At 34.4% G+C, this 72089-nt stretch overlaps 3 protein-coding genes and 1 non-coding gene across 5 annotated transcripts; 3 read left to right on the forward strand and 1 right to left on the reverse strand.

The window, feature by feature from the left end:
• Positions 1-1762: 1762 nt before the first annotated feature.
• Positions 1763-5692, forward strand: LOC136200526 (homeobox-leucine zipper protein HDG8-like). Of its 2 annotated transcripts, none has more exons than XR_010673380.1 (5): positions 1763-2049; positions 2517-2592; positions 3741-3965; positions 4049-4315; positions 5013-5692. XR_010673380.1 is itself a non-coding variant. In XM_065990895.1 (5 exons), exons 1-4 carry the CDS (start codon positions 1903-1905, stop codon positions 4214-4216), a joined length of 612 nt encoding a protein of 203 aa, XP_065846967.1. In that variant the 5' UTR covers positions 1763-1902; the 3' UTR covers positions 4217-4315; positions 5013-5692. The 2 variants fall into 2 exon arrangements, 1 of the variants encoding a protein (XP_065846967.1); XM_065990895.1 differs by having other exon boundaries at positions 1763-2045.
• Positions 5693-25099: 19407 nt separating this feature from the next.
• LOC136235987 (uncharacterized) lies at positions 25100-28406 on the forward strand. Its single transcript, XM_066026115.1, has 6 exons — positions 25100-26120; positions 26226-26349; positions 26472-26762; positions 26874-26980; positions 27755-27761; positions 27885-28406. The coding sequence occupies exons 1-6, from the start codon at positions 25933-25935 to the stop codon at positions 28404-28406; spliced, it is 1239 nt and encodes a 412-aa protein (XP_065882187.1). The 5' UTR covers positions 25100-25932.
• Positions 28407-41274: 12868 nt separating this feature from the next.
• LOC136201578 (small nucleolar RNA R71) lies at positions 41275-41381 on the reverse strand. The gene has a single exon (XR_010673926.1). It is a non-coding gene; the product is annotated as a small nucleolar RNA R71 (small nucleolar RNA).
• Positions 41382-64035: 22654 nt separating this feature from the next.
• On the forward strand, positions 64036-67703 carry LOC136201038 (uncharacterized). The gene is made up of 5 exons (XM_065991586.1): positions 64036-65245; positions 65351-65474; positions 65597-65887; positions 65999-66106; positions 67011-67703. Exons 1-5 carry the CDS (start codon positions 65058-65060, stop codon positions 67530-67532), a joined length of 1233 nt encoding a protein of 410 aa, XP_065847658.1. The 5' UTR covers positions 64036-65057; the 3' UTR covers positions 67533-67703.
• The last annotated feature ends 4386 nt before the right edge of the window (positions 67704-72089 follow it).

Genomic DNA, 72089 nt, shown 5'->3' on the forward strand with positions numbered 1-72089 from the left:
ATATCTCCGCTCTTGATGGATGCGGTTGTGATTAGGGTACTGCAACTCCTGATTCCTAAATCAACATCTCTGGATAGTCATGAACTCATACAAAATTATTTTGGCAATAAAATAACCTCCAGCAGCTGCTTCTGGGTAAACCTTGGAGTTCTGAAGATCTATTATGAATGATAAATTTTTAAATTTTAGCTTCTTGACGAAGTAATATCAATGACGTGTCCACTGATTCTGTCAACTTACGCTAGGAATAGTTCCTGTCAACTTTCCGACCATAAGTCCGTGAGAGATTAATAGAGAGAGAAAGTATTTATATAGAGAGAGCATATCCCATTTTTAGAGTGTTATCTAGTTTCTTTATATATATTAAGCCTCTATTTGACGTGTCAGTTATGTGAATAATTCAAACTCCATTTAGCCATACGGAAAACTGGCAAAATATCATTGTTCCTCTAAAAGTAAAATAGTTAAGAAATTATCTGTTGTGACAATTTCTATATTTATTGACGTGTTAAAATAGTGACAAACTGACAATTCTATTTGCGTTAAATGGTGTTTGAATCACCAAACTTAATGTGTTAAACAAATAAATGATCAAGGGTTTAATGTCTCAATTTGAAAGATTAAAACCTTATTGTGTTAAATAATAATTGATTAGAGGCTTAATATATACATTTAAAAGATTAAAGGCTGAATAAATGAAATTTAAATTTATGAGAAATATTTATTTTTGACGATGATGTTGGTAAACAATTTTTTTTATCAAATTTGTAGGGATAATGTGTAATAAAATACGTATAACGTTTATATCCAGGAGCAATTTTGCACATAATGTTTAAAATTGTGTAATTTTACTTTAAAGTTCGCAACCAATAGCACTTTTACCTATAACATTGGTAAGTTTTGTCAATTTCAGATATTTTTTTTTTGAAATCAGACATTATTATTAAATACTGATATTTTTGTTTATTATTCTGCACCAATTACGTATCAATTGGTTTAAAAAGATTATATTTTTTTATGAATTAGTAATAGTATTAGAGATTAATATTTATAAATTTGACGAAGTATTTGATTTTTTTTGTCCAACTACTAAAAAAACAATATATATTTTTTATTTTCATTTATGTCTAATTATATGTTTGTAACTGTACCCACAAATGATAAAACGACACATATGTGAAGTGTAGATGACAATATTCATTATCGAGAAAATAGTTTGATAAATTATTACTTAAATTGACCAAATTTATCAATATTAAAAATGAAGTTACTATTGACTGCCAACGTTAAAAGTAAAATTGCTCTTAGCTTTCAATATTATAAATAAAGTTACACCATATAAGATATTAATGATAAAATTGTTCCTAATTATAAATTTTAAGATACTCGATTTGTTAATCTAATTTCAATTTTGATTTATGAAAATTGTAAAAAATATTAATAATCTAAGATATCAATTAATTAATAAATTTATAATTTGTATCTAATTTTAATTTTGCTTTATGAAAAGTGTCAGAGATATTAATAACCTAAGATATCAATTAATTAATAAATTATAATTTTGTATCTAGGTGTCAGAAATGTTAATAATATAAGATATCTATTAATTAATAAATTATAATTTTGTACCAATTACATATTCTTTTAAAAAAAATTCTGAAAATATTAATAAAACACATGGTGATTTTCAACAAAAAAAAAAAAAAAAAAATAAATATAAATACTGCCACTTGTAGGGCACACCAACAAGCAGTTTAAAAGTTTGAATCGAACGTGAGGGGTGGGTCTTCTGTCTTCTCCGCCGTGCGGGTGGATCTCCTCTCCTTCTCGCCGGAGAACATCGGCAAATGCAAAGAGAGTTCAAGAATCTGAGATATCTCCTCTCAATCTGAGTTATCAAATATGGAATCTGAGATATCTCCACTGTTGACGGATGCGATTGCGATTAGGTTACTGCAACTCGTGGTTCGTAAATCAGCATCTCTTGATAGTCATGAAGCCATACAAATTGATCTTCACAATAAAATAACCTGCAGCAGCTACCTGTGGGTAAATCTTTGTACTTTTGCTTTGTTGTATTTTATGTTTGAATGGGAATGCTGAAGATCTAGTCTGAATGACAAAATTTTAAGTTTTAGCTTCTGGACATTTTATGTGATTTTGAACATCTGAGTTGCAATTTTAAAAAAGCCCATTTTTTCTGAATTTTGACAACTCGTTTTAGCTCCATTTTTTCCAAGTAAAAGAGTGAATTTATAGATGATCATTTGTGAATCAGAGGATTATATATGTGTTTACTTTCATCTATTTCTGCCACTTACTGGAAATTCAATTTTAGCTATGTTAATGAATGTATTGAAAATAATTGATATCCTTTTTGTGTTCATTGCTTTCATTGGTTTATGAATGGCTATTTGTTAATTCAATGTAATGATGACAATGTGGTGGTTGATTAACTATTTTCATGCTATTAACAAATGTATATTTTGAATTGATTGTTGATTTATTGGATGCAGAAATTTAAGAGTGTTGGTGAAGAAGGAGCTGAAGAACAGTGATGTTGGGGGTTTGGGGAGGATTATACTTCCAAAGGTGAGGTTTACTGAACTGACGATCCATTATTTTTATTTTTTTTTGTCTTCTGAAAACAAGTAATTGTGGTGTTTGGATAAGCCTAGGAATCAAGTAATTCTCGTGTTTGCATAAGCCTATGAATTAGAGAAATCATTATGTTGCTTTCTTTCAAGATGATTCAACTTCGTATATGTTTATGACTCATTTGCATGAAGAGCCAACCCCTGTCATTGTCTTATGTTTTTTTTACTTATTTATGTGAAGATGATGACTCTGGTTGTTGTATTACCAGGGAGGGTTTGTTTAGGAACAAGTATTGAAATTTCTGCTCTTTATAATCATCATTAATTCACAAGTGTCATAAAGCCCTTTTGCCATGTACAAGAGACATTCTTTACTTTTCCTCAAAGTAGGTTTCTTTTGGGTCTGCTTTGTGGGCTACAATGGTCATTCTCAAATTGGGTAAAACTTTCCTTATTCATTCTTTGAAAGGTCATTTGTTTATTAATAATAGACTTAATTTCTTTTAAAGTATATTGTTAATAATAATATCAGCACTTATCTGCTTCTTTACTTGCTCTTACTATAAAGTGGTTAGTATCTGAAGGATAGGCAATTATTGACATGCAAAAATTTTTGCAAATTTGGGTTATAAGCTGACTTTATAACTAATATTCGATTTGCAGTCCATTTCATTCTGTTTCAGTGTTTCTGCAGCAAAATGTTGATCAAAATATGTATTCACAGTGCTGATTTCTGAAATAATCTTATTAACATATAAATACCAAATTTATTAAAATGACACATCAATTTTAAGGTCGAAATAGAAATTCATTTTTTGATTTTCCATTTCGAAAACCGAAAATTGGGAAAAGAAGAGAATTGGAATAGAGAAATGAAAATGTTTTCTAAAACTGAACAAGACCTTAGTTGTGCACCATTCCTAAACTTCAATTTCTTTGGTGCGCTTCCGATTCTCCTATTTTTTAATAAAATTGAAGATTTAGAATTTTGAATGCATATAGTTCTGAATCACAAAATTCATTCCAAATTTGGAACTTGAGAAACTTTCTGCTATTTTCTCTTCTCACCAGTTTGTGCCTTTATTCTCCTAAGGAAATGATGATATGAGGTTGTATACTGATTTAATTTGATGGATGCTTCAGGTTACAAGTGCAACTATCCAGTACACAAGTAGTATGATGCGGTTTGTGAATTTCTGGACTGAGACTAATTTTGATGGAAGATTGGTCATTCATTGTGATAGCTACAAAAAAGTATTCCCTAGGACAAATCATTTCAAAACATCAAATGTACCTACCGAATCATCCAAGAGTTCAGGAACTGTGCCAATAAATGCAATGACCTTGGTTGAAATGTTCCTAGATTCGGTAAGTAAGTGAGAATTAGCCCCAGTTTTCATTACATTACATATGTAATTACTGAATTGAAGAACTATCTTTTGATTATGCAGAGTAAATGGGTGGTGGACCTCTTTCTGACAATTATTACCAAAGCATCCATAATGCAAGTACTTGAAACTGGAACATTATGCAAAACAAACACATGTTTGAAACACATTAAAAACAACTTCAAGTTTGTTAGCTTGGACAAAAACCAAGCAACGGTAGGTATTATCTAGATGATACTGCTGATGTACAGCCATTGGCAACTTCTTCAAGTTTGAAATTGAGGTGCAACACAGAAGATCAAGTGTCTTTAGACATTGGCATTTAAAAAGGTATAAACTGTTGCTTTTTTGTCGCATGTTTATCAATTATGATGTTTATTTTGGTATTTGAGTTAATTTGGAAAGATGATGAAAGACATTTATTTAGTAGTATTGATTCGTATATGACTGAAGCAAGAAATGGTTTTTTTAGAAAAGGAATATGTTCTAGTTGTCATATGCACAAGCTTTGACCCACTTATGTTCAATTTCCAATTCCAAATGATCATTGCTTATTTTTTTTGTGCTTTTGTGTTTTGAAAATTATAAACAGTACAGTTAGATGCAAGAATATTTCAGAATATTAGAACCAAGGTTGAGGACCTATAATAAGTGTTGGTTTTTGTTCAAAAAATCATAAATTATGTTTAACGTTCAAAATAGAGCATTATCCTGTTTCTTTTTTGATTTTTCATTGTTTTGTTTTGATGAGATGATTATATTGTTGGTTTATAGTTATGGATATTAATGGAAGATGAGATTGCAACTGATTCATCTTGCTTTTGATGATTAATACTGTTTTTGAAATCTCTACTTGTTTTAATGGGAGTTGAGATAGCAACTGATTCATGTGAATGCTTCTGGTTCTTATGATTACAATTACTTAAATATTCAACCGATTGAACTGTGTTTCTGCAATAACATCACCATCTCCTCCTAAGTTTGTGATTAGTACTAAGTTATCCATTTGTTGTAAATCTAATTCCAGGAAGATGAACTCCAATACGGAGAGTCAGCGTAGCATTAGAAACCAAGGAAGCTCTTGCGGAGACAAGTGCAAAGCATGCTAGTTATGTCGGCCAAATGAATGTAGCAATGGAACTTAAGCGACATAAGAACGAGGTCCACTTAGAAAGTATTAATAGAAGAGTTTCTGGTATAGCGAAAGAAACAGTTTGGAGCATGGATATGTGTGTACAGCAGTCCCTCCCTCGCATTGAACTGGTAGAAGTTGTATCTTGTATGAACTAAATTGGCCCATTTCCTTGCAATAATAAATAGCGGATAAAAAGAATGGGCATTAGGAGCATGCATCGAAGAAGCAGAGGCAAGTCTCTAAATAACTTGTGACCTCAGGCTACTGGCAAATGAAAATCTGATATTTTGGGCTACTGGCAAGTCTCTAAATATCTATTTTTCGAGAACTATTTTTCGCTCTGATTCTCAAAAGCTCTTGATTGAGGGTTACAAATACATATAGATAAGTTTCGTGTAGACAGCCTGTCCCCTCCCTCAAAATCATCCTACTTTCGCCTTGCCTCCGGTCCGGTTTTGACCTAGCAGATTAATTATTAACTGGTAATTAGAAAGTGTAGCATTTTCTTGTTCAAACTCTTACACATACAGATAATGTAACTTATGTTTGTAAGACAGATATGTTTAAGACAACTTAGTGTTGATCTCCTGCTACTGATATAAAACTTGATTGTTTTTACATGTATTTATTTAATTGTGTATAGAATCAAGGTTTACATGTGTTGATCTCCTACTAATGTAACTTGATTGTTGTTGCTATTTGTTATTGATTTTCTTTCAAAATTAACCTCTCATCAAACCTGATCAACCTTTACCCGTATAAAATCACTTTCCCAAAATATATGGCTGTCAATAGGCATTACCGGAAAATTTAATGATCAAACAATCTTTGTTTACTCTAAAGAGAGACTCGCAATCCAAACGAAACAAATAAACAAAAGAAAGTTAACTTAAGAGATTAGCAATGAAGACTCGATCATTTTCGTTTTCTAGAAAAACAAATTGAGCTCGCAACTCTAATACAATGTCAATCTGTTTTCTTTTTATTTGATTCAAAATAATTATAGGGAAATAAATTGGAAGATGACTAATTCATGTTACTCTTATAATTGCATTGCTTGTTTATGCATGTAATTAAATCTTTTTTAGAGTTGTAAAGATTGAGTCCTTGTCCATTCATGTTTACAAATTTGACTCTTAATCTTTAATTTTTACACCTGTTGAGCCCTCAATAACAATTTACTTATTCAAGCGGTTAGTGAATGGTTTAATAAGTATGAAAATCATCAAATCTTCACTCAATGAACTTATTAATGTATATAGCACCAGTAGTTGTTGTATTTCTTATTCGTGCTGCTGTTGTATTTCATCACTTATTTGTCTAGCGGCACCAAAAATGTCATGTTAACTCATAGTCGGAAGAGATTTATGTGGCCGAATGCTCAAATTTGAGAAGCCTTTTATGCAATTTTACCCAAAAGAAAAACATGATTGGCCGTGTAAGTTAGATATTGTTTAGTTTTAATACATTATCTTCTGAGGAATGAATCAGAAATCGAAATTCATCTGCAATAATTTAGAAAAATTCTTGTAAATGAAATTGACTAGTGTAAATTAATGTCACTTTTATGCTGAGAAAAGCAAGCTGCAGTTTTCCTCCATAGATTATGAACTATAGGAATGTCACTTTAGTTGGGGTACTCTACAAATGAAGATGGATATGGGCAAGGCAAAACCACCCCAATAAAAGATGGTTCTCGACTGCACGAAATGCACCAACCCAAACAAACTAAACATAGTGATGTTATTAGTTGCAAATTATGAATGAGTTTCCGAATGTTATAGTATATGGTAGAAAAGGGATAATGTATTAAAATAGACTTATGGTTTTTGGGAAATATCAATTTAGTCTCCACGTACAAAATAGCACCAATATAGGCTTAAGCGTTTAAAAAAGTATCAATTTAGGTCTCGAAAACGGATTGGACACGTCAATCCTATTACTCCGTTCATTTCTCCCTCCACGTACAATTGATAGAACTTAACGAAGTAATATCAAATTGACTAGTGTAAATTAATGTCACTTTTGTGCTGAGAAAAGCAAGCTGAAGTTTTTCCTCCATAGATTACGAACTATAGCGATGTCATTTTAGTTTGTTTTGTTACTACAACCCTTTATTTGTTGAGATACTCCATAAATGAAGATGGGTATGGGCAGAGGCAAAACCACCCCTATAAAGGGTGGTTCTCGAACGCTGGAAATGCACCATCCCGAACAAACTAAACATAGTGATATTATTAGTTGCAAATTATGAATGAGTTTCCGAATGATATAGTATGTAAAAAATTATGTGTAATAAACGAACAATCATAATAACAAAAATTATGTGTCAAAGTCATGTTTTCTACTATAAAATATATTCTATCACAACAATGGGGAAAAGGATATTTTCCTCTTCTCGGAACTGTTTAATCACTCTTTGTTGGTTTAAATTCTCATCTAGGAGAATAAATGCTTTTGAAGAACACGGTTGTGTCAATACTGCATCTTCATATGCTTCTAAACATATAGGGCATTCTCCACAACCTCTTCACATATGCCTGTTGAGATCAGAATATTCTACCCATCAACATAAAATAATGATAAATACAATTCAGTCCCCATAACAACTGGCAATATTTCAATAAACTTTCATAAAAAAATTTAGTGTGCAAGGTTTCTTTAGCCAGACAACCCTATCTACATAAACATCTAGGGAAGCATATAATGATCATTTGCAATTGGCAATTCAACATAACTGGGTGAAAGCTTGTGCCTGTGCTACAACACATTCATTTTCTAAATTAAGTCAAATACCAAAATAAGTCTGATATACCTGGACGAAAACCTTGTCCCTATCGACCTCTCCTTGACTCGACTCACCAATCATAATTGATAAACATCATCATTCTTCTACCCGGACTGTTTACTTTCTTTACCTTGTAAACGCCAATATAGAAAGACACATGCTCTTGTATGTTGCACCTTGGTTTTGAATTTGAAGGAGTAAGCAATGACAGTACATCACCATTATCATCTAGATAGTACATAGCCTTGCTTGGTTTTTTTCCAACACTGCATACAAAGATCTAAGGAGCTGAAGAATATAACAAACTCAAAGCTGTTTTCGAACATGTCTTCATCTGATCCGTCATCCCCAATGTAGGTCACAAAAATTGGGGATTTTTCATCACTGATTATTGCAGAAATTATATTCTCTGCTACAAGCCCTTTAGTGATTCCCTGCCTATTAATTGGTCACTGTAATACTAAAGGGCCCATAGAAAAAAGAAAACCCATACACAACTGATAGCCTACTGTGGCTTCTGCTGAAAAAGTTGTTCCATAGCCAACAACTTAGACCAATGCCGTTAAGAATGTCTATGTCATCAACTCCAACAATAAGCTTTTTCCCATCAAACTGCTTTTGTATTTCTTTGAGCTTGATAGAAGAAGATGGATGATTCAATGCAGATCCAAACCTACCGATATGTACTCGTACATGCAAACTTTTGTTGTATATTGTGCAACCAAAATATTCAAGGACAATATAACCACGTTTTGATTCATAGTGTAGGCCCAACATTGGGCTGCAACAAGACAGAAAGTGGGGCATATAGGCAGCATATAATGAAAAAGAGGCCATAAATGATGCTTACAAAAACTATGATAAAACTTTGTAAACATCAGGAGGAAGAAATGTCTGAAGCCAGTTGAATTCTCCCAGCAGCCTCTAGGAAACTTCTTCCTGTTCACTTATATCCGCATAAACAACATCCTAAATTTTATAAACAACATCAGATGAATCACAGAAACAAGACTAGGCAAGTCGATGAAACTACGCTCATGCGTTACATTTGTTTGGCTCTTCTCTACCTGCAAAAGTTAATCAAGTCAACTAGATTTTTTTTAGTATAATAACATTAACGTACACAATGGTACAAATTTAGCCCTAACATTTCTATGAAAATTACAGACAAACTTTGCTTCAAAAGTGACAAAAAAAAAAAAAAAAAAAAGTAAATAACAGGTACCTCTATCAACAAAATGAAAATCATTTGTATGGGTTCATGACTATCGGTTGATGGTCCTTCTACTACTCGGAAAGGATAGCCGAGATGCTGATTTATGAATGCAGTTTGTAACCCTAAAGGCAATCGCATCCCATCAATTCCATCTTGAGATATAAACTGCTGCTTCATTGTTTCCTGCGAGATGAAGGGGTTGGTCTTTGCACAACCGAGAAACCCTCAAAACCTGTTACTGCAATTTCTTTTCTTTCTGTACTTTAGAACCAAAATGAGGTGTTTATGCAGGTGTATTCACGTTGTGTCAGGTCTTCAATTGGTAATTTGGTAGAGTCACATCTCAGCTTGATCTGTCAAACTTATCAACTTTTGAATTTTTTTTGATTTTTTTTTCATTTTTAAAATCTATTTATTAAAGATAAGTTCAGATTTAACCTAACTTATTAAAAGGTACATTAATCCTAGCATATGAAATACATATTTTTAAGGTCCCATGACATAGTTAAATATCATTCAAACCTATGAAGCACCGACTCTGATGCGGACACGGATACGGACACGGGTGCAGACACGAAAAACGATATTTTATGTAATTTTATTCGAATTTGTGTTTTTTTTACTGTTCTATATAGTTAAATCGCCGATTTTGAAAAAATTCGGGTTTCTGTGCCGGGACGTATGAACATCATGCCCCAACATAGATAGGGGTGTATGAACATCACCTCCCAACACAGATAGGGGCGTATGAACATACGCCGTACACATGTAGATGTGTAATGTTAATACGCCCCATATGTGGTGGAGGCGTGATGTTCATACGCCCCCACCACAGATCGGACGTATTATCATTACGCCCCTACATGTGTAGGGGCGTAATGTTCATACGCCCGACACTTATTTTTGTTTTTTTTTAATTTAGAGTTATAAATATTTAGTTCGAATAATATTTTAATTTTTTTTTGTAATTTTTTCTTAAAATTAGAGTTATAAATATTTAGTGCGAATAATTTTTTTGTATATAGAAATAATATGATTTGATATATTAGTTTGAAATAATAGTTAAGAATATATGTTAGAGTTATTAGTTTGAAAAAGTATCAGGGTTAAAGTTAAAAGTATTAGTTAGAAAAAATATTTAATTAGACAAATAATACTTGTAGTCGGTTTCTAATTTTATAAAATAATGTAGTTAATACGCGTAGAGGGGAGTGTACCCAGGAAATCTATCCCGCCAGCAGCGAGGCAGCTAGATATGGATGAGGATTCTACACCACATCATACGAGAGCATGTGGTGATGATATATATCAGCTGGTAGGTAGAGAGCGGTTGAGATGCAGCAGTTGCGGGCGGCTGAGATAGATCAGCCTGAGATGGGAGGAGTGGAGGTGGATGATGCGGGAGAGCAAGATCCTGACGTGGTGGATGATTATTTTGAGGAGCTAGCTGAGTTAAGTGACCCATCAACATAAAATAATGATAATTTCTTTAGATAATGATGTAAAAACAAAATAATCTACTACAATATTATCATTCAATGAAAATTGTTTCTTTTCGGCTGTTGTAATTGTGGGCAAATACAATTCATTCCCCATAACAACTAACAATATATTGCAATAAACAAATTTCCTCCTTTCATATAAAAACATTTAGTAAGGTTTCTTTAGTTGTACAACCCTATCAACAAAAACATCTAGGGAAGCATATACTAATATTCACATCTAGGGAAGCATATACTGATCATTTGGAATTGAAAATTTGAACATAACTGGGTGAAAGCTTGTGCATACGACTACAACACATTCATTTTCTAAATTAAGTCAAATACCAAAATAACTTTGATATACCCACGAAAACCTTCCTACCCTATCAACCGCTCCTCGACTTGACTCTCCAATCATAATTGATAAACATCATCATTTTTCTACCTGGACTGTTTTTTCTACCCAGATTGTTTACTTTCTTTAGCCTATATTTATGCAACTAACAGGCAACAGTTATACCCTTTTAAACACCAATGTGGAAAGACACTTGCTCTTCAGTGTTGCATCTAGATTTCAAACTTGAAGAAGTTGCCAAACTTTGAAGCAATGACAGTACATCAACATTATCATCTAGATAGTAGCTATCCTTGCTTGGTTTTTGTCCAACACTGCATACAAAGATCTAAAGACCTGAAGAATATAATAAACTCAAAGCTGTTTTCGATATGCTTTCGAACATATCTTCATCCGATCTGTCATCCCCAAAGTAGAAATTATATTCTCTGTTACAAGCCTTTTAGTGACTCTCTGCCTATTAATTGGTCACTATAATACTTAAGGACGGATAGTAAAAAGAAAACCCATACACAACTGATAGCCTACTGTGGCTTCTACTGCAAAAGTTGTTCCATAGCCAACAACTTAGACCAATATGCCGTTAAGAATGTCTATGTCATCAACTCCAATAATAAGCTTTTTCCCATCGAACTTCTTTTGTATTTCTTTGAGCTTTATAGAAGATGGATGATTCAATGCAGATCCAAACCTACCTATATGTACTCGTACAGGCAAACTTTTGATGTATATTGTGCAACCAAAATATTCAAGGACAATATATATGACCACATTTTGATTCATAGTGTAGGCCCAACATTGGGCAACATAGGCAGCATATAATGAAAAAGAGGCCATAAATGATGGCTTACAAAAACCATGATAAAACTTTGTAAACATGAGGAGGAAGAAATGTCGGAAACCAGTTGAATTCTCCCAGCAGCCTCTAGGAAACTTCTTCCTGTTCACTTATGTCCACATAAATAGCATCGAATGAAATACACATTTGAAGCAAACTAGTTCTGATGAAGAATACTGTCAAATCTGTTATCAATTTCACATGTATTTGAATTGCAACCATTAATTGCGCAACTTGATGATAATAATAATAGCTGAATCTCATAATTAGTTTTTCAGAATCTAAGCAATGGAACAAAATCTAACCAAACAGAGCCAAGGATGACTTCACAGGACAGAAACTCGGTGGTGGCCAGTGCCTCCACACATACCAGCTGAGCGCCCTTGCATCGCTGCAAGAGCATGAGACGACGAGTATCGAGAGAATTTGAACTCTGGCTGCTGATACATGTCACTGTTTGATCCACTTGTGATATCTGAGCAAGTGGCGGAACAACCGTCTCTACGCTTTTCAGGCTGACGGACCTCCGATTCTGAATATTGCTGGCCATGGCTTGTAGGAGATGCTTCGGTATCCTCGAGCTTTTTGGCATTGAGAAAGCGTCCACCGGAGCCCCTAGCCCTTCTCAGAGCATGAAGATGCCGAGACTCGTGAAGATAAGGCTGCAGAAGTTTAATAAAACATAGATAGTTGAAACAACATCATAGCACGAGATGGTAACACCATAGTTCAAGTCTGACATTTTGTTGATGCTGCACACAAACAGTCAAAAATCATTCAAAATTTTCTAGATTGTACATAGTTCAAGTCTGACATTTATAAATCAGAGGAGCCTAAGCATGATTTTGAGACAGTAGTATGATAGACATACCTGTATAAAGTATCTCCACTGAGTACAAGCTTCTTGAAAAACCACTATGGCACAAGCTTTTCAAGCATCTTCATATGCTCCTCTACCTCAGCTGCAAAAGTTAATAACTTCAACAATGATATAATAAAATATTATTAATGGTTTGGAGTCATCAAAGATTTACAGGTACCTTTGTAACTAATAGATTGGAAAATCAGATGAATCACAGAAACAAGACTAGGCAAGTCCATGAAACTATGCTCATGCGTTATATTTGTTTGGCTCTTCTCTACCTGAAAAAGTTAATCAAGTCAACTAGATTTTTTTTTAGTATAATAACATTAACGTACACAATGGTACAAATTTAACCCTAACATTTCTATGAAAATTACAGGCAAACTTTGCTTCAAAAGTGACAAAAAAAAAAAAAAAAAAAACTAAATAACAGGTACCTCTATCAACAAAATGAAAATCATTTGTATGGGTTCATGACTATCGGTTGATGGTCCTTCTACTACTCGGAAAGGATAGCCGAGATGCTGATTTATGAATGCAGTTTGTAAACCTAAAGGCAATCGCATGCCATCTTGAGATATCAATGGTTAACACGATGAAATATAAACTGCTGCTTCATTGTTTCCTGCGAGATGAAGGGGTCGGTCTTCGCACAACCGAGAAACCCTCAAAACCTGTTACTGCAATTTCTTTTCTTTCTGTACGTAGGAACCAAAATGAGGTGTTGTCAAACTTATCAACTTTTGAATTTTTTTTAATTTTTAAAATCTATTTATTAAAGATAAGTTCATATTTAACCTAACTTATTAAAAGGTAGATTAATCCTAACATATGAATACATGTTTGTAAGGTCCCATGACACAGTTAAATATCATTCAAACCTATGAAGCACCGATTCGGATGCGGACACGTGCGTAGACACGGAAAACGATATTTTTAGAAAATATGAGACACGGTAAATTTTATATAATTAATTATATATATTAGATATAACATATATAAAAAAACTTGCTAAATCACAAATAAGTCATTATCTAATAGCAAGGATGAAATCGCAAGGATTTTGGTACGGATGAAATCAGACAAGACAACGACAAGAAAGAAGAGGAAGAAAGAAGATGAAATCCCAAGAGATAAAATCACAGGAGAATCAGTAAGAATAGTAAATCGCAAAACAAATCGAAGAAGGAAGAGAAAGCAGCCCTAAGAGTTTATAATCGCGATACACATGTGAGAATTAGATGTAGTTTAAGTTTTTTTTTTTTTTTGTCAAATTTTGTTATTGAACCATAGGTTTTAAAAGATTTAAAAAAAACCTAAACTTTTACATATTTTCACCATTAGCCGAGTCCCCGCCGTGTCCCGCGGAGTTCCTACCGTGTCACTGTCGACTCCCATCCGTGTCACTACCTAGTCCCATCCGAGTCACATGTCACCGTCGTGTCCCCACCGAGTCCCTGTCATGTCACCGACGAGTCCCCGAGTCCGGCGAGTCCGACACGACCTGAGTTGGGGGAGTGGAGGCGGATGATGCGGGAGAGCAAGATCCTGACGTGGTGGATGATTATTTTGAGGAGCTAGCCGAGGCCCAGCGACGGTAGGGATATAATGATGATGATGATAATGTGCAGCCGACTCAAGGCACGAGCAAACATCGCTGGGGTGGACGATTTGCCAGTACAGGTATAATTTAGTATTATCTATAATTTAATATTGTTTGACCCTCCTCCAAGCGTGGATATATGTGTACTTTTCGGTATTCCGGCCCCATCGACTACCACTCCATACTCCAGACACTGCTCCACGGACGTGCAGATGGGATCTCGGGACTCCAGGCAGGAAGACCTCCCGACTCGTGAGCTTTCGTGCATAGTTAGATCATATGACGGCAGCCGAGGTAAAATAATTTTTTTATAACTTGCAACAATTTACTTAAACAAATCACATTGCTTGTTATTAAATATTTTTTTACAGGTGACGTGGTTGCCTTATGCTCCAGTCGTCGATGACGATCCGCTATGAGGGTCCTACGCCGTTTGGATATGGTGTAAAGATATTGTTGAGCCATATATGCCCGATCGAGTCCTACGACAGGTCGGTTATGTTCAGACTATCTGGCTGACCATATTAGACCTGATACTGCATTCCGGTCATGGAAGTCTATCATACAGACTCATGCATTCATCTTTGACAGTTGATGATACTTGGCGGAGATTTTCATGTACTCGTGGCATTGATCAGAGGAGATGTCAGGCAGTCGGAGCCGATCCGGGTGCTTGTGTTGCCGGATACATAGAGCGATATAGACGACATTCACATCCTTGTCTGCTTCGTGTCCCTCAGGATGCGTTGGTCCACCATTCTCACTTCAACAACGAATATGTAAGTTTTTATTATTATTTATTTATTATTGTTTTACCTATATTGTTTTTCTAACATTTAATTTTGTGCAGTGGGTTAGCCGTTTGGCAGACGTCGCTCGGCGGGCGATCACACTTGTACCCGCGGAGCAGGCTCCACTAGTTAGGACTGATCTAGATCAGATTACGGAGGAATGGAACCGGGCGAATTGACTTATTGTATTTTTTTAATATTTAGAATTCTTTAGAACTTATTGTTTCTAACACATTTTAATACATATTTAATACTTTTTTAATTATAATGTTAATAATTATAATAAAAAAATTTAAATAAACAAATTTTCATACGTAGCAGTGTGAACATCACGCCTCGCCACGTGGCGAGGCGTATGGCTAATATGCCTCACCCATTGGCGAGGGATATTAGCCATACGCCTTATCATATGGTGAGGCGTACAAGAAATACGCCTCACCACATGGTGAGGCTTGATGTTAAGACGCCCGTATTCCGTAGAGAGAAAAAAAATATTAACTTTTGCTGCCCCAAAACAGTAAGAGAAGTTTCGTCATTTTTCCTGGACTAAGTGTGAGAAACAAAGGCTAAGTTTAACAACACCCTTTATTAATTACACTAAATGTACTTTTTGTAAAACTTTTAGAACCAATATCACCTTATTTAGTGTCCTTAAGAAAAGCCCTCATGACTAATTTTTACGTACCATTATAAAACTTCTCAAAATTAAGCTAGGTTTGGACTACAAAAGTAAAATTAAGTCGATTTGAATAAACTTAGAGAAATTTATGGCTTATCATATATTAATCAAGTTAGATTTTATAATTATATACAACTTAATAAGTTAATTAACCACCCCAAACTTTAATTTTTCAGAAACATGGGGCCGAAACCATCCTTGGCCCTCTTTTTTTCTCCGCTCCTAGATTAAAGCTTTTCAAATGGATGCATTAAGCACTTGACCAATTATTTTTTAATACATTAAACTCTTGATCTTTTAAATGAATATAGTAAACCCTTGCTTAATCAATTTTTTTTAACACATTAAACCTTTATTTGACGTGTCAGTTATGTCAATAATTCAAACTTTAGTTAGCATTTTGGAAAATTGTCAAAAAATCATTGTTCCATTAGTGTAAAATAGTTTGAATCTATCCAGTGTAACAATTGAGGTATTAAAACAGTGACATGCTTACAATTCTACTTGCGCTAAATAAAGTTTGAATCACACATATTTAGCGTGTTAAAAGATTAATGATCAATGACTTAATATCTCAATTTGAAATATTAAAACCATAATGTGTTAAAAAATACTTTATTTAATATATATTTAAAATATTAAAGGGTGAATCAATAAAACTAAATTTATCAAAAAGTTAAAATATTTATTTTTCCTAGTAATTTTTTTGCGATCAGGTTGGTGAACAAATTTTTATAAAAAATTTAAGTGCAAAAATGTCTCTAACACTCAGAGTTATGGAATTTTATCCTAACATCTAAAATGATCCAACAATTTTACATCTAATATTGGCAAGTTGGGTTATTATGAAACACAAATATTTTTTTTTATTGTGCCCCAATTACACATCAGTTGGTTTAAAAAAAAAGATTTCATATTTTTTGTGGTTTAATAATAAATTGAAGATTCATATTTATAAATTCAATAAAATATTTGAATTTTTTGGTCCAACTCATATAAAAGGCATTATTTTTTTATTTTTTTATTTTTATTCACATCTAACTATATGTGTATGTGTTACCAGTTAGTGATAAAACGACGCTCATGTGAACTGTACATGATAAGATCCACTATCGAGAAGCAAGTTTGATGAATTATTGCTTAATAATTGACAACGTTAGAGGTAAAGTTACTCTTGCCTGATAAAATTTCTCTTGACTCCCAAGTGTTAGAGGTATTAATCATCAAGGTGCCAATTAATAAATTATAATTTTGTACCAGTTACAATTTTTTTTCGTGAAAGAAGTTAAACTCTTCAAATTCTTTAAGAAAAAAATCCTTAAAATATTAATAAAACACACAGGTGATTTTCAACAAAATATAAATACTGCCACTTACAACAATTGACACACTTAAACAAACAGCTCTAAAAGTTTGAATCCAATGTGTAGTTAGAGGTTTTGAGGGTGGGTCTTTCAAGTGTTAGAGATGAATCATTAAGGTGCAAATTAGTAAATTACTATAATTAAGATAAGGGTAAATTTAAAAAAAAAAAATTCTTGTGGTTTCACTTTTTTGCACAAAAAGGACTGTGATTTTTTTCTTTTCAAATACATGACTGTGGTTTATTCTGTTACACTATTTACGGATTTAGTGAAGATGTCGTTTATTTGCTGACATGGCTCAAGGGCAAATATGGGTTTATAAAAAAAAATTGACCATTTGATTTTTTATAACTATTTTGGGTCTACAATATTGACCAATGAATTTTTTATAACTATTTTGTGGCTACAATATTGACTACAAAATCTTACATGAGCTCAAATCTCAAATGGTTGTTCAAGACCTTTTATAGTCAATTTTTTAAAAAACTCATATTTGCCCTTCAGCCACGTGAGCAAAACGGCATCTTCACCCAATCCGTAAATAGTGTAATGGAATAAATCACAGTCCTGTATTTGAAAAGAAAAAAACTACAGTTATTTTTCTGCAAAAAAGTGAACCACACTGTTTTTTTAAATTTACCCCATTTTTTTAAAAACTCATATTTGCCCTTCAGCCACATCAGCAAATAAACGGGATCTTCACCAAATCCGTAAACAGTGTAACGAAAAAAAACCACAGCCATTTTTCTGCAAAAAATTGGAACCACATGATTTTTTTTGAAATTTACCCTTAAGATAAAAAGTGTTAGAATATTAATAAAACACATGTGATTTTTAACTAAATATAAATACTGCCACTTGGAGGAACTAGCGCAGCTAAACAAGCAGCTCTAAAAGTTTGAATCCAACGTGCAGTTAGTGGTTTTGAGGGTGGGTCTTCTCTGTCCATAACATACAAAGAGAGTTTAAGAATCTAAGATATCTACTCTCAATTTAAGATATCAAATATGGAAGCTGAGGTATCTCCTCTTTTGATGGATGCGGTTGTGATTAGGGTACTACAACTCGTGATCACTAAATCAACATCTCTTGATAGTCATGAACCTATACAAAATTATTTTCCCAATAAAATAACCTCCAGCAGCTTCTTCTCGGTAAACCTTTCCACTTTTTCTTTCTTGTATTTTATGTTTTAATGGGAGTTCTCAACATCTATTGTGAATGACAAAATTTTAAATTTTAGCTTCTCTACTGTTTGAGTGATTTTGAACATCTCAGTTCCAATTTTAAAAAACCCATTTTAAAATTTTGAAAAAGCACATTTAATTTCTTCTGAATTTTGAATTAGAGGATTATATATGTGTTTAAGTTGCAGTCCTTACTGGAAGTTCAATTTTGATTCGCAAATCAGCATCTCTGCAAATCAACCAATAGTAATGTACTTATACAAAATGATCTTCACAATTAATAACCTGCATCGACTGGGTAAATTTTTGTGCTTTTGCATTCTTGTATTTTATGTTTTAATGAGAATTCTAAAGATCTATTTTGAGTTTGAACATCTCAGTTCCAATTAAAAAAAAAGGCCATTTTAAAATTTTAAGTTTTAGTTTCTCTTTTTGATATGTTTAATTTAGTTTCTCTTGGTGAATGTGGAACTTACAGGAAGAGTAGGCTTGAGTGGGAGCGTAGATGCAAACTTAGGCTTCTTTAGGATTGGGCCACAAACATTGTTCCAACATTTGCTAACACACACTACAAGAAAACAGTGAGTTAGCAACCGAATTTAGCAACCGGATTAAATTCGGTTGCTAATTTAGCAACGGATTCGGTCGCTAGTAATAATTCGCTGTTGCAAAATTGAGGGGGAGAATTGCCGCCCATTTCTGCGGTTGGTGTTTGTTTTACCAGCCTGTGGGCCAGTTGCAAAAATATGATATTATAAAATAAAAAAGAAAATAAAAAATATAAAACGCATCGTATAGAAGAGAATCCCTAAATCTTTTTCAACCCTAATATGTTTTTTGGCTGGGCAGTCCGACTTTTGATCGGACAAAAACCAAAATCCTTCTAGACCTAGTTCGACTTGGACTCTCTCTACTAGACCTAATCCTTCTCCTCTCGTCGCGGTTCGATTCAATCCTGCCATTATTCATGGCGGAGAATAAGCTCTAGGGTGCAGGAAGAAGAAAAGCCACAGGTCTCTTCAATTCGGCTTGTGAATGTAAGTAGTTAAATCGCTTAGATACTTTGAATATACAAAAGCCCTGAGTTATTTTTGTGTCTTGTCATATTTTGCAAGTTTTGGAATGCGACATTGTAGCAAAAAATGCTGTTCTCGTTGTCTGTTTGGTAGCTGTGATTGTGAGATTTCCTTTTCTTAGTGTCATGGATAATCAAATGTTTTTGGGTAATAGATTTATTTTGTTTTCTTCCTGATTAAACAACATTGTAATTCGAGTTTGACAGTAATTATTCATTGTAATTAGTCTTTCTAAACGATTTTATTTAAGGGGCTATCTTTAATTGCGCCTTTTTCCTTTCAATGGTTAAGGAGTTTCTATTTCTTGGGTGAGAAAATTTGGAATGTGATATTGTAGCCAAGGATGTTGTTTATGTCGGTGTTACATTACGAAAGTGATTTAGATGCAGTATTTCTCTAATTATTAAATTACTTCACTTGGTTTTCTTAAGTAGGAATCATAGATTAGTGGTTGGCTTTTTTTTTCTGAAGAGTAATGTTGGTGTTTGGTTGTTGATAGGTCAGTTTGTAATTATTGGTTTTTTCCTAATAAAAATGAAGTCGAGAGAGAAGGATGGAGAAAAGTGCTTGATAAGTCATTCATACAAGTTGTTGGCTTTTGCACCAAAATGTAAACTAGACTAAGAAATTTTATGATTGATTTGCACTTAATCATATTTAATCTTATAAATTAGATTGGCTTTTAAATGCTTATTGGATGAGGTGTTAATCAGGGTGCCACTCATTCATACAAGGTGTTAATCATATTTAATCCTATATGTCATTTTTTGCTTCATTATTAATATATTCAGATGCTTTTCAATTAGTAATCCTATATGGTTTCAAAACCGGAAAGGGAGTACGAGAAGATACTGGTGGTGGTGTAGCAAACGGCGATCTAGTCTGCATTTTTTCATGTTTTATCATCTTTTCGTATTATTCACGTTATTTTTTGTCTTTTCGTATTAGGCCAAACAGTTTTGTTGTGTGTTTTAACCATTAGCTCGTTTCCCATGGAAATAGTAAATACCAGTGAACTGTCTGTTGAAGTAGATGAAAGTTTTGCATTAGTGTAATGCTATATCTATAGGTTTCATTTTTATCTGCTCATGTGCATTAGATATATAGGTTCTGATATAGATTTTTTTTTAACTTTTTGGAGAATTTAGGCATGCAAATAAACATATTGTTGAAATTTGGTACATTTTTCATTTGAATGAAGATATCTTTCTTATTATTCCTGATAATTTCTCCAAACAATATATTACAATATTTCTCCTCCCACATTTTCGATTCAGTCCAAATACTTTGAAATTCCGTTTAGATTTAATCCCTTAGCCAAGTAAGTAGGATCGATTTAGTCCAAAACCAAATTTTGTTAGGTTAGGCTTTTGAATGTGTAATTTGAGATCAAATTAGTCCAAAACGACCCGGACTAGAATAAAACACCGAGTAAAAAAAATTAGGGCTTCGGTGTTTTCAAACCCTATTTCTATTGGAAACAGAGCAATTTGGTGATAGTTTTAGATAAATTGATGCCTAAAATTTTCTTTTCTTTGAGCTGAATTGACATTAAAAGAAAAATTTAGGGGAAAAATGAATTTTAAGTATTAATTCTGAGTTAAATAGTTAAATGTTATATACTTGTACAGCTCTAAATTAACAACATTAACTAACTGACCGTATTTTATATACTTGTACAGTAGTAAATTTTATCGCAGAGTTTTCATCATTGAGGATCCTAAAGCATATGTTGTTTCTACACTGAACAACTCACTCATTGAAGAAGATATTGAACAGTTTACAGCCCCACAAGTAAGAGTTGTACTCACTTTCTCATTTTGTGCTTAATTTTTTTGCTGCTTTTGTGAATAGAGCTACATCCATATGCTTCATTTGCCTTGTTTTAAGCTGCTGCCATTTTCTGTCCAAGTTGTTTTTGCGTTAAACTCCTGTTGTGTTTGATATAATCTTAGTTTTAAAAAATCTGTTTTATTTTAAATGATTGATGGTAATTGTTCAATATGTTTTACCTTAAAAAATATGTTTTACCTTAGAAAACATGTTTCACCTTAAAAGATTTCTATTATAAATTGATGGTAATTATTATGCTAATTTTAACCTTTTTTTCGAATAATATTTGAATTTAATCACAAGGTATAGGTTGAACAAAATGGTTCGCGAGGATAGAATGTGGATGTATAACAACGGTATAATGACTAGAGAATTTATAGATGGGGTTGATCAATTTGTGCATTTTGCATTAAGTAAACCTCAATTGATGAGTGAGGGACATATTCGGTGTCCTTGTACGAGGTGTGTGAATAGATGTTTCCAACATCCAAGTGATTGCAAGGTGCATTTGTATAGACATGGGTTTGTTCCTAACTACTTCGAGTGGGTTAATCATGGAGAATCCTACTACAGTAGTTCCTCTACACAAGTTGAAGAATCAGTATATGATCATCAACCTGATACAAGTCGTCCTTTTCGACAATGTGTGTTCGATGCTGCTGGGCCTGAACTTCAAAGACAAATGACAGAAGAGGAGCCCAATCCCCAATCTCAAAAATTCTTCGACATGCTCCGTTCCTTGGACGAAGAACTATATGTTGGATGTGAAAACCATTATGTTTTATCGATGATGGCTCGACTGCTAAATATCAAGTCTGAGAACCATATGACAGAAAAAAGTTTCGACTCCATCTTGGAGGCAATCCATGAAGCACTACCGACGGGTAACAAAATGGCAAAAAACTTTTACGAGACCAAGAAACTAATTCAAGGTCTTGGTTTGCCTGTTGAAAAAATAGATTGTTGTGTGCAGGGGTGTATGTTGTTCTGGAAGGACGATATTGCTTTATTAAATTGCAAGGTATGTGGGCATGCGAGGTACAAGAAAAGACGTGTTTCAGTGAGATGCAAATTGATTCCTTTCAGAAAGATGGTTTACTTTCCTCTAACTCCGAGGCTAAGACGATTATATGCTTCTAAAGCGACTGCTGAGCATATGAGGTGGCATCATAGTCATGTATGTGATGAGGAAACGATGTGTCATCCATGTGATTCAGAGGCCTGGAAGCAGTTCGACCATATGAATAAGTCATTTGCAGCTGAGCCTCGTAATGTCAGGTTAGGGCTGTGTACCGATGGATTTCAACCATTTGGACAATCTGGTAAACAATATTCATCTTGGCCTATCATTGTTACTCCATTTAACTTACCTCCATGGATGTGCATGAAGGATAAGTATATGTTCCTAACGGCCCTAGTTCCAGGACCTAATAACCCGAAGCAGAAGATAGATGTGTTTTTGTAACCTTTGATACATGAGCTAATGAATCTTTGGGAGGAGGGAGTTGATGCTTATGATGTTTCCTTGAAGAAAAACTTTACACTTCGAGCTGCTTTGATGTGGACTATCAGTGACTTTCCAGCTTACTCAATGTTGTCAGGATGGACTACTGCTGGAAAAAATGCATGTCCTTACTGTATGGAACATTCAAATGCTTTCTCATTGCCAAACGGTCGAAAAACATCATGGTTTGATAATCATCGTAAGTTTCTGCCTATGAATCATACATACAGAAATAACAAGGTTAAGTTCAGACATAATTGTGTTGAGAGAAGGCGTCCTCCACCCATAAAGAGCGGCCAGCAGGTTTTATCTGAAATACAAAGGTTGGGGTTGTTGAGAGTTACTGAACCTGATTCAGAACGTGTGAACAAGCAAATATGTGGCCCAAATTGTGGGTGGAAAAAGAGAAGCATTTTTTGGGATCTTCCTTATTGGAAAACTAATCTGATCCGTCATAATCTTGATGTAATGCACATTGAGAAAAATGTATTCGAAAATGTCTTCAATACTATAATGAACATTGAGGGTAAAACGAAGGATAATGCTAAAGCTCGTGAAGACATTGGTTTATTTTGTAATAGGCCTGAACTTCTAAAGGATGCTATCACTGGTAAATACCCTAAAGCTTGCTACTCCTTAAGTCAAAATCAAAAAAAGTTAGTGTGTGATTGGGTTAAGTTGCTGAGATTTCCAGATGGGTATGTCTTGAACTTAGGAAGATGCGTTGATGATAAGAAAGCTAAGTTATTCGGTATGAAGAGCCATGATTGTCATGTGTTCATGCAACGTTTACTCCCGATTGCTTTTCGTGAAAATCTTCCCAAAAATGTTTGGGAAGCTATTACAGAGTTGAGTTGTTTTTTCAAAAACTTAACCGCAAATGTGATCAAAGTTAATGATATGGAACATTTACAAGATGAAATCCCAATCATTCTTTGCAAACTAGAAATGATATTTCCACCAGGATTCTTCGACTCAATGGAGCATCTTCCGATACATTTGCCTTACGAGGCCAAAGTTGCTGGTCCAGTTCAATTTCGATGGATGTATCCATTCGAAAGGTATTCTAACTCTCAACTTGCCTTCATATTTCACATTTTCTTCCCATTTTCATTCTAAACTTCATTTATATGTAGGTTTCTAGGCCGCTTGAAAAAAAATGTAAAAAACAAAGCACAAGTTGAAGGTTCAATATGTAATGCATACCTAGTAGCAGAGTCATCCAACTTCTGCTCGTACTACTTTGAGCCACAAGTCTACACACGCCACCGTAAAGTTCCTCGCAATGATGATGGAGGCGATGATGATGTTATTGATAAATCGAATTTGATGATATTCTCTTACAATGGTCGCTACAGTGGACGTGCTAAAATAAGATGGTTGGATGAAAAGGAGCATGTTGCAATTCACTCTTACATATTGTTGAATTGTGCAGAAGTTAGGCCATATGTGGAGTAAGTTTCTTACAATTTTACTTTACAATTGAACGTTGTTGGTTATATTCACATACATGTCTTGAATTGTTAAATACACTAGGTTATATAAGGATCATTTGCGAAGCCTACAACCCGGTGCTAATAATGCAACCATCGAATCAGAGGTTGAAAAAAACTTCACCCGTTGGTTTTCAGAGTTTGTAAGTCTTAGTTAAATTGTTAATAATTGCTACCTGTATACATCATTAAGTTCCTCTTTATTGATATCAACTTTCATTTGTTTCAACAGTGCGAAAGTAATGTCATTGAGAACAAGTGTGTTGCCAATTTGGCTTATAAACCGTCCGGAATAGCGATGTCTTTCGATGTTTATTTTGTGAATGGTTATAGATTTCACACAACAATGCATAGTCTTGACCGGTCATCTTCTAACAATGGTGTTTACGTCTTTGGAGATGGTGTTGAATATTATGGAGTAATCGACGAGATAATACAAGTCTCTTATCTTGGTTTGCCGGTTCAAAAAACGGTGTTGTTCAAATGCAAATGGTTTGATCCTACACCAAATGCTGGTATTCGGGTTCATGATCGGTACAACATTGTTGAAGTAAATACAAAGCGGAATTTTAAAAAATACGAGCCATTCATTTTATCATTGCAAGGGACACAAGTATACTTCACTTCATATCCTTCTTTGAAGCGTGATAAGGTTGATTGGGCTGTCGTTTGTAGTGTTAAAGCTAGAGGGGTCTTTGACATACCTGAGAATAAGGTCGCCACTAACAATGATGCTTTTCAAGAAGAAGAGGCTCAACTAATTGAAGTTGAAGTTTCAAATGAAGATGATATTCCATTGAATGATGTAGATAATGATCCTTATTTTGAGATTCCAGGACAAAGTGGAGAAGAAGGAGAAGAAGAGGAAGAAGAAGAAGCTACATTTGAAACAGATACCGAGACCGAGCTTAGTGCTGATTCAGATGATGATATCAATCTCAGTGATGATGATAGTGATTAATTATCAATTAAATTAACGTTGTTATGTGTGGTATTTTTGTTTTTGTTTGTAACTTTTACCTTACTTTGGACTTAGTTTGCTGCTTCATTTTTTCAAAACTTGGTCTATTTTCTCAATTACTGATCTTTTATTTATGTATTTATTAACTTTTTGATGAACCTGCTTGCTGCCTGCAACTTTGACCTTCGTTTGCTGCTTTATTTTTTCTAAACTTTTTGTTATATGAATTGATATACTAGTGTTACAGACTGATATGGATTTTCTTACACTTTCTACAGGATGGTTTCACCTGGAGGCCAGGATGGACATGGTGATAAGCGCACACAACTTAAAGGGAAATCGATAGTGAAAACCAAAAAGTTGTTTTCACGTTTCAGCATACCTAGTTACTTGCATTCGCTTGTTCCACAACCATCTACGCATGAAACACCTTCATCTACGCAAGAGCCTTCTACACCACCCACATCAGTACATGTCCCAATTACACCCCCTTTCGGTCCATCAGAGCCACAATCGTCTGTTCCACATCCCCCACCCGTTGGTCCATCACATTCACAGTCATCTATTTTGCCTCCCCCGCTTGTCGTTTCATCACGTTCACAACCTTTAGATATGCCTACCTTGCTTGCTGGTCCATCAAGGTCACAATCTCCTGTCCAATCTCCCCCACTTTTTGCTTTGTCACGTTCACCATATTCGGATCCATCTACCTTTTTTGCTGGTCCATCACGGTCACAGTCACCTGTTCTGCCTCCCTCGCCTATTGTTTCATCACATGCACAACATATGGATTTGCCTAATTTTCTTTCTGGTCCATCACGGTCAAAGTCGCCTGTTCCGCCTCCCTCACCTACCACTCTTAGAGGTTCCACTCCTTGTTCTAATAGAACACGTCGACACTTGGGTCCATGAAGGAATGCAACATCCAGTGCTCCTAGAGATGCTAATAACAAATTCATTGTGGTGCTTTCACTTGATTACAAATACATAATGTTATTTTGTTGGATAATGTGTTAGTTTATCAACATTAGTTTATTTGCCTTTATCGTTTTATTTAATGTAATGCAGGATTATTGACAACCACATTGCATCGTTGATCACTTCTATCGTCCAACAATATCCACAAGCGGTAGCATGGCAATACAAAATGATACCAGATGCTATTCTACAGAAGTATTGGGAGGAGTTTAAGGTATTAGACAATTTTGAAAGTAACATAATTAGATTTAACCTACATAATCAGTTTATTTTACATTTTAGTACTGTTGTCTTCCCTAACACCATGGACATATCTACTTATTGAAATATGTGCAGAAGGATTGTGTATGGGACTCTTCTATGTATTCAGATGACATAATAAAGAAAGCATTCTTTGCTAAGCTCAAGGAACGATATGCTGGTATAATGAATGGTGTGCGAAAGATGGACATAATGCCTCCTTGGTGCCCTAGAGATGTATGGGATGCTTGGTGGCGTGTATGGGACTCGGCTGCTTTTAAGAGAATAAGTGAGCAAGCCAAGAAAACAAGGCTTGGAAAAGATGGAGTAGCAAAAGGTACTCATACTACAGGTTCGGTATCTCATGCAAAAACTGCGCAACAACTTGTAAGTAGATTTGGGCCTTATCCTATTGTGTAAAAGAATTTGATGTGTTAGAGTTTCTACCGTGTTAAGGTCTCTACTTTGTGAATTGATACTAATCAATATTTTGTTTAGGAAAAAGAGATAGGTAAGCCCTTGAATCCAGATCAGTTCTTCTTGTGGGCACACACAAAAGATCACGACGGAGTTACATTCGTTAACGATCGTTGTAGAAAACCCAAGTAAGTAGTTGTATACATCTATTTTTATATGTTAATATATAAGTTATTTACAGGCATTTAAGGTAGTTGTGTTTGTCGTCTGAAAATGAATTTGTTGCAAGTTTTTTAGATGCTTCTATTTTGTTTAAATTTATCTTGTATTATGATTGATTCTCATTGAGAATTATAATCCAACTGAAGATTAGTATAGGAGAAGTGTGAAATATATAGTAGAGTGGTAGGTGGGTGAAAACGTGCTTATTTTATAGCAAAGTCATATACTTTCCATGCAACTAATATGAAAAAAATACTTTCAAGACTTAAATTAAAATTGCCAAACCTCTTTTATTGTACAGGAAGTATCTAAAAAGAAAGAATGATTGGTAATGTCATCTTCAATCATTGTTGGGTTTGTTGGAACATGCATTACATAAACTAGGTATTGTTGTTGGTGTTGATCCATGGTTTGGTTATTTGGTGTCTGATGTGTTTGGAACATGCATTAAAAGGAGCCTTTAAACTTCTCTTTTCTATTATTTACTAGTTAGGATTCATTTATATTTATTGAATCCTGAAATGGATAAAATCACTTCTCACTCCTTACTATTTATCCTTTTATTATTTTACTTTATTTTGTGGTTTCATGATTAATTGATCCATGGATTTAGAATCTTTGTTTAAGGTTCCTCATATTATGGAACTTGATTGTGGAGGCAATAGACTCACTCCTATTATTGAGTACAATTATAATAGAACATGTTATCATTTATTCTGTTTATTTTCCTTTTCATTCAGAGTCTTTGTATCCTAGTAGCCATCAATATCTTGCTGCATTTTTCAGCAACATCTTATTGCCTTGTGTTGTTTTTAATTATCAAACTAAATGCAACATGTTTCTAATTTCCATTGGTTCTATTTATTGTAGGAAGCTTATGAAAATCTTACCCAAGTTGAAGTTGAACAGACTACTAAGCAACTTGTTGGTTCTATTGATGAACTACGTGCGTTTTACCAGGCAGCTGGTGGGGTAAATAAGGATGGGGAAATTTTTGGACTAGGTTTAGCTGCTTCCCAGTATTATCATGACCGACGTCCTAGAAATTCAAGAGCATCATCTTCTTCAAGTTCTGTTGGTGCATCTAATTTAGGTGACAGTACTGAACTTCATGAAATAAGAGCCACACTTGAGACCGTACAGGAGCGCCTTAATGGGTTCAATGATGAAAGGAGCGGGTTTATAACACATCTAGAGCAAGTAAATGAACGTCAAGATCGATTAGTTGAAGGTATACACTTGCTTGCTAATGCAAGTGATATGAGACATCTACAGGAGAGAATGACAAATATAGAGACACAAATGGGCCCAGCTATTAGCCAAATTCAGATTGCTATCACTGGACTTCAGGCGAGTGTACGGAGGTTAGAGTGTAGCCCTAACTTGGGTTAATCTAGGTGTTGGACTATGGTATATCTTTTGACTTAACTTATTTTTTTGGTTCGTAAGGGTATCCACCGCCGGCAACATTGACTATTCTTTTGACTTAACTTATTAGGTTAACCATAGCGGTGTTAGGGCATTCTAGCTATATATTTTGTCTTCAGCTTATTTAGGCTAATCTATAACATTTCGATATTTATGTCTTTTGACTACAATATCACATATTTATTTATAAATATGAAGTTCTAGTTTCACGAATACTATTAATTGAATTTATTAAGAAGTTTACTTGCAATTATGGTTGTAATTATAAAATAAAATAAAATAAAATAAAATAAAATAATTTCTCATTAATTACAGACGAAATATATTAGTGCAGTCCGTATGGAAATTTGACGAGAGAAAGTATCCAAAATTTTACCGACGAAAATTCTGTTGAAATTCGTCGGTAAACGGTAGTGATGCATGGTGTTTGTTTGCCAGTTAGCAACCTGATTCGGTCGCAAAAACAGGTCACAGAATTTACAACCGCAGTTTGCAACCGATTATTCGGTTGCTAAATGAGCAACCTATAATGAAAATAACAGGTTGGTGGTTTTACCAACACGCTACTTAGCGACCGAAATGATTCGGTTGCTAAATGGTAGATTCCGGTTGCTAAACAGCATCGCAACCGAAAATTCGGTTGCTAACTCACTGTTTTCTTGTAGTGACAAACTGCCGAAGAAAAAGCCGAGGCAGGTAACCTCGAGAAAATGTTTTGCATGATATCTTCTCTCAAGAATGAAACCAAGCAAGGTTAGGTACTATTTCGATGCTGCTGCTGATGTACCGCCATTGCTTCAAAGTTTGGTAGCTCCTTCATGTTCGAAATTGAGGTGCAACATAAAAGAGCAAATGTCTTTGGACATTGGCCTTTCAGAAGGTATAACTGTTGCCTTTTGGTCGCATAAATACATACATGGTAAAAAAAGTAAAGAGTCCAAGTACAAGGAGGATGGTGTTTATCAATAATGATTGGAGAGTCAAGTCGAGTCGAAAAATCAAAGGGGAGGTCAATAGGGTAAGATAAGTTTTTGTGTTTTAAAGTTAGACATTGGTAATGTCTTGCTATTTTGATGTGATGAAACTAAGGTTTTAAGGCTGAAGGTTGAGGTCTAAAGTTGCAAGACTAAAAGTGGTTCCTAATATGGTAGATCAGACTTATTTTGGTATTTGACTTAATTTGGAAAGATGGTCAAATGCATTTATGTGGTAGTGTTGATTCCTATATGACATAAACCAAATGCATTTATGTTGGTTTTTTAGATAATAAATATGTCATTCTATTCAGATGCAAAAGCTTTCATACAATGATTTTCCTTTTCTTCTCTATGTGTGTGTTCTTTTGTGTAGTGAAAATTATAAACAGTTGGATGCAAAAAAATTTCAAAATGTAGAACCAAGGTGGTTTCTGGTTGAGAAACCTGCTGGAATTTCATAAGTAGCTTAGAAATGAAGCACCATTAGCTTAATTTGGTAATTGCTTTATTTTGGTATTTGAATTCATTTGGACAGATGATCATATACGACTAAAGCAAGAAATTGTTTTTCAGAAAATGAATATGTTGTCCTAGTCATATATGCATAAGATTTCACCAGTTATGTTCAATTTCCAATTTCCAAATTCCAAATGATAATTGCTTACTTGTTGTGTGCTATAATAAAGAGTCAAAGTAGTGTTTCTGTTTTGCAAATATTATCTGCTGAGCTAATTCCTCAATTCTTAATGAGCACCATAAGAAGGGCAATACAATGAGCCAAGATAATAAGTTTAACAAGAATACCAATAATTATTTATCTAAACTATGCTGATTGAAATACAAAGAATGAAACAACACTTCTCAAACAACACTTCTCGTGTTCATTAATTATTTATTATTTTATTATTAAAATTATTAAGTATGGTTATATTTACAAACAGTGAGAGTGGAGATTAGGAGCTCCTCTAAATGCAGAGATTAGGAGCTCCTCTAAGCGATTTTTAACTTACATATTCAAATTCTAACTTAAAAATACAACTAAGAGACGGTTGCACATGTTCTTAGAATCTATATTTTTGTTGAGCGAACAGATTTATTTTACTTCAATGAAACACTCACAGAAGATTATAACTTATTAAACAATTTCATCCACTTGTTACAGTTAGTTACAATTTTCTGTTTAGAGCTTGTTATTTCTAATTGTCCATACAGTTGTATATAAAGAGCAACTGCTAGCACATATGATCAATACATTTTTTGTAATTCATTTCTGTAAAACTTCAATCTTCTTGATTTCAATAATATTTTTCATTTCTATCTTTCTCTTCTTTACGATTTTACACTATGCCATTTTCCCTTTCACATGACACAAGATACATGACATATATTTGTTTTCGTGTTGTCTGAATATTTTTCGTGACAGTATTTTAACCGTATGTCATTTTAAGGCAAAATAAAAAATGCGCTCGATTCTCAGATGACATTACGATTACAGAATCTTGTCATCCAAAGAAAATGCGCATTTTCATTAAATTTGATGCGCTCAACAGATGACACTTCTAATAAATGAATGTCATTGTATGCCGAAAACAAAAAATTGGCAAATGAAATTTCACTTACGCGGCCATACCAAATTTTAGGTGCTCTATATCATTTTGACTGAAATTTCAGCTGATATATAAACCCTCTCTCAATCCCAAACCCCAGTTTAGGTTACGCAAGCTTCATCCCTCTCATCCCTCTCATCCCTCTCCATCTCCATGGTTGATTTGAACATGCAATCACTGGGTGAGCTCGAAACACGGTACTGGTAAGCCATATTTTCTTCGTTCCTAGATGTATCATTGATCCTTACTCTATCTTTTCCTCATCCGATTTACTTTTGTGTATGTTGATTTCAGCAGCTGGTATAAGGATCTTGTGATTTTCAGACCTATCATTGAAAGGTTTAGATCTCTCGCTTAGCTACACTAATTTTATTGTATTTAGATTCACTGTTGTAAATCTTGGGTCTTTATCTTTTTTAATCTAGGGCAAGACAGTGCCTGATACAGTAGATGGTATGAACTCATCTGATTCCTTTTTATTTGAACACTATTTGCAGAGATAGTAAGAATGCTTCAGTACATGGAAAGGCTGACTGAAGAGATTATTAATCGGTTCATGCCTTTAGCTATGGGAAGATTTCTTTAACTTACTGAATATATGTTAATGTTATGTTGGTTTGAACTGATTGGTCATGCCTTTAGAAGTGATTGTGTATGTTTGATGTACTCTTTTGGAACCTAGAACTCATTGATTTAGGAAACTAGCCTGATTTAGTATATATATTGTTATGTGGGTTTGAACTGAACGATTACATATATGTATGATGTTTTGGGTGATGATGAAATGATTGGTATGAACTGATTGGTTCGATATAACTGTTTAGGAAGCTAGGACTCATATAGTTTATGTATGAATGATCATTAAGCATGTGGCTGATTAGGCATACTCTAAAGCTTTGAATGTTCGTTGAGATTGACATTACTCTTACACCTATGAGTTATACTGCTAGAAGTGATTGAGTATGTGTATGTGTATGAAACATGCTTATGTATGATGTTCTGTTGATGTTTATGTTTGAGGTTCTGTATGAGTATGTGTACGATTGTTCATTTGGGCATGCAGCTTATTAATCATGCATCAAGTATTAGAGGAACATTGATGAATGATCATTACGCATGTGGCTGATTAGGCATACTCTAAAGCTTTGAATGTTCATTGAGATTGACACTACTCTTACACCTATGAGTTATATTGCTAGAAGTGATTGAGTATGTGTATGTGTATGAAACATGCTTATGTATGATGTTCTGTTGATGTTTATGTTTGAGGTTCTATATGAGTATGTGGACGATTGTTCATTTGGGCATGTAGCTTATTAATCATGCATCAAGTATTAGAGGAACATTGTAAAAGGGTCATTAAGCATGTGGCTGATTAGGCATACTCTAAAGCTTTGAATGTTCATTGAGATTGACACTACTCTTACACCTATGAGTTATACTGCTAGAAGTGATTGAGTATGTGTATGTGTATGAAACATGATTATGTATGATGTTTTGTTGATGTTTATGTTTGAGGTTCTGTATGAGTATGTGTACGAGGAACATTGTAAAAGGGTCATTGAGCATGTATTAAAAGGTAAATTTAGGCTAATTGCATGTACTGATATGGCTTGCAAATGATAAGATATCACCATACTCTTTTTGAAATTGAACATGACCTATGATGATAAGTAAGGAATAAGTTGTCTTGAATAAGTAAGGAATAGACATGCACGAATAAGTTGTCTACTTGTTATAGCATGTTCACTTGAATATACATGTCTTCTTGAATAAGTTGTCTACTTGTTATAGCATGCTAGGCATACTCTTAAAGCTGAAAATGTTATGAACTCAACTGGCTCATTTTTATTTGAAATGATAAGTAAGGATTCTGAATGCAATTCGTTTATGAAGCATGTATGGAGCATGTATTAAAGGGTACATTTAGGCTAATTGCATGTACTGATATGGCTTGCAAATGATAAGATATATTTTGATTAGATAGAATATACATATACATATGAACTGAATAACAAGTTCTACATAAAGGGTTATGTATGTGCATTGGCCATACTCTTACTATGTTCCTTTCCACTCGGTTTGATATCGTAACAACAACATTAAACATGGTGATAGGTTTATGATGCATTCAGCACAAATAGAGTCCCTTGTTTTGACAGCATCATAAACCTCATTACCAAGTTTAGAGTACCACAAGTACAACCCAAGTGGAATGAGCATTGTAAAAGGGTCAGTTTAGTCTACTTGCACATACATACAAACTGAATAGCGAAGCTCTACTTTATATTACAAAAGGGGGGATGAGTGTTGCCTTTCGGTTGTAATTGACAGTCCAAAGTTCCTTAGCTGTTCTGACTAGTGAAAGGAAATTTGGAATTAGAATGAGAACCACATTTGGATATCACATTGCCTTTCAATGCTCCTTTCACTTAGTCAAGACAGCTTAGGAGATTTAAACACCCTTCATATTCAGCACAAACAGAGTCCCTTGTGGTGACATCATCATAACCCTCATTACCAAGTGGAAGAAGCATTATAAAAGGGTCAGTTTAGGAGCGCAAAGCTCTACGTTATATATTACAAAAGGGGGGGGGGGAATTAAAGGTCCAAAACTCCTTAACTCTTTTGACTAAAGAAAGGAAATTTGGAATTGGAATGAGAACCACATTTGGAGCTCACATTGCCTTCCGATTCTCCTTTCTCTTAGCCAATATAGTTTAGTAGATTTGGACACCCCATATGCACTTTGCATACTCCTCAGTCCATATCCGGGCGATCCCCTCATACTCTTCCATGTTGCTGCGGTATTGCTCATCAACTGCTTCTTGCCCAGGAAATGGCTCCTCACTGGCTGTAGAAATAGATCATATATGTTCCACAGACACTACAAAATGCATAGAATAATTAGAACAAAAAAATGATGTTGTATGTTTATCAAATGAAATAGATAAATGGTTGCATTATACCGTGGCAGTGGAAAAGCGATGGTTATTAAGGATACGGGAAAGATTAATCAACCCTTGAGGAGCCACGTTAGGATGATATATCCTATTCCGGAAACAAAACTGAGAATAAGAGGAGAGATGTATTAGTGTATGTTTCATATAGGTGAATATATCTTACTGATCTGAGTTAATATTACTTTTGCAGGTCTGTTTGGGAAATCCGGATGGTAGCTGATTCTTATTTCAAATACACCCCTTTCATATGGGGTGTATTGGGGGCCTTTCATTCTGATCGACCATTTGAAGAAGTTACCATCGAGCGGACCTGTACGTTATCATCCAAGAAGAATCATTAGAAATACATAGAAGAAACCAGGAAGGGTTACAGAACAACTATGGATTGATATACGTACCATTGATGGCCAAAAGCCACTCTGGGTTCTCCATGTACAACTTATTCAAGCCAGCAATTATTTCTCCTGGAGTTTCAACAAGGGGATCCATTGTTGGTAAGTTTTCTGGCTGTTGAAGGTATCATTCTGAATTATGATGCATATATTTATAGTGACATGATTGTGGTAAGTGAAAGCCCGTGTTAGGGGAAGGGTCACGTAATTACTACTGAGTTTAGGGTTGTGTGTAATATTAATGACCTGTTTGGCTTTTGCAGATAGCAAGACCTTTGGTATTATAGGCCTAATTATTACTCCAAGATATGGATTGACTTATGGAAGATATTGGTTATTATTTTTGTGTTTTAATTCAGAAATGTATTAGGTATTCAAGATATGGATTGATGTTAGGCACAAATGTAAACATATTATGAGTATTGGTCTCCAATAAAATTGAAACCATTGTTATACAGAATTTAATCTTCACATTTTAGAATGTTTCTGTATTCAGGTATAAAAATCAGAAATTCAAACGAAGAAGAAGGCATAAAGTGACATTTTAATTTTGAAAAATGTCATCTAAACAGCAATAAAAAGACATTAAAAAAATGTTTATGTCATATGAAAAAAACTCCTTTGACATGGTTGATTAAGACCTGTGCCATCTAAACAGGCTATAACGGCAGAATTTATTATACAAATTGTCATCTCAAATTAAATATGTCAATTTCCCACACGCTAACCTGACGGTTTTAATTGTCAGCATGTCATGTGATGACATTAAAGGTGACGTCAGTAATAAATAAGCTTCATCGATCGTAACAAGGGAAAGATGACAATAATAAAATAGGCTAATGTCATGTGTGATGACGAAACATGACAGAACCTGACCGTCGTCTGAAGGTGCAATAGACGGCAGCGAGCCCCGTGACAGATTTATATCTCGCGGGACGACGGTTTTTAACCGTCGTCTGAAGAGGGTTTTGGCGTAGTGTTAACATTCGCAAGAATTTTAATATTTTTATTTATTAAAATGTTAATTTTTTGTAAGCAACGAAACTGCTATTGTAAATTATGATGGAATGAAATTTAAGGCAACAACTTATTTTAAAGCAAAAAATGTTATTTTAAACGTAACATATAGTTATTGCTATGAATGTTTTATTTTACAATAAATTTATTGTTGCAAAAGGTAATAATTTCATATGGAAATAAAAAAAAAAATTGTTTGCAACAATTTTTTTAATCCAAAACATTATAATATGGAAATAGAAAAAATATTGTTTGCAACCAGATACACTTTAACAGGAACTTAGAAAACACAAAAAGTACTTTCTAAGTGGACAAATTATGATTTTTTTTTTCTAGATGTATATACTTAATTTTATATTTTAACATATTTTTCTAAGTTGGTTCAAAACAATCCAAACATAGTCGAAATTGTTTGAGTGGAATATTTAATAATCTCATATTGTTTGGCTGGAAAGATATCTGAAGGATGGTAAATATTACAATTACTTAAATACTTATGTACAAATAATTTATCAATTTTTGTTTCTTTTGAGGCTCAAATTAACCTCTCATCAAAATTGATTGACCTTTACAAGGCACAAAACATTATCCCAAATAAAACACAAGTTGAGCTTACTATCAAAGTTTTTTTTTTTTTTAAATTCAAAAGAATTATAAGAAAATACATTAAAACATTTATGAGAGAATTAAGATTAATATCAAGCATTGCAATTTAAGGAAAACATAATGATATGAGTTATTACAATTGAATTGTTCCCTCCTATAAGAATATAAACCAAATTCCCATGGTAGGGAGACACAGGGCGGATGTAGGGGGTCAAAGGGGCATTTGGCCCCCTTCATCCCCAAAAAAAAAAAAAAATTGTCCAAAACAACGTCGTTTTGCCTTGTGGGTTTTTGATATAAAAAGAATGGTTAAGGTGCAAAAATACCCCTAACGTTTTGGATTAGGAGCAATTTTACCCCTAACGTCATAGTGTCTGAAATTGATCTAATTTATCCTACAAATATTAGGGGTAAAATTACATCATTTTAGATGTTAGGAGTAAAATTGCTCCTTACCCAAAATGTTAGGGGGTATTTTTGCAACTTTATCCTAAAAAGAAGCAGCATAGGTAAAGGCAGCAGATCGTTTTCAAGCTATGACCGATCGTAGATGTGAATTGCCACCTCGTAATCGTCGATTTATTTAGCATTAGAAGTTTTTATTATTATTTTAAAACATTTTGTATCGAATAGTAATTATGTACTAAAGTATATTTTTTAATTAATGCTATTTTGTCTAAAAAATAATTTACATAGAGTTTTACCCCCTCCCTCAAATCCTGGCGGGAGAGACATGACTGATCAACATTTTTCATGTAAAAAGTACAAGGAAAATATTTTAGAATGTCTGTTTTCGTCGGTATTAAGGCAACCATTTATGGTAAATGGGGTGAAGTTTCTTTTATAATTGTGTTTCCTCATTTCTCCATAACATGTAAAATTAGAGAACTGAACGAAGAATACAATCAATCCAAATGTTATATCTATAATAACAAATTGAGCAATTACAGGAGTAATATCAAAAAATTGGTTCCTTCTTAATTTTATTTATGTAGTAGAAAATTATGTGTGATAAAAGAACAACCATAATAACAAAATTAGTCATGTTCCAATGTATTTAAAAAAAGGATTAGAAGCTGGTGTCAGCTTAATCACTCTTTCTCGTTGCTGTTTGTTTAAATTCCCATCTAGGCCAACAGATGCTTTTGGAGAGCATGGTTCTGCCAAGAAGAATCAGACAATGCTATCTGATTCTATTCCACTGTAGCCAAATGACAAATAGCAATATTGTAATAAACAAATTTCCTTGTCTCATAACAAAATGTAGAGATTCAGACAACCCTATCTAGAGAAACAAACATCTAGGGAAGCATATAATTCACAAGACTGTTCCAATGTTTATAATTTTCACATCTAGGGAATTGGAAACTGAACATAACTGGGTGAAAGCTTGTGCATATGATGACTAGAACATATTCATTTTCTAAAAAACCATTTCTAGCTTCACTTGTATACCAATGAATGCTACCAAATAAATGTCTTTCATCATCTATCTAAATTAACTTAATTACCAAAATAAGTCCATTACCAAAATAAACATCATAATTGATAAACATCATCATTCTTCTACCTTGACTGTTTACTTTCTTAACCTTGTATTTATGCGACTAAAACGCAACAGTTTATACCTTTTTAAAGGTAAATTTGGGAAGACACTTGCTCTTCTGTGTTGCACCTCAGTTTCGAACTTGACCAAGTTGCCAAACTTTGAAGCAATGGCAGTACATAGCAGTATCATCTACATAGTACCTAGTCTTGCTTGGTTTTTGTCCAACACTCCATAGAAAGATCTCAGGAGCTGACGAATGTAACAAACTCGAAGCTGTTTTGGATATGCTTTTCAGCATGTCTTCATCGGATTTGTCATTCCCAATGCACATCACAAAATCTGGGGATTTTTCATCAGTGATCATTGCAGAAAGTATTTTCTCTCCTACAAGCCCTTTAATGACTCCTTACATATTAATTGGTTAAGTAAGACTCAAGGACGGATAGAAAAAAAGAAAACCATGTACACAACTGATATCATACTGTGTCTTCTGCTGCAAATGTTGTTCCACAGCCAACAACTTGAGACCAATGCCATTGCAAATGTCTATGTCATCAACTCCAACAATAAATGTTGTTTAACGAAGAAGAAGATGAGTACACAGACTGTATAATATATTTTGATTTGGCAAAAGAATGTCTGGATTATATGAATTTGCCTTCAAAAAAGTTTGGATTGTTCAACTGTGATGAATTTACAAGGAGTCTATATAGCAATTAAAGGGAAAAAACTCAGTTATGGGTACTCGAAGACCACTTTGGATTGAAAAGATTATGGAACAAAATTTCATGTTTTGATTTTATTTCCCCTCTCATCCCTCTCTTCTTCAGCTTTACATCGAATGGAGAAACTTTGGTTCAGACAGGGAATGATCGACTTGGCATATACGACACAAAAGATGGTAGCCAAACTTTTTAAGGCAAATTCATATAGTCCAGATTGCACCCGCATACTTATTGTCCCAACAAAAAAGGTCGGGTTGATCATCATTTCCAATTGATTTCAACATAGTATAGTAATACATTTTATTTGTACCTCTAAACAGCCACGCCACACCCCATAGCATGTCATCCTACAATATCAATCAAACTAGTCACATTTCAAAACATGGTTAACAATTTTTCACATTTGCATAAAATTGAACAAAGAAAATTGAACTACCAACCTCTGGGCATTGACTAGCTATGCAAATATCTTCGGTATAAAACAAGTATCAAGATCATAAGTGAAATAAACTTCTTTTCTTCCTATCCTGAGCAGATTGTAAACAGGAAAAAAGGTAAGCAATTACCTCCAATATCTCTTTATTTGGTATCATGAAGATAATTTTGTACGGGTTCATGACTATCTGTTGATGATCCTTCTACCAACATAAGAAGGCAAAGGAAATATGGCTATGCAAAACGTAGTCGTGTGTCCGTTTGTAAGCCTAAACGCAATCACATCCCATTAACAGATATACTCTTTTTGTTTTCTTTTTGTATGCTTATGTAGGTGTATTTGTATTGTGTCAGATCTTCAATTGGTAATTTGGTAGGAGTAACATAGTGTTAAGCCCAAAATATACCTAAAATATCATCAATGATTACATCAATATTGCTACGAATTTATGCTATTTATAACTGTTTAGAAAGCTTTTACTCTCGAATATGTTTCTTTCTTGTAGGGTACATAAATATTTGGTAAAATCCAAATAGGAACGAAAAGAGCTCAAAAACAGAAGAAAAACCCTACAAAAGGAGTCGAAGACGACAGAAATTAAAAACGCCAAGTCGAGGACGAGAACAAAAGCCGAAGAAGTGAAAAACGTTCCGTGCCGCGACCGCGGCCCCCAAATTCTCGGTCGCAACAAGCGTTCTTCAGCTTCTCCTTCCCTTCGTTCGAAGACCAATTGATGCTCCCCCATTCTCGGTACGAGCAGGAGTCTGTAGAAGCCTAATTGCACACTTTCGTTTTCGACGAAACGCGATTGTTCGGGTGGATAAAGACGTCCTTTCACAACGGATACGATTCACAACGGACGCGACACTTCAATCAAGACTCTTCAACATCTATAAATAAAGAGTTGATGGAGAGTTGAAGATATGTAGAAGAAAGAGATTAGTATAGAATTTATGGAGAAATTCCGAGTCAAGTGATTTAGAAGTTAGATTTCGATTCTGTAAAAAGCAATATGCTGTACACACATTGTTTATTCAATAATAACAAGTTCAGTAGCGTTTAGACATTGTTCCAATTTAGTTTTCATTTTGGTAGTAGACCGACCAAGTCTCTATTACGAAGATTCAACGAGAAGATTGAGTAGAGGATCCGCCCCTGAGCCTGACAAACTCTAACGAAACCCAAGGAAAGGATTGACAACCCGTTCACTTGCAAGTCGTCGAATGTTTCCATGCTTCATGTTCTCTGTAAACTTGTATCAATTTATATTTCATCTAATAAAGTCCGTTCTATTCGATAGATTTTTATGCAGCACTTTGGTAAAGGATCCGAAGTGGATGCTGGTGTTTTCATTAAAACGTATTTAATTCAAAATCTTTACAAGGAAACTTTGTTGAACACTTAGGCAAATTATTATTTCGAAAGAGTTTTAATTTGATTAAGGGCAATTATCCCGGATAGGGTTTTGTCATGTTCAAAGCCTAATAATTAGAGGTTCCGTCATTTATTTCATCTTTATAATTCATACAAAGTTTAAAGTTGTTTTCTTTGCTTAATGCAAACAAATACATTTGTTTACTTTTCTAAAAAGTACTAAACATTCTTGTCTTGCAAATTCATTCTTAAATCAGAATATTTTCTAACATTTTCATATTCTAATCTAATTCTCATTCTAGCAATTTCAAAACCAAAACCGATTAAACGATTTTACATATTATAAACCTTAAAAGTAAATTTAACCGATTATAAATAAGTTTTGTTTGAAAAAACGTTCCCTGTGGGATCGATATCTTTTATTACTACAAACGTATACCGTGCACTTGCGGAAACCGCTCAACAAGTTTTTGGCGCCGTTGCCAGGGAACGCCAAAATTTTTGATAAAATTTTAAATTTTTCGTGTTTTATTTCGAATCTAGGTTTATTCATACTTATTTTAATTTTTTTAATTTAATAATTTTCAATTACTAATATATTTATTCTTCAAATTCTGTTTTGTCGTAGTTTCGGTTCGTGCAAGATTTCAAGTTCATGCGCAGTTCTCGTAGTTCAGGCATACCACCAAAACCACTAGACCCAGAAATTGAAAGGACACTTAAGAAGAACAAAAACAACAACAAAAACAAAAACAAACACAAGAACAAAAACAAAACCCCAGTAAAGACAAATACCGAATCTGGTAAAATGGCAGACCCACCAACACTTATGGATTACGCTAGGCCAGGTGTGGCCGGTGTGACCAATAGTATCGTTAGACCCAGAATCACCGCAAACCAATTTGAAATTAAGCCTGCGTTGCTTAATATGTTGCAAAATAATGTAACATTTTATGGGTTAACTAACGAAAATCCTAACACCCATTTAAGAAATTTCCTTGAAATTTGTGACACTTTTAAAATCCCAGATGTGACTGCAGAAGCAATCAAACTTCGCCTTTTTCCTTTCACTTTGAAGGATAGGGCTAAAGAATGGTTAACTTCTATGTCAGCCGCAACTTTTGCCACTTGGGAACAATTAGTCCAAGCGTTTTTATCAAAAAAATTTCCTTTAGCAAAAACCGCAAGAGTCATTAAAGAGTTAACATCTTTTTCTCAAAATGATAATGAAACTCTTTATGAGGCTTGGGAACGTTTTAAAGAACTTCAACGTTTATGCCCACACCACCAATTGCCCGCTGAACTTTTAATGCAAACATTTTATAATGGACTAAATCCTACAACTAGAGGTTCATTGGACGCTATGTCTGGAGGGTTATTCATGAAGAAAACATCTGCCCAAGCAAGAGAACTTTTGGAGGAAATGGCAATCAACAGTTGTATGTGGCCCGCGGAACGTGGACACGTACCAATAGTGAAACCATCATCCTCAGCAACATCATCAGTTAAAGGTATAGTGAATCTTGATCCAGTAGCGATGTTGCAAGCCCAATTTTCTGCCTTATCGCACAAAATTGATAGGTTTATGGCACCGTGTGATCCTAATGGTAACCCAATCCAAACAGATGTGGACTACGAAGGTATGAGTGAAATTGAACAGGTAAATTTTGTCCAAGGGCAAAACCAAAACAATAACCCTTATTCCAATACATATAATCCTGGATGGAGAAATCATCCTAACTTTAACTGGAGAGATAATAATAATAATACTAATGCTAATCAAAATCGTACTGCTAATTATCAAAATCAATCAAGAGATACGATTAGCACTTTATCTTCTAAAATCGACAAATTTATTGATGCTATGAGCGGAAAAATAAGTAATCACGACGATGGTTTTAAACGGATCGAGAATAAATTCGATCAGCTTATTAAAAACCAATCATCTAGCATCCATAATTTGGAGATTCAAATTGGACAACTCGCTAAATCAATTCCATCCCGCAAAGAGGGAAGTCTTCCAAGCCATACGAAAGAAAATCCGAAAGAGCATGTTAAGGCTATCACTCTTCGTTCAGGGAAAAATTACTTAGGCCCGGAAATGCCCGGAAATTCGACCTTACCTGGAACTGATTTACCAACGCCCAAAGAAGATACTTTAAAACAAAAAGATGCACCAATTGACTCTAGTACAAAAACTTTTGTAGCCAAATCACCTTTTCCACACAAAGTCCGCAATAAGGACTATGATAAACAACTTTTAACATTTTTAGATAAACTTAAAAATTTGCATATTAATTTGACGTTTATGGATGCGATTACGCAGATTCCCAATTATGGTAAATTCCTCAAAGATTTAATTTCAAAGAAAATCAGTTGGGAAGGAATTTCATCCATTTCACTAACTGAAGATTGCAGTTCGATTGTGTCAAGCAATTTGCCCACTAAACTCAAAGATCCCGAATGTTTTACCATTCCGTGTAAATTGGGAGATATTGAATTTCCCAGTTGTCTCTGTGATTTAGGAGCAAGCATTAACTTGATGCCATTATCTATTTTTAATAAGTTAGGCTTAGAAGAAGATATCAAACGTACCAATATGGTTTTGCAATTAGCGGATCAAACCACTAAAAGACCATACGGTATAATCGAGGATGTTTTAGTTAAAGTTGACAAATTTATTTTTCCTACCGATTTCGTTATTTTAGATTTTGCTTATGATGTTAATTGTCCGCTAATCTTTGGTAGACCGTTCATGAACACGGGACGTGCTCTAGTTGATGTGTCGAAAGGGAAAGTAGTTTTAAGAATAGGAGATGATAAGATTGAGTTTGATATGAATCAAGCGATGAAATATCCTATGGAGGATTTCGCTTGTATGAAACTTGATTTAATTGAAGAATGTGTAAATGACATTGTTCAAAAAGAAGAAATAATAGAACCTATAATGAGTGAGGAACTAGAAGATAAGGACCCAGAACCTTTGATTCGTGAAGATGGACCAGTTCCGCCTTCAATTATAGTTCCACCTAAATTAGAACTTAAAGAATTACCAAGTCATTTGAGGTATGCTTTCTTAGGCGAAGGCGATTCTCTACCTATAATTATCTCTAACAAATTAACACAAGTTCAAGAAGAGAAATTGAAAGAAGTTGTTAGAAATAGGATAGGAAGTATGGGTTGGCAAATTTCAGACTTAAAAGGTATTAATCCGAGTATCATAATGCACAGAATTCACTTAGAAGAAGATAAGCCACCTAAAGCGGATAGGCAAAGACGCCTAAATCCCAATATGAAGGAAGTAGTCAAAAATGAGATTACTAAACTTCTGGACAATGGAATCATCTACCCTATCTCGGATAGTGAATGGGTTAGTCCAATCCATTGCGTACCTAAAAAGGGAGGCATAACTGTTGTAAGGAATGAAGAAGGTGAATTAATACCTACACGAACCACCACTGGTTGGAGGGTTTGTATAGATTATAGAAATCTAAATAAAGCAACTAGGAAAGATCATTTTCCTCTTCCTTTCATTGATCAAATGATCGAAAGGATAGCTGGTCACGCTTTCTACTGTTTTCTAGATGGTTACTCCGGATTCTTTCAAATATACATTTACCCGGATGACCAAGATAAAACAACCTTCACATGTCCTTACGGAACATTTGCATATAGGAGAATGCCCTTTGGTCTATGTAACGCACCTGCAACATTTCAACGTTGTATGACTGCGATTTTTAATGATTTCATTGAAGATATCATGGAAGTTTTTATGGACGATTTTTCAGTTTATGGAGATTCTTTTGATTCGTGCCTAAAAAACTTGGATAAAGTTCTGTCTAGGTGTGAAGAAACAAATTTGGTATTAAACTAGGAAAAATGTCATTTCATGGTTGATGAAGGAATTGTTTTAGGTCACAAAATATCTGAAAAAGGATTAGAAGTGGATAGAGCAAAAACTTCAGTAATAGAAAAATTACCCCCTCCAACTACTGTTAAGGGAGTAAGATCATTTTTAGGACATGCCGGTTTTTACATAAGATTTATTAAGAATTTTTCTGTAATTTCCAAACCACTCACTAATCTACTCATTAAATATTCCACCTTTGATTTTAATGAAGATTGCGTTAAAGCTTTCGAAACATTAAAAACAGCTTTAGTCAGTGCACCTATTATTGCTAAACCCGATTGGGATTTACCATTTGAAATTATGTGTGATGCAAGTGATTTAGCTGTCGGATGTGTTTTAGGTCAAAGGAAGGATAAGAAACTTCATGTCATTTATTATGCAAGTCACACACTGTCCGGTGCACAATTAAACTACACCACAACTGAGAAAGAAATGTTAGCTGTAGTTTTTGCATGTGATAAGTTTAGGTCATACTTGTTAGGTTCGAAAGTTATTATTTATACTGATCATGCAGCATTAAGATATTTATTTGCTAAAAAGGATGCAAAACCGCGTCTAATTAGATGGGTTTTATTACAAGAATTTGATATAGAAATAAAAGACAAAAAGGGAGTAGAAAACCTTGTCGTCGATCATCTATCGAGACTTGAAGATGAGAACGGTCCTATAGGTGAAACTAACGGTATACGAGATGATTTCCCTGATGAACATCTCTATCAAATGAAAAGCGTCATGTCACCATGGTATGCAGATATTGCTAATTATCTTGCAGCCAATATTGTTCCAGAAGGATTAAATTTCCAACAAAAGAAGAAATTTTTCTTCGACATTAAACAGTATTTTTGGGAAGATCCTTTTTTGTTCAAGACTTGTGGTGACGGGATAATTAGGAGATGCGTTGGTGAAAATGAATATGAATCCATAATGTCGAAATGCCATTCTAGCTCTTATGGAGGACATAATGGAGCTAACAAGATAGCAGCTAGAATATTTGAATGTGGTTTCTTTTGGCCTACGATGTTTAAAGACGTCCGTTCATTTATTACTCGATGTGATAAGTGCCAAAGAACATGAAATCTAGGAAGGAAAGATGAGATGCCCCTCACAACCATATTAGAAGTTGAAGTCTTCGATATGTGGGGAATAGATTTCATGGGACCTTTTCCCCCTTCTTTCGGTAAAACTTACATATTAGTTGCCGTTGATTATGTTTCAAAGTGGGTTGAAGCAATTGCAACCCAGACGAACGATTCTAAAGTTGTCGTTAATTTTCTTGACGATATATTTTGTAGATTTGGTTGTCCAAGAGTCATCGTTAGTGATGGCGGTACTCATTTTTAAACCGAAGTTTTGAAACGCTTATGAAAAAATATGGAGTACGCCACCGCGTGTCTATGCCATACCATCCTCAGTCAAATGGTCAGGCGGAGATATCAAATAGAGAACTCAAATGGATTCTAGAGAAAACAGTTTCATCCTCAAGAAAAGATTAGTCTTGTAAACTAAATAATGCGTTATGGGCATACCGTACTGCATTTAAAACACCAATAGGAATGACTCCATACCGCTTAGTGTATGGGAAGGCATGTCATTTGCCAGTCGAATTAGAACATAAAGCCTATTGGGCTATTAGGGAACTTAACTTTGATTTACGACAAGCAGGTAAGAAACGTTTGCTCGATTTAAATGAGTTAGATGAGTTGCGCCATCTATCTTACGAAAATGCAAAGATTTATAAAGAAAAAGTGAAAAAATGGCACGATGCCAAAATTAAAGTCAAACACTTTAATGTTGGGGATAAAGTGCTGTTATTTAATTCACGACTTCGTTTATTTCCAAGAAAACTTAAGTCCAGATGGATAGGACCATATTTAGTCGTCAAAACATTCGATTATGGTTCTTTAGAACTGGAAGGTCCTAACGGAGTTCGTTTTAAAGTTAATGGTAATCGATGTAAAATCTATTACGAAAATATTTCACAAATAGGAATTTCGTTCGTAACAAGATTATCTGACGTATAAATCACTCAGTTTTTCGATCACAGTTTATTTTGTTTTATTTCTTTTTATATTTTTGCTCATTTTCTTTTTATTTTATTTTATTTTATTTTTATTTTATTTTTTTTCATTTTATTTTTTTTCCAAATGCCATTTTTGTGATTAGATGACTTTATGTTATGATTTAAATGCATAAAATATGTTTATTTCATGATTTTAGATTAGATTTTAGGAAATTAGAGTGAAATTGAAGTTTCAGGCAATTCTCTGCCGAGAATTTGGAATTCTCAGCCGAGAATCCTATTTTTCAGAGTTGTCCAAATAGGTTAGGTTTTTTCTGAAGTTACCGAGAATAATAAATTCTCTACCGTGAATCAGGAAAAGGGTCACGACGCCTGATTTCCGCAAGGAAATCAGCGTGTCGCGATCGAGAATTTGGAATTCTCGGTCGCGACACGCGTTTTTCCTGCACAATCAGGTCTGAATCATCCTAAACCTTTAGACGAACCCTTTGACAAACGAAACCTTAAGTTTTTTCATTTCCGAAAGGTGTAATTTTATACCTTTTCATGATTAAAACAACACCTCTTTTCATCTTAAAATCTTATAAATTAGTCCTAGAAGATTCAAGTTCTGTTACAAATCTTTTCATCTTTGTCAGATTTCTGATTTCTTCAAACACCATTTTTCATTAAGTAACAGAAACCTTGTTTCTTTTAATTCTACACCATGCCTACCAAATACAAACCTTCAAGGCACAATGCTGCCTCAAGTAACAAATGCCCAGACTTATCCAAACGATATGGGGCGCCTTTTCCTATCTTCAATCACGATGAAGGTAGGCGTTACTGGAATCTCCGTTACAAATTCTTCATTGGAATGTTGTATATGGATGAATTTCTTAACACCCAACTTGACATTAGTGATGACATGAGCCGCTATATGGATCGCCTAGGGTGGACAAAATTCGCCAAAATGCGATTTCCAATAATAAGCGACTGGATACTCGAATTCTTTTGTACCGTTCGTTTCACTAACAAACGACGGGTACGTCTCAGTTTTCGTCGAGATGGCGAAATCTTCACTTTCGGCTATCCCGAGTTGCATGCTTGGTTTGGTTTTCCCCCAAGGGATACAATCAAACGTCATCCTGGGAAAGACATGACATCCACGGATATTTGGAGAATGCTCACCGGTTTTTGGTGATTCAATTCAAAACTCGCCTATAATCACTCCTTTCACTCCAACTCCATGTTGTATTTGCACAAATTCTTGTGTCACAGTTTATTCGGTCGCACATTTAGTTGTGTGTTCCGTGACATAGATCTTTATGTTCTTGGAGATATATTCCAGGGAAATGCAGTAGATTCTTTAAAGATTCTGATGGAGGGTCTTGTCGCCGCTTCTCGATCCAAAGATAAAAAGATTGGGTTCGGCAATATAATATGTGGAAAAATTCTTAGTACCAAGGGTACCATTGATGTTCCCTGGAGTGATGATGAATTCTTCCCGACGATAGATTATGAATTTCTCGAGCACGAAGGACTTGTGAAACGTGTCTTTCGCGCAGGGCCTCACTTTCTGTCTGCACCGGAACGTGAAACTTTCGTGCAGTTTCAGATTGATCGTATTAAGGCTAGAAATATCCCGCTTGATAGAGATGAATATATCGAGTAGTTTAGGTTTTTCATTTTATTTTGTATATATTTTTCTTATTTTTGTTATAATTTATTTGTTTGTTTTTAATTTTGTACATATATGATTCCATTAATAAATTCACTTTATTCAAATATTTCATCTTTGTTCATTTATTTTCTAATAGTTGCAAATATTGGTTAAATGACAATAATTAAATGTTTAGATTAGTCTAATAAGATTTCTTATTTAAACGCATAAATCAATTTTCACAAACTTAATTCATTTTAATACATTAGGTTTTTCCAATTCATTCAATTGATTAAATTCATGTATTTAATATATATTTATATGAACTTAATATGCACTTAATATGATTCTTTTAACTTGTATGCATAAATAAGCATTTAAGTTTCATTAATTCTTCATTTACCATTTATTTCACTTTAATTCAATTTATTAAGGTTAAACCTTTAGTTTTCCTTGCAATTAATGTCATTTATTTTAGTTTTTAAGTGCAGGGACACTTTATATTAAGTTCAGGAACCATTCCATCAACAAAATTGCACAAACCAAGTCAATCGGCATCAAAATAGCCAGTTTTGACCAATTCTCTACCGAGAATTAATAATTCTCGGTATGAGCAGCAAAAAACGGACCGATTTCAGGGCGAAAATTCCCTGAAAGTCGCGTGCCGCGGCCGCAGCTTTGCTATTCGCGGTCGCAACACGTGATTTATAGGCCTTTTGATTCCGATTTTTGACTCAATTTTTGCCTATTCCTATTCCTATTCTACCTATACATTTACCTAATCCCCCTATATAAACCTACCTCTTACACAAACCTCACATCACCTCTATTTTTACCCAATCCCTTACTCCTAACTCTTCCCCATAAACCTACTTTCACTCTTCCCAATTTATTCATTACCATTTCTTACTCTTTTCCATTCAATCACTTCCAATTACAACCCCCACACTCATCTTCAAACTTTGTTCTTTCTCTCAATTTCTTTTTCTTCTTCTTCTTCTTCTCAAACCCTAAACACCATTACCATGGTAAGAACTAAGCGTGTTGGTAACAAGCCCGCTATTACGAAAGCTAATCACCTTCGGGTTCAATATGGAGCTTATTTCGACATCGCTTCGGAGGAGGAAGCCGCCCGTTTCAAACATTTTTCACAAGCCGATCGCCAATTTGTGGACATGCACTTCCTAGACTTCCATTCGGTAAGAGCATTGAATTTCTCTACTAGAATTGATGCTTTTATTGAGGCGTTGGGTTGGCAAGAATTCGTTAATATGCGTTTTCCGCGTATTAATGAATATGTGGTGGAATTTTTGGTCACTTTGACCATGAACAAGAAGAAAACCTCAATCTCTTTTAGGAATAATGGTACCACTTACACCATTGATTATGAAGCAATGGGAAACATGTTTGGTTTCGCTACTTCTGATTTTTATGATAAGCCTAAGGATTTTGATAATGATGCTGTTTGGCAAACTCTTTCGAACCAAGACTATTTTAATTCGAAAAACACCTCAAGCAAGTTGATTAAGGACAACTGTGTGTTCTTCTTTCACAAATTTTTGAGTTTCTCCTTGTTTGGGCGTGTTGAGAGTTCAAAGATTCAGGTTTGGGATTTGTATGTTTTGGATAGTTTGTTTAAAGGCTTGCGGATTGATAGCATTGGTATGTTGTTTGATAATTTGTTCCGTGCTTCGAGGGCTACTACCATTCAGATCCCTCTTTGTAATTTTATCACCGCTATTGTGTTGGGAGCGCGGGGTGAATTGGCGGATTTTGACATCTCCACCTACCGTGGGTATGTTCCACTCTTGGACATCTCAGCTCTTGAACGGGCTCATTTATTGCTTCCGCAAGGTCCCCCCATCTTTATTTCGTATGCCTCCCGTATTGCCCACCTTCGTGGCACTATGAGTGGTGGCGCTTCAAGTTCTCAATTTGTAGGTACCGAAGGCGGCGGAGAGGCGGAAGGAGAGGAGGATGAACCCCAAGCTTAACCACAACCCCAAGCACCTCAAGCGGATGATTCGGTGGATTTGCGGAGGATTTTGAACCAAATCAATTCCAACAATCGTCAAATGAACTTAAGAATTGATGATTTGGTCGAAAACAACATGGTGATGAATGACAATCTCAATCTTTTGAGGCGTGAGCATAGATCGACTCGGCATCGGATGCTTTCCTTTTTCCGACGCCAAAATGTGGAGACTTCACCTACACCTCCAGATTCCCCGCCTCAAGCATATGTTGTTTTCTTTATTTTTATTTTTATTTTTATCTTGTTATAATTTGGTACAATTTTAATTTTACTATGTTTGGTACAATTTTCAATTTTTAATTTTATGTTGAATGTTTCATTTGCTTCAATTTCTATCTTTATTATCGTATGCCTTATTTCGTATTTAATTTTTATGTTTTCTCAATTTTTGCACCAATGAGGACATGGTCCAATTTAAGTGTGGGAGGAGATATACATATATCATTTACACTATACGAAAAAAATGCAACGAAAATATTATTTAACAAAACGAAAAAATGCAACACTAATATATTGCAAAACATTTTTCATATGTTCATAAAATTAACCATAAGTTAATATGATTATTTGTTTAGGTTATCTTTATCGTTAGAAAAAATATTTCTATACGGGTAATATTTTCAAATTTTTCACAAATCTCCGATACGATTTTAAGTAAAAACGTCTCGAGTGAATGTATTTTAAGTAAATAAATTCTTTATTTTTAAATCTCTATTTTTATATCATGAAATTCATGATACAATAAATCTTATTTTAAATTTTCAATTAGGTTTATAGGCATTAAATTGAACTAACATTTTTAGCTCGGTTTGATTTCGTCTTACATTAACACCAATTGAAGTTTTTAAGGAAACTTTAGCCATAATACATGTTGAATTTTAAGTCAATATAGGATGAATGTGCTATTTTCTTTTTTCCCAAGTTACAATTTTAATTTTATAATTCATATTAATTAACCAATTAGTTGAATTCTTAACTTTTGGCCATGATTGAGACCAACCTTATCACAATCGAGGTATGAAAGGGAAGAAAATTAAGTACCGTTTACTTTCGGCCACGGTTGCGACCACCCTTATCACAATCGAGGTATGGAAGGAACGTCAAAAGCAATAACAAAAAATAAGCGTGTTTAAGTTTAAAGTAATGATTGCGTCCACCCATGGCATAGTCGGTACCTCTTAAGCAAACACAAAGCAATAAAATACGTATAAAGTTACGATCAAGACCACCCTTATCTCGGGCGTAACTAAGCAAGTAATTAACCTAAGTACTTATTTTAAATTTAATATATTTCATATATTAGTTTAGGTTTGGGAAAGGAAATTTTGTGCTTTGAAATGCCTTGAGACGAAAGACTCAATAACATGCGTGCTTATATCGTCCCGAATGCTTCAATTCAAAATTGGAAATACAAGACGAATGATATATCGTATATTATACTAAGTTAATTTGATATTTTGCGTATAAATTTGCCGTGCGAAGTAAGTCTTTTCGGCTTAACTAATTTAAAAGGTAATACCAAGATATATGTTTTATTTTTATAAAGAGATTAGTTAAAGAATAAATTCAGAGAAATTTTGCTCGGGACTAGCAAAAGATTAAGTGTGGAGATTTGTTAAGCCCAAAATATACCCAAAATATCATCAATGATTACATTAATATTGCTACGAATTTATGCTATTTATAACTGTTTAGAAAGCTTTTACTCTCGAATATGTTTCTTTCTTGTAAGGTACATAAATATTTGGTAAAATCCAAATAGGAATCAAAAGAGCTCAAAAACAGAAGAACAACCCTACAAAAGGAGTCGAAGACGACAGAAATTAAAAACGCCAAGTCGAGGACGAGAATAAAAGCCGAAGAAGTGAAAAACGTTCCGTGCCGCAACCGCGGCCCCCAAATTCTCGGTTGCGACACGCGTTCTTCAACTTCTCCTTCCCTTCGTTCGAAGACCAATTGATGCTCCCCCATTCTCGGTAGAGAATTAAATATTCTCGGTACGAGCAGGAGTCTGTAGAAGCCTAATTGCACACTTTCGTTTTCGACGAAACGCGATTGTTTGGGTGGATAAAGACGTCCTTTCACAACGGATACGATTCTTCACAACGGACGCGACACTTCAATCAAGACTCTTTAACATCTATAAATAAAGAGTTGATGGAGAGTTGAAGATATGTAGAAGAAAGAGATTAGTATAGAATTTATGCAGAAATTCCGAGTCAAGTGATTCAGAAGTTAGATTTCGATTCTGTAAAAAGCAATATGCTGTACACACATTGTTTATTCAATAATAACAAGTTCAGTAGCGTTTAGACATTGTTCCAATTTAGTTTTCATTTTGGTAGTAGACCGACCAAGTCTCTATTACGAAGATTCAACTAGAAGATTGAGTAGAGGATCCGCCCCTGAGCCTGACAAACTCTAACGAAACCCAAGGAAAGGATTGACAACCCGTTCACTTGCAAGTCGTCGAATGTTTCCATGCTCCGTGTATCAATTTATATTTCATCTAATAAAGTCCGTTCTATTAGATAGATTTTTATGCAGCACTTTGGTAAAGGATCCGAAGTGGATGCTGGTGTTTTCATTAAAACGTATTTAATTCAAAATCTTGTATCAATTTATATTTCATCTAATAAAGTCCGTTCTATTAGATAGATTTTTATGCAGCACTTTGGTAAAGGATCCGAAGTGGATGCTGGTGTTTTCATTAAAACGTATTTAATTCAAAATCTTTACAAGGAAACTTTGTTGAACACTTAGGCAAATTATTATCTCGAAAGAGTTTTAATTTGATTAAGGGAAATTATCCCGGATAGGGTTTTGTCATGTTCAAAGCCTAATAATTAGAGGTTCCGTCATTTATTTCATCTTTATAATTCATACAAAGTTTAAGGTTGTTTTCTTTGCTTAATGCAAACAAATACATTTGTTTACTTTTCTAAAAAGTACTAAACGTTCCTGTCTTGCAAATTCATTCTTAAATCAGAATATTTTCTAACATTTTCATATTCTAATCTAATTCTCACTCTAGCAATTTCAAAACCAAAACCGATTAAACAATTTTCCATATTATAAACCTTAGAAGTAAATTTAACCGATTATAAATAAGTTTTGTTTGAAAAAACGTTCCCTGTGGGATCGATATCTTTTATTACTACAAGCGTATACCGTGCACTTGCAGAAACCGCTCAACACATAGTCATACACATCAGCCTAATCTGTCAAACTTATCTATTTTTGTTTTTTTTTTCTAATTTTTTTAATTTAAAAATCTATTTATTATTAAGGGATAAGCACCGAATTTCACTCTAATGTTTTTGTTGGATTGTGAATCCCTTTATTTTCTATTAATCATGAAATGGGTATTTATACAATAGTATGATTCCTATAATTATGCTAGAGGTAATTATAATAGGAAATACAATACAATTATGGTATAATTCCTATAATTATGCTAGAGGTAATTATAATAGGAAATACAATAAAGAGAGAATATTAACATATATAACAATATTTAACACACCCCCGTAGTCGAAACGGGAGGAGGACGCACGTTGAGACTAGCCCGAAAATCATCAAACAATACAGAAGGAAGGCCTTGGTGAAGATGTCCGCAAGTTGATGTTGAGAAGGAACATGAAGAACTCGAACCTCGCTTTTGGCGACTTTTTCCCGTACAAAATGTATATCCATCTCGACATGTTTGGTCCGCTGGTGCTGAACAGGATTCTCGGACAAATAAACGGCACTGACATTATCACAATAAACCAAAGTGGACTTACGAATGGGACAGTGAAGTTCGAGTAGGAGATTTCGAATCCAATAAGTTTCGGAGACAACATTTGCGACGCCCCTATACTCGGCTCCGGCACTCGAGCGAGAGAGGGTTGGTTGCCTCTTGGCGGACCGGGAGATGAGATTGTCCCCAAGAAAAATACAATAACTAGAGGTGGAACGTCGGGTATCCGGACAACCTCCCCAATCGGCATCAGTGTAAGAGACCAATGAACCAAGAGATGATGGAGTGAGAGTAAGACCGAGATCCAATGTACCTTTGATATACCGAAGAATGCGCTTTATGGCTGCCATATGCTGTGTTTTTGGATCATGCATGAATAAGCACACTTGCTGAACCGCATAGGATATATCGGGACGAGTAAGAGTCAAGTACTGTAAGGCGCCTGCTAGGATTCGGTATTCCGAAGGGTCATGGTATGAGGATCCGGAGGAGATGCTAAGCTTCTGTTTGGTGTCAACCGGAGTGGCACAAGGATTCGAAGAGCTGAGACCAGCTTTCTCTATAATTTCTGAAGCATATTTCCTTTGAGAAAGGAATAGAGAGCCAGGTGAGCGAGTGACAGAGATCCCTAGGAAGTAGTTCAACGGCCCTAAATCTTTCATGGCAAATTCATTACTCAATTTAGTGATGATGGAGGAACGCAATTTATCAGATGAGGCCGTTAGAACAATATCATCAACATAAAGAAGCAAATAAGCAATCTCCGTGCCTTGGTGAAACACAAAAAGTGAGTGATCAGACATACTATGAGCAAAACCCAAAGTAGAGAGAAAGGTTGCAAACCGTTGATACCAAGCCCAAGGAACCGGGCGAATTGACTTATTGTATTTTTTTAATATTTAGAATTCTTTAGAACTTATTGTTTCTAACACATTTTAATACATATTTAATACTTTTTTAATTATAATGTTAATAATTATAATAAAAAAATTTAAATAAACAAATTTTCATACGTAGCAGTGTGAACATCACGCCTCGCCACGTGGCGAGGCGTATGGCTAATATGCCTCACCCCGTGGCGAGGGATATTAGCCATACGCCTTATCATATGGTGAGGCGTACAAGAAATACGCCTCACCACATGGTGAGGCTTGATGTTAAGACGCCCGTATTCCGTAGAGAGAAAAAAAATATTAACTTTTGCTGCCCCAAAACAGTAAGAGAAGTTTCGTCATTTTTCCTGGACTAAGTGTGAGAAACAAAGGCTAAGTTTAACAACACCCTTTATTAATTACACTAAATGTACTTTTTGTAAAACTTTTAGAACCAATATCACCTTATTTAGTGTCCTTAAGAAAAGCCCTCATGACTAATTTTTACGTACCATTATAAAACTTCTCAAAATTAAGCTAGGTTTGGACTACAAAAGTAAAATTAAGTCGATTTGAATAAACTTAGAGAAATTTATCGCTTATCATATATTAATCAAGTTAGATTTTATAATTATATACAACTTAATAAGTTAATTAACCACCCCAAACTTTAATTTTTCAGAAACATGGGGCCGAAACCATCCTTGGCCCTCTTTTTTTCTCCGCTCCTAGATTAAAGCTTTTCAAATTGATGCATTAAGCACTTGACCAATTATTTTTTAATACATTAAACTCTTGATCTTTTAAATGAATATAGTAAACCCTTGCTTAATCAATTTTTTTTAACACATTAAACCTTTATTTGACGTGTCAGTTATGTCAATAATTCAAACTTTAGTTAGCATTTTGGAAAATTGTCAAAAAATCATTGTTCCATTAGTGTAAAATAGTTTGAATCTATCCAGTGTAACAATTGAGGTGTTAAAACAGTGACATGCTTACAATTCTACTTGCGCTAAATAAAGTTTGAATCACACATATTTAGCGTGTTAAAAGATTAATGATCAATGACTTAATATCTCAATTTGAAATATTAAAACCATAATGTGTTAAAAAATACTTTATTTAATATATATTTAAAATATTAAAGGGTGAATCAATAAAACTAAATTTATCAAAAAGTTAAAATATTTATTTTTCCTAGTAATTTTTTTGCGATCAGGTTGGTGAACAAATTTTTATAAAAAATTTAAGTGCAAAAATGTCTCTAACACTCAGAGTTATGGAATTTTATCCTAACATCTAAAATGATCCAACAATTTTACATCTAATATTGGCAAGTTGGGTTATTATGAAACACAAATATTTTTTTTTTATTGTGCCCCAATTACACATCAGTTGGTTTAAAAAAAAAAGATTTCATATTTTTTGTGGTTTAATAATAAATTGAAGATTCATATTTATAAATTCAATAAAATATTTGAATTTTTTGGTCCAACTCATATAAAAGGCATTATTTTTTTATTTTTTTATTTTTATTCACATCTAACTATATGTGTATGTGTTACCAGTTAGTGATAAAACGACGCTCATGTGAACTGTACATGATAAGATCCACTATCGAGAAGCAAGTTTGATGAATTATTGCTTAATAATTGACAACGTTAGAGGTAAAGTTACTCTTGCCTGATAAAATTTCTCTTGACTCCCAAGTGTTAGAGGTATTAATCATCAAGGTGCCAATTAATAAATTATAATTTTGTACCAGTTACAATTTTTTTTCGTGAAAGAAGTTAAACTCTTCAAATTCTTTAAGAAAAAAATCCTTAAAATATTAAATAAAACACACAGGTGATTTTCAACAAAATATAAATACTGCCACTTACAACAATTGACACACTTAAACAAACAGCTCTAAAAGTTTGAATCCAATGTGTAGTTAGAGGTTTTGAGGGTGGGTCTTTCAAGTGTTAGAGATGAATCATTAAGGTGCAAATTAGTAAATTACTATAATTAAGATAAGGGTAAATTTAAAAAAAAAAAATTCTTGTGGTTTCACTTTTTTGCACAAAAAGGACTGTGATTTTTTTCTTTTCAAATACATGACTGTGGTTTATTCTGTTACACTATTTACGGATTTAGTGAAGATGTCGTTTATTTGCTGACATGGCTCAAGGGCAAATATGGGTTTATAAAAAAAAATTGACCATTTGATTTTTTATAACTATTTTGGGTCTACAATATTGACCAATGAATTTTTTATAACTATTTTGTGGCTACAATATTGACTACAAAATCTTACATGAGCTCAAATCTCAAATGGTTGTTCAAGACCTTTTATAGTCAATTTTTTAAAAAACTCATATTTGCCCTTCAGCCACGTGAGCAAAACGGTATCTTCACCCAATCCGTAAATAGTGTAATGGAATAAATCACAGTCCTGTATTTGAAAAGAAAAAAACTACAGTTATTTTTCTGCAAAAAAGTGAACCACACTGTTTTTTTAAATTTACCCCATTTTTTTAAAAACTCATATTTGCCCTTCAGCCACATCAGCAAATAAACGGGATCTTCACCAAATCCGTAAACAGTGTAACGAAAAAAAACCACAGCCATTTTTCTGCAAAAAATTGAAACCACATGATTTTTTTTGAAATTTACCCTTAAGATAAAAAGTGTTAGAATATTAATAAAACACATGTGATTTTTAACTAAATATAAATACTGCCACTTGGAGGAACTAGCGCAGCTAAACAAGCAGCTCTAAAAGTTTGAATCCAACGTGCAGTTAGTGGTTTTGAGGGTGGGTCTTCTCTGTCCATAACATACAAAGAGAGTTTAAGAATCTAAGATATCTACTCTCAATTTAAGATATCAAATATGGAAGCTGAGGTATCTCCTCTTTTGATGGATGCGGTTGTGATTAGGGTACTACAACTCGTGATCACTAAATCAACATCTCTTGATAGTCATGAACCTATACAAAATTATTTTCCCAATAAAATAACCTCCAGCAGCTTCTTCTCGGTAAACCTTTCCACTTTTTCTTTTTTGTATTTTATGTTTTAATGGGAGTTCTCAACATCTATTGTGAATGACAAAATTTTAAATTTTAGCTTCTCTACTGTTTGAGTGATTTTGAACATCTCAGTTCCAATTTTAAAAAACCCATTTTAAAATTTTGAAAAAGCACATTTAATTTCTTCTGAATTTTGAATTAGAGGATTATATATGTGTTTAAGTTGCAGTCCTTACTGGAAGTTCAATTTTGATTCGCAAATCAGCATCTCTGCAAATCAACCAATAGTAATGTACTTATACAAAATGATCTTCACAATTAATAACCTGCATCGACTGGGTAAATTTTTGTGCTTTTGCATTCTTGTATTTTATGTTTTAATGAGAATTCTAAAGATCTATTTTGAGTTTGAACATCTCAGTTCCAATTAAAAAAAAAAGGCCATTTTAAAATTTTAAGTTTTAGTTTCTCTTTTTGATATGTTTAATTTAGTTTCTCTTGGTGAATGTGGAACTTACAGGAAGAGTAGGCTTGAGTGGGAGCGTAGATGCAAACTTAGGCTTCTTTAGGATTGGGCCACAAACATTGTTCCAACATTTGCTAACACACACTACAAGAAAACAGTGAGTTAGCAACCGAATTTAGTAACCGGATTAAATTCGGTTGCTAATTTAGCAACGGATTCGGTCGCTAGTAATAATTCGCTGTTGCAAAATTGAGGGGGAGAATTGCCGCCCATTTCTGCGGTTGGTGTTTGTTTTACCAGCCTGTGGGCCAGTTGCAAAAATATGATATTATAAAATAAAAAAGAAAATAAAAAATATAAAACGCATCGTATAGAAGAGAATCCCTAAATCTTTTTCAACCCTAATATGTTTTTTGGCTGGGCAGTCCGACTTTTGATCGGACAAAAACCAAAATCCTTCTAGACCTAGTTCGACTTGGACTCTCTCTACTAGACCTAATCCTTCTCCTCTCGTCGCGGTTCGATTCAATCCTGCCATTATTCATGGCGGAGAATAAGCTCTAGGGTGCAGGAAGAAGAAAAGCCACAGGTCTCTTCAATTCGGCTTGTGAATGTAAGTAGTTAAATCGCTTAGATACTTTGAATATACAAAAGCCCTGAGTTATTTTTGTGTCTTGTCATATTTTGCAAGTTTTGGAATGCGACATTGTAGCAAAAAATGCTGTTCTCGTTGTCTGTTTGGTAGCTGTGATTGTGAGATTTCCTTTTCTTAGTGTCATGGATAATCAAATGTTTTTGGGTAATAGATTTATTTTGTTTTCTTCCTGATTAAACAACATTGTAATTCGAGTTTGACAGTAATTATTCATTGTAATTAGTCTTTCTAAACGATTTTATTTAAGGGGCTATCTTTAATTGCGCCTTTTTCCTTTCAATGGTTAAGGAGTTTCTATTTCTTGGGTGAGAAAATTTGGAATGTGATATTGTAGCCAAGGATGTTGTTTATGTCGGTGTTACATTACGAAAGTGATTTAGATGCAGTATTTCTCTAATTATTAAATTACTTCACTTGGTTTTCTTAAGTAGGAATCATAGATTAGTGGTTGGCTTTTTTTTTCTGAAGAGTAATGTTGGTGTTTGGTTGTTGATAGGTCAGTTTGTAATTATTGGTTTTTTCCTAATAAAAATGAAGTCGAGAGAGAAGGATGGAGAAAAGTGCTTGATAAGTCATTCATACAAGTCGTTGGCTTTTGCACCAAAATGTAAACTAGACTAAGAAATTTTATGATTGATTTGCACTTAATCATATTTAATCTTATAAATTAGATTGGCTTTTAAATGCTTATTGGATGAGGTGTTAATCAGGGTGCCTCTCAAATTAATGGGTTTCTAGAATGAGGTGTTAATCAGGGTGCCACTCATTCATACAAGGTGTTAATCATATTTAATCCTATATGTCATTTTTTGCTTCATTATTAATATATTCAGATGCTTTTCAATTAGTAATCCTATATGGTTTCAAAACCGGAAAGGGAGTACGAGAAGATACTGGTGGTGGTGTAGCAAACGGCGATCTAGTCTGCATTTTTTCATGTTTTATCATCTTTTCGTATTATTCACGTTATTTTTTGTCTTTTCGTATTAGGCCAAACAGTTTTGTTGTGTGTTTTAACCATTAGCTCGTTTCCCATGGAAATAGTAAATACCAGTGAACTGTCTGTTGAAGTAGATGAAAGTTTTGCATTAGTGTAATGCTATATCTATAGGTTTCATTTTTATCTGCTCATGTGCATTAGATATATAGGTTCTGATATAGATTTTTTTTTAACTTTTTGGAGAATTTAGGCATGCAAATAAACATATTGTTGAAATTTGGTACATTTTTCATTTGAATGAAGATATCTTTCTTATTATTCCTGATAATTTCTCCAAACAATATATTACAATATTTCTCCTCCCACATTTTCGATTCAGTCCAAATACTTTGAAATTCCGTTTAGATTTAATCCCTTAGCCAAGTAAGTAGGATCGATTTAGTCCAAAACCAAATTTTGTTAGGTTAGGCTTTTGAATGTGTAATTTGAGATCAAATTAGTCCAAAACGACCCGGACTAGAATAAAACACCGAGTAAAAAAAATTAGGGCTTCGGTGTTTTCAAACCCTATTTCTATTGGAAACAGAGCAATTTGGTGATAGTTTTAGATAAATTGATGCCTAAAATTTTCTTTTCTTTGAGCTGAATTGACATTAAAAGAAAAATTTAGGGGAAAAATGAATTTTAAGTATTAATTCTGAGTTAAATAGTTAAATGTTATATACTTGTACAGCTCTAAATTAACAACATTAACTAACTGACCGTATTTTATATACTTGTACAGTAGTAAATTTTATCGCAGAGTTTTCATCATTGAGGATCCTAAAGCATATGTTGTTTCTACACTGAACAACTCACTCATTGAAGAAGATATTGAACAGTTTACAGCCCCACAAGTAAGAGTTGTACTCACTTTCTCATTTTGTGCTTAATTTTTTTGCTGCTTTTGTGAATAGAGCTACATCCATATGCTTCATTTGCCTTGTTTTAAGCTGCTGCCATTTTCTGTCCAAGTTGTTTTTGCGTTAAACTCCTGTTGTGTTTGATATAATCTTAGTTTTAAAAAATCTGTTTTATTTTAAATGATTGATGGTAATTGTTCAATATGTTTTACCTTAAAAAATATGTTTTACCTTAGAAAACATGTTTCACCTTAAAAGATTTCTATTATAAATTGATGGTAATTATTATGCTAATTTTAACCTTTTTTTCGAATAATATTTGAATTTAATCACAAGGTATAGGTTGAACAAAATGGTTCGCGAGGATAGAATGTGGATGTATAACAACGGTATAATGACTAGAGAATTTATAGATGGGGTTGATCAATTTGTGCATTTTGCATTAAGTAAACCTCAATTGATGAGTGAGGGACATATTCGGTGTCCTTGTACGAGGTGTGTGAATAGATGTTTCCAACATCCAAGTGATTGCAAGGTGCATTTGTATAGACATGGGTTTGTTCCTAACTACTTCGAGTGGGTTAATCATGGAGAATCCTACTACAGTAGTTCCTCTACACAAGTTGAAGAATCAGTATATGATCATCAACCTGATACAAGTCGTCCTTTTCGACAATGTGTGTTCGATGCTGCTGGGCCTGAACTTCAAAGACAAATGACAGAAGAGGAGCCCAATCCCCAATCTCAAAAATTCTTCGACATGCTCCGTTCCTTGGACGAAGAACTATATGTTGGATGTGAAAACCATTATGTTTTATCGATGATGGCTCGACTGCTAAATATCAAGTCTGAGAACCATATGACAGAAAAAAGTTTCGACTCCATCTTGGAGGCAATCCATGAAGCACTACCGACGGGTAACAAAATGGCAAAAAACTTTTACGAGACCAAGAAACTAATTCAAGGTCTTGGTTTGCCTGTTGAAAAAATAGATTGTTGTGTGCAGGGGTGTATGTTGTTCTGGAAGGACGATATTGCTTTATTAAATTGCAAGGTATGTGGGCATGCGAGGTACAAGAAAAGACGTGTTTCAGTGAGATGCAAATTGATTCCTTTCAGAAAGATGGTTTACTTTCCTCTAACTCCGAGGCTAAGACGATTATATGCTTCTAAAGCGACTGCTGAGCATATGAGGTGGCATCATAGTCATGTATGTGATGAGGAAACGATGTGTCATCCATGTGATTCAGAGGCCTGGAAGCAGTTCGACCATATGAATAAGTCATTTGCAGCTGAGCCTCGTAATGTCAGGTTAGGGCTGTGTACCGATGGATTTCAACCATTTGGACAATCTGGTAAACAATATTCATCTTGGCCTATCATTGTTACTCCATATAACTTACCTCCATGGATGTGCATGAAGGATAAGTATATGTTCCTAACGGCCCTAGTTCCAGGACCTAATAACCCGAAGCAGAAGATAGATGTGTTTTTGTAACCTTTGATACATGAGCTAATGAATCTTTGGGAGGAGGGAGTTGATGCTTATGATGTTTCCTTGAAGAAAAACTTTACACTTCGAGCTGCTTTGATGTGGACTATCAGTGACTTTCCAGCTTACTCAATGTTGTCAGGATGGACTACTGCTGGAAAAAATGCATGTCCTTACTGTATGGAACATTCAAATGCTTTCTCATTGCCAAACGGTCGAAAAACATCATGGTTTGATAATCATCGTAAGTTTCTGCCTATGAATCATACATACAGAAATAACAAGGTTAAGTTCAGACATAATTGTGTTGAGAGAAGGCGTCCTCCACCCATAAAGAGCGGCCAGCAGGTTTTATCTGAAATACAAAGGTTGGGGTTGTTGAGAGTTACTGAACCTGATTCAGAACGTGTGAACAAGCAAATATGTGGCCCAAATTGTGGGTGGAAAAAGAGAAGCATTTTTTGGGATCTTCCTTATTGGAAAACTAATCTGATCCGTCATAATCTTGATGTAATGCACATTGAGAAAAATGTATTCGAAAATGTCTTCAATACTATAATGAACATTGAGGGTAAAACGAAGGATAATGCTAAAGCTCGTGAAGACATTGGTTTATTTTGTAATAGGCCTGAACTTCTAAAGGATGCTATCACTGGTAAATACCCTAAAGCTTGCTACTCCTTAAGTCAAAATCAAAAAAAGTTAGTGTGTGATTGGGTTAAGTTGCTGAGATTTCCAGATGGGTATGTCTTGAACTTAGGAAGATGCGTTGATGATAAGAAAGCTAAGTTATTCGGTATGAAGAGCCATGATTGTCATGTGTTCATGCAACGTTTACTCCCGATTGCTTTTCGTGAAAATCTTCCCAAAAATGTTTGGGAAGCTATTACAGAGTTGAGTTGTTTTTTCAAAAACTTAACCGCAAATGTGATCAAAGTTAATGATATGGAACATTTACAAGATGAAATCCCAATCATTCTTTGCAAACTAGAAATGATATTTCCACCAGGATTCTTCGACTCAATGGAGCATCTTCCGATACATTTGCCTTACGAGGCCAAAGTTGCTGGTCCAGTTCAATTTCGATGGATGTATCCATTCGAAAGGTATTCTAACTCTCAACTTGCCTTCATATTTCACATTTTCTTCCCATTTTCATTCTAAACTTCATTTATATGTAGGTTTCTAGGCCGCTTGAAAAAAAATGTAAAAAACAAAGCACAAGTTGAAGGTTCAATATGTAATGCATACCTAGTAGCAGAGTCATCCAACTTCTGCTCGTACTACTTTGAGCCACAAGTCTACACACGCCACCGTAAAGTTCCTCGCAATGATGATGGAGGCGATGATGATGTTATTGATAAATCGAATTTGATGATATTCTCTTACAATGGTCGCTACAGTGGACGTGCTAAAATAAGATGGTTGGATGAAAAGGAGCATGTTGCAATTCACTCTTACATATTGTTGAATTGTGCAGAAGTTAGGCCATATGTGGAGTAAGTTTCTTACAATTTTACTTTACAATTGAACGTTGTTGGTTATATTCACATACATGTCTTGAATTGTTAAATACACTAGGTTATATAAGGATCATTTGCGAAGCCTACAACCCGGTTCTAATAATGCAACCATCGAATCAGAGGTTGAAAAAAACTTCACCCGTTGGTTTTCAGAGTTTGTAAGTCTTAGTTAACTTGTTAATAATTGCTACCTGTATACATCATTAAGTTCCTCTTTATTGATATCAACTTTCATTTGTTTCAACAGTGCGAAAGTAATGTCATTGAGAACAAGTGTGTTGCCAATTTGGCTTATAAACCGTCCGGAATAGCGATGTCTTTCGATGTTTATTTTGTGAATGGTTATAGATTTCACACAACAATGCATAGTCTTGACCGGTCATCTTCTAACAATGGTGTTTACGTCTTTGGAGATGGTGTTGAATATTATGGAGTAATCGACGAGATAATACAAGTCTCTTATCTTGGTTTGCCGGTTCAAAAAACGGTGTTGTTCAAATGCAAATGGTTTGATCCTACACCAAATGCTGGTATTCGGGTTCATGATCGGTACAACATTGTTGAAGTAAATACAAAGCGGAATTTTAAAAAATACGAGCCATTCATTTTATCATTGCAAGGGACACAAGTATACTTCACTTCATATCCTTCTTTGAAGCGTGATAAGGTTGATTGGGCTGTCGTTTGTAGTGTTAAAGCTAGAGGGGTCTTTGACATACCTGAGAATAAGGTCGCCACTAACAATGATGCTTTTCAAGAAGAAGAGGCTCAACTAATTGAAGTTGAAGTTTCAAATGAAGATGATATTCCATTGAATGATGTAGATAATGATCCTTATTTTGAGATTCCAGGACAAAGTGGAGAAGAAGGAGAAGAAGAGGAAGAAGAAGAAGCTACATTTGAAACAGATACCGAGACCGAGCTTAGTGCTGATTCAGACGATGATATCAATCTCAGTGATGATGATAGTGATTAATTATCAATTAAATTAACGTTGTTATGTGTGGTATTTTTGTTTTTGTTTGTAACTTTTACCTTACTTTGGACTTAGTTTGCTGCTTCATTTTTTCAAAACTTGGTCTATTTTCTCAATTACTGATCTTTTATTTATGTATTTATTAACTTTTTGATGAACCTGCTTGCTGCCTGCAACTTTGACCTTCGTTTGCTGCTTTATTTTTTCTAAACTTTTTGTTATATGAATTGATATACTAGTGTTACAGACTGATATGGATTTTCTTACACTTTCTACAGGATGGTTTCACCTGGAGGCCAGGATGGACATGGTGATAAGCGCACACAACTTAAAGGGAAATCGATAGTGAAAACCAAAAAGTTGTTTTCACGTTTCAGCATACCTAGTTACTTGCATTCGCTTGTTCCACAACCATCTACGCATGAAACACCTTCATCTACGCAAGAGCCTTCTACACCACCCACATCAGTACATGTCCCAATTACACCCCCTTTCGGTCCATCAGAGCCACAATCGTCTGTTCCACATCCCCCACCCGTTGGTCCATCACATTCACAGTCATCTATTTTGCCTCCCCCGCTTGTCGTTTCATCACGTTCACAACCTTTAGATATGCCTACCTTGCTTGCTGGTCCATCAAGGTCACAATCTCCTGTCCAATCTCCCCCACTTTTTGCTTTGTCACGTTCACCATATTCGGATCCATCTACCTTTTTTGCTGGTCCATCACGGTCACAGTCACCTGTTCTGCCTCCCTCGCCTATTGTTTCATCACATGCACAACATATGGATTTGCCTAATTTTCTTTCTGGTCCATCACGGTCAAAGTCGCCTGTTCCGCCTCCCTCACCTACCACTCTTAGAGGTTCCACTCCTTGTTCTAATAGAACACGTCGACACTTGGGTCCATGAAGGAATGCAACATCCAGTGCTCCTAGAGATGCTAATAACAAATTCATTGTGGTGCTTTCACTTGATTACAAATACATAATGTTATTTTGTTGGATAATGTGTTAGTTTATCAACATTAGTTTATTTGCCTTTATCGTTTTATTTAATGTAATGCAGGATTATTGACAACCACATTGCATCGTTGATCACTTCTATCGTCCAACAATATCCACAAGCGGTAGCATGGCAATACAAAATGATACCAGATGCTATTCTACAGAAGTATTGGGAGGAGTTTAAGGTATTAGAGAATTTTGAAAGTAACATAATTAGATTTAACCTACATAATCAGTTTATTTTACATTTTAGTACTGTTGTCTTCCCTAACACCATGGACATATCTACTTATTGAAATATGTGCAGAAGGATTGTGTATGGGACTCTTCTATGTATTCAGATGACATAATAAAGAAAGCATTCATTGCTAAGCTCAAGGAACGATATGCTGGTATAATGAATGGTGTGCGAAAGATGGACATAATGCCTCCTTGGTGCCCTAGAGATGTATGGGATGCTTGGTGGCGTGTATGGGACTCGGCTGCTTTTAAGAGAATAAGTGAGCAAGCCAAGAAAACAAGGCTTGGAAAAGATGGAGTAGCAAAAGGTACTCATACTACAGGTTCGGTATCTCATGCAAAAACTGCGCAACAACTTGTAAGTAGATTTGGGCCTTATCCTATTGTGTAAAAGAATTTGATGTGTTAGAGTTTCTACCGTGTTAAGGTCTCTACTTTGTGAATTGATACTAATCAATATTTTGTTTAGGAAAAAGAGATAGGTAAGCCCTTGAATCCAGATCAGTTCTTCTTGTGGGCACACACAAAAGATCACGACGGAGTTACATTCGTTAACGATCGTTGTAGAAAAACCCAAGTAAGTAGTTGTATACATCTATTTTTATATGTTAATATATAAGTTATTTACAGGCATTTAAGGTAGTTGTGTTTGTCGTCTGAAAATGAATTTGTTGCAAGTTTTTTAGATGCTTCTATTTTGTTTAAATTTATCTTGTATTATGATTGATTCTCATTGAGAATTATAATCCAACTGAAGATTAGTATAGGAGAAGTGTGAAATATATAGTAGAGTGGTAGGTGGGTGAAAACGTGCTTATTTTATAGCAAAGTCATATACTTTCCATGCAACTAATATGAAAAAAATACTTTCAAGACTTAAATTAAAATTGCCAAACCTCTTTTATTGTACAGGAAGTATCTAAAAAGAAAGAATGATTGGTAATGTCATCTTCAATCATTGTTGGGTTTGTTGGAACATGCATTACATAAACTAGGTATTGTTGTTGGTGTTGATCCATGGTTTGGTTATTTGGTGTCTGATGTGTTTGGAACATGCATTAAAAGGAGCCTTTAAACTTCTCTTTTCTATTATTTACTAGTTAGGATTCATTTATATTTATTGAATCCTGAAATGGATAAAATCACTTCTCACTCCTTACTATTTATCCTTTTATTATTTTACTTTATTTTGTGGTTTCATGATTAATTGATCCATGGATTTAGAATCTTTGTTTAAGGTTCCTCATATTATGGAACTTGATTGTGGAGGCAATAGACTCACTCCTATTATTGAGTACAATTATAATAGAACATGTTATCATTTATTCTGTTTATTTTCCTTTTCATTCAGAGTCTTTGTATCCTAGTAGCCATCAATATCTTGCTGCATTTTTCAGCAACATCTTATTGCCTTGTGTTGTTTTTAATTATCAAACTAAATGCAACATGTTTCTAATTTCCATTGGTTCTATTTATTGTAGGAAGCTTATGAAAATCTTACCCAAGTTGAAGTTGAACAGACTACTAAGCAACTTGTTGGTTCTATTGATGAACTACGTGCGTTTTACCAGGCAGCTGGTGGGGTAAATAAGGATGGGGAAATTTTTGGACTAGGTTCAGCTGCTTCCCAGTATTATCATGACCGACGTCCTAGAAATTCAAGAGCATCATCTTCTTCAAGTTCTGTTGGTGCATCTAATTTAGGTGACAGTACTGAACTTCATGAAATAAGAGCCACACTTGAGACCGTACAGGAGCGCCTTAATGGGTTCAATGATGAAAGGAGCGGGTTTATAACACATCTAGAGCAAGTAAATGAACGTCAAGATCGATTAGTTGAAGGTATACACTTGCTTGCTAATGCAAGTGATATGAGACATCTACAGGAGAGAATGACAAATATAGAGACACAAATGGGCCCAGCTATTAGCCAAATTCAGATTGCTATCACTGGACTTCAGGCGAGTGTACGGAGGTTAGAGTGTAGCCCTAACTTGGGTTAATCTAGGTGTTGGACTATGGTATATCTTTTGACTTAACTTATTTTTTTGGTTCGTAAGGGTATCCACCGCCGGCAACATTGACTATTCTTTTGACTTAACTTATTAGGTTAACCATAGCGGTGTTAGGGCATTCTAGCTATATATTTTGTCTTCAGCTTATTTAGGCTAATCTATAACATTTCGATATTTATGTCTTTTGACTACAATATCACATATTTATTTATAAATATGAAGTTCTAGTTTCACGAATACTATTAATTGAATTTATTAAGAAGTTTACTTGCAATTATGGTTGTAATTATAAAATAAAATAAAATAAAATAATTTCTCATTAATTACAGACGAAATATATTAGTGCAGTCCGTATGGAAATTTGACGAGAGAAAGTATCCAAAATTTTACCGACGAAAATTCTGTTGAAATTCGTCGGTAAACGGTAAGTGATGCATGGTGTTTGTTTGCCAGTTAGCAACCTGATTCGGTCGCAAAAACAGGTCGCAGAATTTACAACCGCAGTTTGCAACCGATTATTCGGTTGCTAAATGAGCAACCTATAATGAAAATAACAGGTTGGTGGTTTTACCAACACGCTACTTAGCGACCGAAATGATTCGGTTGCTAAATGTTAGATTCCGGTTGCTAATTAGCATTCGCAACCGAATTAGCAACCGAAAATTCGGTTGCTAACTCACTGTTTTCTTGTAGTGACAAACTGCCGAAGAAAAAGCCCAGGCAGGTAACCTCGAGAAAATGTTTTGCATGATATCTTCTCTCAAGAATGAAACCAAGCAAGGTTAGGTACTATTTCGATGCTGCTGCTGATGTACCGCCATTGCTTCAAAGTTTGGTAGCTCCTTCATGTTCGAAATTGAGGTGCAACATAAAAGAGCAAATGTCTTTGGACATTGGCCTTTCAGAAGGTATAACTGTTGCCTTTTGGTCGCATAAATACATACATGGTAAAAAAAGTAAAGAGTCCAAGTACAAGGAGGATGGTGTTTATCGATAATGATTGGAGAGTCAAGTCGAGTCGAAAAATCAAAGGGGAGGTCAATAGGGTAAGATAAGTTTTTGTGTTTTAAAGTTAGACATTGGTAATGTCTTGCTATTTTGATGTGATGAAACTAAGGTTTTAAGGCTGAAGGTTGAGGTCTAAAGTTGCAAGACTAAAAGTGGTTCCTAATATGGTAGATCAGACTTATTTTGGTATTTGACTTAATTTGGAAAGATGGTCAAATGCATTTATGTGGTAGTGTTGATTCCTATATGACATAAACCAAATGCATTTATGTTGGTTTTTTAGATAATAAATATGTCATTCTATTCAGATGCAAAAGCTTTCATACAATGATTTTCCTTTTCTTCTCTATGTGTGTGTTCTTTTGTGTAGTGAAAATTATAAACAGTTGGATGCAAAAAAAATTCAAAATGTAGAACCAAGGTGGTTTCTGGTTGAGAAACCTGCTGGAATTTCATAAGTAGCTTAGAAATGAAGCACCATTAGCTTAATTTGGTAATTGCTTTATTTTGGTATTTGAATTCATTTGGACAGATGATCATATACGACTAAAGCAAGAAATTGTTTTTCAGAAAATGAATATGTTGTCCTAGTCATATATGCATAAGATTTCACCAGTTATGTTCAATTTCCAATTTCCAATTTCCAATTCCAAATTCCAAATGATAATTGCTTACTTGTTGTGTGCTATAAAGAGTCAAAGTAGTGTTTCTGTTTTGCAAATATTATCTGCTGAGCTAATTCCTCAATTCTTAATGAGCACCATAAGAAGGGCAATACAATGAGCCAAGATAATAAGTTTAACAAGAATACCAATAATTATTTATCTAAACTATGCTGATTGAAATACAAAGAATGAAACAACACTTCTCAAACAACACTTCTCGTGTTCATTAATTATTTATTATTTTATTATTAAAATTATTAAGTATGGTTATATTTACAAACAGTGAGAGTGGAGATTAGAAGCTCCTCTAAATGCAGAGATTAGGAGCTCCTCTAAGCGATTTTTAACTTACATGTTCAAATTCTAACTTAAAAATACAACTAAGAGACGGTTGCACATGTTCTTAGAATCTATATTTGTTGAGCGAACAGATTTATTTTACTTCAATGAAACACTCACAGAAGATTATAACTTATTAAACAATTTCATCCACTTGTTACAGTTAGTTATAATTTTCTGTTTAGAGCTTGTTATTTCTAATTGTCCATACAGTTGTATATAAAGAGCAACTGCTAGCACATATGATCAATACATTTTTTGTAATTCATTTCTGTAAAACTTCAATCTTCTTGATTTCAATAATATTTTTCATTTCTATCTTTCTCTTCTTTACGATTTTACACTATGCCATTTTCCCTTTCACATGACACAAGATACATGACATATATTTGTTTTCGTGTTGTCTGAATATTTTTCGTGACAGTATTTTAACCGTATGTCATTTTAAGGCAAAATAAAAAATGCGCTCGATTCTCAGATGACATTACGATTACAGAATCTTGTCATCCAAAGAAAATGCGCATTTTCATTAAATTTGATGCGCTCAACAGATGACACTTCTAATAAATGAATGTCATTGTATGCCGAAAACACAAAATTGCCAAATGAAATTTCACTTACGCGGCCATACCAAATTTTAGGTGCTCTATATCATTTTGACTGAAATTTCAGCTGATATATAAACCCTCTCTCAATCCCAAACCCCAGTTTAGGTTACGCAAGCTTCATCCCTCTCATCCCTCTCATCCCTCTCCATCTCCATGGTTGATTTGAACATGCAATCACTGGGTGAGCTCGAAACACGGTACTGGTAAGCCATATTTTCTTCGTTCCTAGATGTATCATTGATCCTTACTCTATCTTTTCCTCATCCGATTTACTTTTGTGTATGTCGATTTCAGCAGCTGGTATAAGGATCTTGTGATTTTCAGACCTATCATTGAAAGGTTTAGATCTCTCGCTTAGCTACACTAATTTTATTGTATTTAGATTCACTGTTGTAAATCTTGGGTCTTTATCTTTTTTAATCTAGGGCAAGACAGTGCCTGATACAGTAGATGGTATGAACTCATCTGATTCCTTTTTATTTGAACACTATTTGCAGAGATAGTAAGAATGCTTCAGTACATGGAAAGGCTGACTGAAGAGATTATTAATCGGTTCATGCCTTTAGCTATGGGAAGATTTCTTTAACTTACTGAATATATGTTAATGTTATGTTGGTTTGAACTGATTGGTCATGCCTTTAGAAGTGATTGTGTATGTTTGATGTACTCTTTTGGAACCTAGAACTCATTGATTTAGGAAACTAGCCTGATTTAGTATATATATTGTTATGTGGGTTTGAACTGAACGATTACATATATGTATGATGTTTTGGGTGATGATGAAATGATTGGTATGAACTGATTGGTTCGATATAACTGTTTAGGAAGCTAGGACTCATATAGTTTATGTATGAATGATCATTAAGCATGTGGCTGATTAGGCATACTCTAAAGCTTTGAATGTTCGTTGAGATTGACATTACTCTTACACCTATGAGTTATACTGCTAGAAGTGATTGAGTATGTGTATGTGTATGAAACATGCTTATGTATGATGTTCTGTTGATGTTTATGTTTGAGGTTCTGTATGAGTATGTGTACGATTGTTCATTTGGGCATGCAGCTTATTAATCATGCATCAAGTATTAGAGGAACATTGATGAATGATCATTACGCATGTGGCTGATTAGGCATACTCTAAAGCTTTGAATGTTCATTGAGATTGACACTACTCTTACACCTATGAGTTATATTGCTAGAAGTGATTGAGTATGTGTATGTGTATGAAACATGCTTATGTATGATGTTCTGTTGATGTTTATGTTTGAGGTTCTATATGAGTATGTGGACGATTGTTCATTTGGGCATGTAGCTTATTAATCATGCATCAAGTATTAGAGGAACATTGTAAAAGGGTCATTAAGCATGTGGCTGATTAGGCATACTCTAAAGCTTTGAATGTTCATTGAGATTGACACTACTCTTACACCTATGAGTTATACTGCTAGAAGTGATTGAGTATGTGTATGTGTATGAAACATGATTATGTATGATGTTTTGTTGATGTTTATGTTTGAGGTTCTGTATGAGTATGTGTACGAGGAACATTGTAAAAGGGTCATTGAGCATGTATTAAAAGGTAAATTTAGGCTAATTGCATGTACTGATATGGCTTGCAAATGATAAGATATCACCATACTCTTTTTGAAATTGAACACGACCTATGATGATAAGTAAGGAATAAGTTGTCTTGAATAAGTAAGGAATAGACATGCACGAATAAGTTGTCTACTTGTTATAGCATGTTCACTTGAATATACATGTCTTCTTGAATAAGTTGTCTACTTGTTATAGCATGCTAGGCATACTCTTAAAGCTGAAAATGTTATGAACTCAACTGGCTCATTTTTATTTGAAATGATAAGTAAGGATTCTGAATGCAATTCGTTTATGAAGCATGTATGGAGCATGTATTAAAGGGTACA

The sequence above is a fragment of the Euphorbia lathyris genome, chromosome 7 (assembly GCF_963576675.1).
Source record: "Euphorbia lathyris chromosome 7, ddEupLath1.1, whole genome shotgun sequence".
Classification (NCBI taxonomy): domain Eukaryota; kingdom Viridiplantae; phylum Streptophyta; class Magnoliopsida; order Malpighiales; family Euphorbiaceae; genus Euphorbia; species Euphorbia lathyris.

What these genes read in the sequence shown, in the direction of transcription:
- LOC136201038 (XM_065991586.1), top strand. Translation starts at nt 65,058, where the DNA reads ATGCACAACATATGGATTTGCCTAATTTTCTTTCTGGTCCATCACGGT. An exon ending in CTAATAACAAATTCATTGTG is followed by an intron (nt 65,246 to 65,350) that starts GTGCTTTCACTT and finishes AATGTAATGCAG; the next exon opens with GATTATTGACAACCACATTG. An exon ending in CAAAAACTGCGCAACAACTT is followed by an intron (nt 65,888 to 65,998) that starts GTAAGTAGATTT and finishes TATTTTGTTTAG; the next exon opens with GAAAAAGAGATAGGTAAGCC.
- LOC136200526 (XM_065990895.1), top strand. Translation starts at nt 1,903, where the DNA reads ATGGAATCTGAGATATCTCCACTGTTGACGGATGCGATTGCGATTAGG. An exon ending in GGAGGATTATACTTCCAAAG is followed by an intron (nt 2,593 to 3,740) that starts GTGAGGTTTACT and finishes TGGATGCTTCAG; the next exon opens with GTTACAAGTGCAACTATCCA. An exon ending in TTGAAATGTTCCTAGATTCG is followed by an intron (nt 3,966 to 4,048) that starts GTAAGTAAGTGA and finishes TTGATTATGCAG; the next exon opens with AGTAAATGGGTGGTGGACCT.
- LOC136235987 (XM_066026115.1), top strand. Translation starts at nt 25,933, where the DNA reads ATGCACAACATATGGATTTGCCTAATTTTCTTTCTGGTCCATCACGGT. An exon ending in CTAATAACAAATTCATTGTG is followed by an intron (nt 26,121 to 26,225) that starts GTGCTTTCACTT and finishes AATGTAATGCAG; the next exon opens with GATTATTGACAACCACATTG. An exon ending in CAAAAACTGCGCAACAACTT is followed by an intron (nt 26,763 to 26,873) that starts GTAAGTAGATTT and finishes TATTTTGTTTAG; the next exon opens with GAAAAAGAGATAGGTAAGCC.